Here is a 72,089-nt window from a genome sequence, read left to right on the forward strand (position 1 = left end):
AACGGGTGGATTGGTTCCCGTTCATAATTTAACGCTTTCCAATCCTAAACATAATTTGGTCACAAGACATTTAGCATACCTCAAAAACTTAAAATATTTTCTTTGCACATCATACATACTTACTTGGTGTTGAGGGATTCGTTGGATCTCACTTGGGGCCGTTACTACACATACTAACATGAATTTAAAATACTTAACTTGCATGTCTTAGACGTAGATACTTGAGCTCACCACCAAAGTGAATAAGTAGCATATGACATTCTAGTTCGCTCCGGACTTAACCTCGTATAATCATCGTACTAAACCATGACATAAAACCATAAAACAAATCCTATATTTTTATATAAATAAATTTTTAACCATCGTACTAAACCATGATATAGAACCCCTAAGCAAATCCTAAAAAAATTATAAAAAAAAAATTTTTAAATTTTTTATAGGGGTACACAGACCCCGTGTAGGGGTCCGTGTACGGGTCCGGGTAGGCACGAAAATTTCGTATTTTTGAAGGAAAACGGACACGGACTCCGTGTAGGGGTCCGGGAAGGGGTCCGGGTAGACACTGAACTTGCAAACTCACGAACATTCACTAGCTTATTCATTCACCCTTTCAATCCAAGCCTAAGGACCATGAACCAACACCTCAAACTCATCCTAGGATGTTATTACATTGATTGAAACCCATACAAATACCCCAAACATCGACAAATAACTTCAATACAACAATAAGCCGTAATTCGACATCGTTTCGCTTCCTACGACTTCTATTACATTCCAGGCCCATCCCGACCCAAACGAACCACCAAATAACACCTAAACACATCCCATAACATATCTAAATGCAGTAACACAAGCCCGGCGATGTCCAACGGAGCCTGCAACAAATAACTTCAAGAACATGTCAAGAACACATTTTCATAAAAGTCGCAGTTTGAGCAGTCCCACGAAAACAATCATAACTCACTCATTTCTTATCCAAATATTTCGAATTTTATATCAAATCGAAGGCATCGAAAAGTTCTACGTTTTTATTGTTGAACGTTTTCTCAAAATATGAACCGAAATTTCGCAGTTTTTACCATAACCATAAAAACGAAAATTTTAGATCTAAAAATCGTTTCAAAAGCTGTCCAACGTATTTGCTCAAACTTCTACACATCATACACATGATTTTAAGCATAAATAACAACACACGCATAATATGACATGATCGATACAGAAAAGAGAGATTATACGTGCCTCTGACGATTAAATAATACTGAAACGACGACACTGAAGCGGAGACGGAGCGAGAGACAATCCGGGACGAAGGGTGGCTCGATTTTCTTGAAATAAACTCAACAAAATATTGCTGGAAATTTCAGAGGGAAGGAACGATTGCTGAAGAAGAAGTTGGAGAGGAGAGAAATGATATAGAGGTTGATGGAGGAGAGTTTAAAGAAAAATTCTCTTCTCTCCTTAGTCAAATAAAATAATAAACATGTGTGTTATGTTTATAATGAAGGGGTGTGTGTATACCTGTATGAGTGTGTGTGAAAAGGTGTTGGAATAATTGAATATTTTAATATGTGTGTGTGGTGTGTAATAAACCACCTAATTAGTAATTATTAAGTGTTTTTTTTAAATAAATAAATCATGCTAATAAAAATGTTAACAAATCAACAAATTAATAAATTCTAATACCATAATAAATTTACTAAAATCCCCTAATTGATAAACTTTAAAAGTTTAAAAATCCTAAAATGACTTAATATTTAGATTAGGCTTTAAAAAAATTAAACTTCATAAATTATTTAAAATGCCTCAAACCTAACTTAAAATAAAATACCACAATTAAAGTCACTAAAAATCATCCCGGTCTCTTTCCTCGATCCCGCCTCGAATAATCGTCTGAAACCTAAACTTGAGAAAATATTTATTTTAACATACATCAAATAAACATAAATAATTAAAATAATGAAATTTCATAAATTAAATAAATGCATATATTTTTACGTATACTGATTTTTGGGCTTTACAGATAGTTTTCACACAAAGACATTAAAAATTATGTTTGTACTCATGGCATAAAAACAAACCTTATGCGGATTTTGAGGCTGAGAACTACAATCGAGAGTGTGCTAGGAGTTTCGATTAAGCAAGGGACATGTCCTAAGTCGAAATGAGTTTGACAAATGGTTGTATAAATCAAAGTCTTCTAGTAAATCTTTCAATGGGAAAAAAGAGTGACGTATGAGTTGTTAATCTCCGAACATCTATAAACAAATTCGTGCATATTTATTTATTGCACTTACTAACTTTTTCTACTGGTTTTTGGTAGGCATAGATGAAGCATTTTATGTTTATTTCAAATACTAAAATATTGCGCACAAAGTGTTTGATAAAATGCATCAATCAAACTGTTTTACACATTCAACTTGCATATCTTTTAAATGTTTTACAAAATTTTTAGTCGGTTATTAGAGATAATATTTGTAGTTCCTTCCACTAGATTATAAAACCAAACTCGATTTAATTTTTCGGTGTTAAATATTTCAAGAATCGAGTTATTGTAGCTAAAGAATCGGTGTTAAAAATTTAAAGAGTATGTTCACCCCCTCTTAACTCTACTCGATCTTAACAAATGATCTCAGATTGGGTTATTCTTGAAAGAAAATTTGAAAGTGATTTTGATATTTATATATGTGTAGTTGAATTTTCGGACAGCTTGTGGCAACCTTGGAAAAATGAAATAACTCTTTGCTCGATTACTCAAATGACAAACCACTTTTTGCGTTGCAAACTATACTAGTAAAGGATTTCAGCGGTATAAAATTTGCATATTGGTCATACTCGAGAAAAAATCATTTTATTCGTTTAATTCATACCATGTGTGATGTAGCAGAAAACAGACATGCATAAAAGTTGGTGTTTTGTCAAGAAATTCAAGGCAGTTGTCATCATAAATGGAAAGGTGACAAAATTCAAATTTCAGTCCCATATCATCAAAAAAACTTGGTATCATCGCTCCAAGATTTATTTATGCTATTATACTTGAGTAAAATGTCAACTTGATATTACATCTTATGCTAGCTAGGTAAGCAATTCCCTTGCATTTATTGATTGTGCTTAAAAAACTAACAAGGGACACTTTAAATGTTTATGAATATTTGAATTGGCAAGCATGTTTGAATTTCTGTTGGTTGATATTTATGAGTTTGATTTGTTTATTCTTGTTAAATCTAGATGCTTGATTCATATATTCACGTGTCGGATATTTTTGTATTATTAATTGCATATTTCATATTTTGAAAATATTGTATTTTGAAATATTTATATTGGTTAGTTACCCATCTACTTTTATTACTTTCAAACTTAAAAAAAAATTAGGAGGAGTGCTAATAATAATTTTAAGATGAATATTGAATTAAAATCTTGAGGGGAAGAAAAACTTTGTGATTAATTTGTTTTTTTAAAAAAACATTAGTCTAACAAAAAGTTAGATAAAAATATTAGATAAAATTCTTTTTATCCAAGTTTTGCGATCATTAAAAAAGATGAGATTTTCGGGTTGCAGAAATGCTAGCATTCTTGATTCTGATGATAGAAAAACTTTTTTTTTGTGTTTCTAACATATTTAATCAAGTGTGGTGGTCGCAAAATCGGACCGGCCAAACATCCTCGATCCAGATGGCTCGATAGAACAACTTTGATATTTTGGTAATATCTCTTAGCTCGGTTATAGAAATTGAACGATCCAACATGCGTTACAAAGCTAAAACAGTGATATACAAATAATCTTCCAAAATTGAAGTCAGAATCGGAACTTAAGAAGCTGATATATCGCGATGAAATTATTGATCTGCAACATGGATACAGTTGTCAGCTAGACTTTAGCAGTTCCAGTATTTTGAGCATATCTCTCTCATATGAACTCGAATTGAGTAATTCTTGATTGTATTGAAAGTTAAAAGAAAAGAATAAAATTTTCATGTCCACCACTTTTCCAAGAAAAAAACGAATCCAGACCACATTCACTCAAATGTTTTGCTCATCCAACCGTCTCATTCATTCAACTGTTCAGCTCCAGGAGCCGGACCAGAACAACAACCTGCCAGAAACATGAATATGATCATTTTTATGTCAGAAATCATACAAAATATTTTTCAACGGTAATATTCTTATGTTAACATATTTATCACTCTTGGAGACTATATATACATCATCTTGAAGATCAAATATATGATTTTGAAAGGAATTCAAAGTATGATCAGTCTATATGAAGAAATTAGCTAAAATTACAGCAAAGCTAAGAAAGGGAGTCTAAATAGATACATTAGCTTAGTGAGAGCTTTTCTCCTTGTTTATGAGGATATATTTCAGAGTTTATACGATGTAATGAATTAATTTCCTCACACACACAATCACTCGCATATATAAGAGATATGAGTTTCAAAGTTGAGTGATAGTCTTAACATAAATACGTTAAAAATTGTGTTTTAATCTTGACACAAAACATTAAATATTATGTGGATTGTAAGGTTACGGCATAATATTGATAATTTTGATATGAATCTGATTACCCAAGAAAAGCAAACATGAAATAGACTCACTCGCGCCCTCAATTCTTTGAACAACAGGATTTTTTTAACCACCGATTTTAATCTTTGAAATAAGTAACGTGTATTCGCCCCTAAATCACATGGTTTATTAACAAATAACACAAATAAACAATCGAGTTCAAAAGAACCTTCAAAGAACTAGCTTTTTGACAATCCGAGTGAATAACAATCGACAAATGCCACAAAGTATTAAACTTTGATAAGTTTGATTTGATAAAATACACAAAAACATGCTCAAAGCCAAAGATTTCTTGTTGAGAGAAAATCTCACATATTCATTCAATAATCATCAATTATGTCAATCATAATTGTTACAATGAATACTTAACCAAAAACATAGTAAAAATCACTCAAAAACACCAAAATATTGTTTCCATAATTAATTTGCATAAAAAATCCCGAGTTTCTGAATTTTTGTCTTAGGGGCACGGCACTAGGGCATGCAGAAATCCCCGCTAGGGCATGCTGGGGTGGGCAGAAATCCTCGCTAGTCGCGCTGTCTCGGCCTGTATTCTCTTCCCTTGGTCCTTTATTACATGAATGACATTATAATGGCCTCAAAGTTGATTGGCATGCTATTGATAGCTTGTCATGAATGATTGAGGAACTTTTTTGAACTTCTTTCTAATAGTTAGCTCGTAACACCGGGTCAAATTCATATCATACTCCTCTTTTCAAAAATATTTGTCATCAAATCTTCGTTACCTACAAAAAATGAAGCAAGTTAGTAATAAAAATAATTATATTATCAACATGCATACCTATCAATTCTAGTATGTAGGCACTGATGTCCACGTGCTGTCACTGTTTGGAACCCGAACTCCATGGTTACCTTCTCCATGTAATCATCAATTTAATAAGAATTATTCTATGCAATATATAAGAATCTAAACTAAACGTCATTTTCCTATATGCAATACATGTTTCACCAAGCCACCAACGTTTCGCTTCATATGTAATCAACACAGAAAATCATGCATTACATCAATGATCACCCCACAAAAATGTGACTCACTATCACGTAACTTATGCAATGATATAGATTGACAATTTTATACGCTTTAAACAAATATCCATCATGAACATTGAAAACCTCATTTCAACCATGCCATTTTCACAACCAACCCCAAACAATTACAAATCATGCTAATAGAACATGTCATATGTACTATCCATGCAATTTCTTAACACCTCACAAGAAATTAAGTCTAATGCATATACATTGTTGTAGCCAACAAAACACCCACTAACATAGTAACCCGTGAGAAATCAAAAACAAAAAGATCAACCCATGACATTCTCTTAGCATCAACACTTGCTTGCCTCCTCATCGTGACATCTCCAGAATCCTGCAAAGAAAAATTAATAATGCTCGGGATTGAACATGCAATATAATCACAATGGGAATAAACCTCCTTGTACCATGGTACTTGAAGGATTTTGTGCAAAAACAAGTAACTCTCAACCTCACTCTTTTGGACCATCAAATTATTATTTTTCTGTTTATTTTTTCTCTCCTTTTTTCTATGGTCATCTCACTCTTTTGATCGCTCTTTTTTTTAGGTCATTTCACATTTATTTTCACTCACTCATGAACTACCAATTTAACCTCAAGAACTTCTTCTTTTGGATTCGATTGAACAAGAGACGTACATTTTCCTCAATACACGTATGAACTAAGTTCACTTTGTCTACTCTTCTCCTTATTAGTAGACATAATAGGAACTTATCCATCATGTACTGACTCACTCTCCTAGTTAAATTGTTTAACAACAATCGATTCATCAAACAAAGAAATACTTTAATCATAAACTCCAACCTCAACTTCAGATTCAGGTTCCACTACAACCTCAACCTCTATTTGAGATTCAAGCTCAACTGATAAATCTACTACTGGCACCTACTCACGTGGACATTAACTAATATCATGCTCAACTTCTAGATACCAACATATAATATCACAAGTACGAGTATTGAAGATTTCAGATATACCTTATATCCATTCTTGGTAGCCTCATGATTTGAATCATCCATTGGCCTAGCCACGACATCTCTCATGCCAACTCCCCTATCGCAGTGATTAAGAACAAATCGCTTCATCATCACCATTCTCATCTCATGTTATTATGGGATCTCTCCACTTCGTCTCCTATTCAACACTAATTTATTCCACCAAGTACCAGCATAGTTGGTAAACTCGCTTCAAGCTTGTTTTATCTTCATAGCTTCCGTACAATCTCGGCTCTCAGAAACATACTTCGTCCTCTCCCCCCAATCAAAATACTCCTTCGGATCGGCTCCCCCACATAAAGATGGAACTGTCGTATTTATATCACTCATATACTCTCCTCCACTTCTATATCTACTACTACTGCCACACCGCCTATCATCATCCCAATCCAGACATGACTTCATATTCCTTCGGCTCTCTGATCTCCGCTATCCTCATTCACATGTTTATCATATGTCTCATCTCCTTCACACCGCCTATACTGATCTTCTCATGTAAAGGCCTAAACTCCTTCTCCCACATCATATCCAACTCTCCAAACATTGTTTGAATTTGAATATCATTATACATGTGTACCTGCAAGAAATATTAGTATAAAATAATAAAAATAATAATGTTTCCTCGCCACAAATCCTCATTAGTAACTCAACGAAATCACTCAAACTCTCTTTTTTTTTCTCTTTTGGTTGTCCTCACCACAAACACCTCACACGTCACTCCAAGCAAGAAATTTTTGCCCTCAAATTTGAGAGTTATCTCGTATGGTACACATTAGGCTTTGTAGCTTATGTGCATCAAACTCCCAAGTTCAAACTTCACGACACTTGCAAATCGACTTGTTCAGAATCCGTAAAACAAGAATTTTTTTGTATGTGGACAGACACTTGAATAAGACTCACAAAGAGACAAAAACAAACTTTCAGTGCTAAATAAAAGCACAATCTTTCGAGTTTTTGTATTTTTATATTTTTTTGGGAATTCGGTCTCCTTTTCTTTTGTTCGATCGAAAATCTCCTCTCTTTTTTTTTACTTATTGCAAGACAATAACGAAGAAATTTATGCAACAAGAAACAATGAAGAACGAATCAAGGATGTTCGAGAATCGCAAAATTCACGAACACAAGAATACAAGATTTCAACAAAAATCTTTCAACACAAGGAAACAAAGAACGACAATAGAATAAGAAAAAATGATAGGTAACACTGATAGCTTGCTTGTTTCAAAACCTCGCTCAGATTATTATTCAAAGCAATCCAAAGCTTTGATACCAAATGATATGAATCTGGTTACCAAAGAAAAGCAACTAAACTCAGTTGCGCCCTCGATTCTATGAACAATAGGATTTATTTAGCTCCGATCTTTATTCTTTGAAAACAAATCACGTGTATTCACCCTTAAATCACGTGGTTTATTAAAAAATAACGCAAATAAACAATCGAGCTCAAACTTACCTTCAAAGAACTCGTCTTTGACAATCTGAGAGAAGAACAATCAACAAACACCACAAAGTATTAAACTTTGATAAGTTTGATTTGTTAAAACACACAAAAGCGTGCACAAAGCCGAAGCTTTCTTGTTGAGACAAAATCTCACAAATCATTCAATAATCATCAATTATGTCAATGATAACTGACAAGGAATACTTAACCAAAAACAAGGCAAAAATCACCCAAAAAATGCCAAAATATTATTTCCATAATTAATTTGTGTAACAAAATCATGAGTTATAAATTTTTGTCTGAGGGCCATCGCTAGGGCAGGCAGAAATCCCCATTGGGGTGGGTGAAAAGTTCCTCTGAGGCGTGCCTGTCTCGGCCTAGATTCACTTTCCTTGGTATTTTAACACTTGAATGACGTTATAATGGACCCAAACTTGATTGTCATGTCCTTGATAGCTTGCCATGAGTCCTCGAGGAGCTTCTTTGAACTTCTTTCCAATTTTTAGCTCGTAAAGCCTTGTCATATTCATATCAAGTGTGCCAGGAGTTTCGATTAGGCAAATGATAAATCCTAAGTCGAAATGAGTTTGTACAAATAATTATATAAATCAAAGTATTCTATTGTATCCTTTCAAGGGAAGAATGAGTGATGTAGGACTTGTTAATATCTAAACATCTATAAAATAATCGTGAATATTTATTTATTTTTGCTACCATTTTTTGGTAGGCATAGTTAAAGCATTTTATGTGTCTTTCAAATACCAAATATTTCATACAAAGTATTTGATAAAATGTTTCAACCAAACCATTTTTACACATTCAACTTTCATACATTTAAAATGTTCTAAAAAATATTTAATCGACTTTTAGAGAGACTATTTTGAGTCCTTCTGCTTGGTTATAAAACCAATCTCGATTTAATTTCTCGATATATGTGTGTGTGTGTGTGTGTGTGTGTTCAAAGCTCGAAATTTTATTATTTTGGGCTTGTATTTGGTTCGGAAAAAATTTCGAGTTCGAGTCCTATTCAAAATTTTCGAGCTCTAGTTCGAACTTTTATAAGCCATAGTTGGATTTTATGGCTCGATAATGAAAGCTCGGTTCGAAGCTTGACTTTTGCGCGTAATTGTCTTATTAGGATATATTCTTGGACAATTGGAAATGTAGGATAATGTGAATCATTATGGTTAACTGATATTCTGAGAAGTCTAGAAATATGTGTTGGAACATTTCATGTTCGCAATCTTGATTTTGATGTTAACAAAACTTGTTTATTTGTTTCTAATGAGTTTACCGAAGTGCGCAAAAACTGAAACTGATCAAGCTTCGAACTGACCAAGCTTAAACTGAAGCTATCGAGACGCAAATGGAAAGTGTCAACTGATTGATCGAACTGAACCAGTACAACTAAAGTATCAAGAGTAGTTCTTTGATTGTCCAGTTGATAGGTGGTTCAGCAGAAGACCTTCAGAAGCTCGGCCTGCTGATGAAGAGCCCAACTGACCAGTTCAACTGAATTAGTGAAATCAGTTCAGCTGACGAGTCAGCTAATTTCACCTAACCAGTTCAGAACATCAGTTAGGAGCGAACCAGTTTGCAGATACGACAAGCTTAATCCAGCTGTGCACAAAGGTACAAAATCTATTGTACGATCAAGGTACAACAAGAGACGTTGCAGCAGCGTCAAATGTTCCAGATATCTATTTGGGGGAACCAAACTGCAACGGATTCATTCACCGAGTCTCACTGTTTGTTCAGCCTATAAATAGAAGCCGGAGCTCAATGAAAACGATGATGAGAGTTGACGAGTGAAAAGTTAAAATACAGAGAGGGCACGCATAATGCTTATCAGCTTTGAAGAAGCAATCAGCCCAGAGGGAACACTTTCAACGTGTTATCAGCTTAGTTTTAGAAGCATAATTCCCTCAGTGTGTGAGAACACTTTCGGGTAGTTTTCAGAGTTCAGTTATCACACACACACACACACACATCACCACTCAAATTCCGTCTTGCACAAAGACGTAAAACATGTATATGTAGTCTTTGATACACACGTTAAACAAGTGTTGGTTGGAAGGTGTTGCCTTCAGTCTGGACTAGGAGTTCAGTTAGACAGTAGAGTAAGTCCTAAGCTGAGTGGGTTTGTACAAGGTGTTGTATGAATCAAATTCTTCTAGTGTATCCCACCCGAGGAGGTAGAAAGGGTGAAGTAGGAGCAGTTGAAGTCTCCGAACATTTATACACATATCTTGTGTTATTTCTGTTTAACCGCTTGTTTTTGTTCTTAACTGATTGGATCAGTTCAGCTGATATCAGTCCAGTTCTGTCCATAATTGAACTGATATAAGCAAACATTGATCCCATGTAATTTTCAGTTATTCAGTTGCACAAGTTATAAAACTGATTAGTTTTTTTAACGGATGATTATTTCGGGTATTTTCTGATTGGTTTAAAACCAAGCCCGATCTAATTCATCGATGTTTACATTATTAGGACACGAGCTATTGTATCTCATTGATTTATTGTGTTTGAAGAACCTTCCAAGGTGCCCTCACACGATCCATCAGTATGTGTAACCTCCAAAAGTCAACCCACGTAAACCACATGCATGCAAATGATCTAAATTGCTTAATTGTTTTATTTAATTGATTTTAAATGGGTACTTGATGCATATTATATGATTAAGGTTCTAATTCCTTGATTTTATAAAAACTGTAAATTTTTCTCGAATATTCGATAATAGGCTGGGGAAATGAGACCGGGGACGACCAAGATAAAATAATATTTTTCAATAAATATTTTCAAGGCTTATTAATATGATTAAATATTATTAGATTTTTCTAAAAATGGTAAATTTCAAATTATTTTACGAGACGAGCTTGATTTTATCCGAGAAGCCGCTTTTGGGCAAACGAGGGACTTTTAAAAGATCAAATTTAGTATTTTTGAAAACTAATTTTTATAAACTTTTATTTTTCAATTAAATATGTGTTATTATGTCTAATTTACCTAAGACTAGTAGGCTCAGTTGCTCCTAAACCCAAAGGCCCAAAACCTAAGCTTATTAACATGCAAATTAAAATCTATATATATAAAAAAAGAAATCATAGGTTTTTTTGAGGCCATTCAGCCGAAATCACACACACACAACACACACAAAAATTCGAAACTTTGAGGAGGAGAAAACAATGATTCTTCGTCGCCCATTCGTCCTTCTTCGCGCCCCACACTAACTGTCGTATATTCGAGCTTTCTAAAATGAAAGGCACGTTTCTAAAATCTTTTGACGCATCATTCAAACCATATTATGCTTGTTTTTTTATTTTTGCATGAAAAATACTTATGCACGGTTCATTTAATGATAGAACAAATATTTCCAATGTTTTGACAATTTTACACTTGTTTGAAAAATGTTATGATTTCCAAGGGTTAGGCTGCCAACATAGGATGTTCAATGGGTTAAACATGGACGATTTAAGGTGTACACAAGGGCTGGACGAGCATGTGAGGGCTGTGCATGGTGAAGGGCTGCGATCTAGGGTTTCATGAGGGTTAAGGCTACGGCTTGGTGCATGGCTGTGTGCGGCTGGGCCGGGACTTGGGAAAGGGCATGTGCTAGACGTGGTTCAGAGTTGGGAAGAGTCCTAGCCATGGGGAACCGGTAGGGAAGAGCCCTTCACCACAAGAACTGTTCCTCAAGCAAGCATAGGTGCAATTTAGAGGGAGCGGTTCGTGGCTTGGTTGGGGTGGTCTAGGCTGGTCCAGTAGGGTCTAGAGAGGATTTCATGGGGTCAGGGCTGGGCTGGGCAGCTTGTTCCATGATGGCTCTATGATAGTAGGCGTGAACTCGCGCGGCTAGGGAGCTGATTGCGCATGGGCTCTTGCGTGGGCTGGGGCTGGGGCTGGGTGTGCTGGTCCAGAAGGGTTCGAAGAGGGTCCAGGAGAGCGTAGGTCAGGGACTGCTAAAGGGTGTCTGGTTGTGCCTCGTGGTTTGATTGAGGCCGAGTCTTAGTGAGCTAAGGTTCGGGTTTTTGGGATAGGAAAAGAAAGGGTTTGAAACATGGTCGACGGGGGTCGATTCATAGTTCACGAGGTTAGTTCAGGTGTCAAAAGTTTATGTCTAAAGTTTGGGGAGAAAATATTAAAGTTGGGATTAGTTCGGTGTTAAAACGCTTTACGATTTAGTAAATAAGGAATTAAATCAAAAGGCTCAGGTTTACATTAAATAAATATATATTTGAAGTCAAATTTAAGCTTACATAAATATTTGGGATAATATCGAGTCAATAAAAGTGAGAAAAAGTCAAAATCGAGAAATTTTAAGTCCAGGGGCAAAACGGTCATTTTACACCTGGGTAGTACGAAAAGGGTTGACAGCGTCCCGAGGGATCATAACACATGCTAAATGATATTTTAAAACATTTATGATGAAAATATGAGATTTTATGAAAATAGTAAAGCTATGCAATTTTTACTGTTAAAAATGCTATTTTATAATGGCGGAAAGGACATGTTATTTTATAAATAAAAAGAAAGGAAACATATTTTGAAGGATGTGTTGTCTGTGACAAAAAGGATATAATATATGATTTTGGGGAATATTGTGAGAGAGAAGGCCCCAGAGGGAGCCCGACGATCGTATTTTCATTTTGCGTTGGTGCCTAGTGCTCGTCCCCATGCGCAATAGTGAGCTAAGACTGATCAATCGACCAGAGGATACAACTAGTTCACTTTCAAGGATCAAACTTCATCCAAAATGATAAATGATTGAAAACTTTACGATTTGACGATTCATGATTAAATTATGCTTACAAATTTATGTTAGCTTATTTTGAATATAAGTATGATTTTAGTGCATGTGCTTGTATATGTATTATTTGTTATTCATGTTTTGAACGTGCTGAGTAATTAAACTCACTAGGTTTGAATGTTGCAGGTGAGGATGAGATTGAGGGAGGCGCTGACGCTTGAGTGGATCGAGTCCGGTCAGTACACTCTCGAGGGACATTATTTTCCGCAATAGCTTGATAATGAAATTTTTGAAATAAATATTTTGTTAATGATTTATTAGGGATTTTATGCTTTATTTTGATGTTAGTTGATCTTGCTAAAGGTCGGCGTATGATTTTTGGTTAATTAACGAGTTAGAGATTTTTATGCACTTGAGATTTTAAATGTTAAATTAATATTTGGATTATGGAAATGTTAAGTTATTTCTAATGGTGAATTTCGAATTCTATGATCAATTTTAAAAGGAAAAAAAAATCAATATGATTTTAAAGTTAAAAAATAGTGGACGTTTCAGTATGAATATGGAATGACTTGAAAGACAAATATACCATATAGAGGCCAACATGCAGCTTGATCTTTATATAGCTTGAGTCTTGATGCCGCTTGATCTTACAAAGGTAAGTAGCCAGACTGTAGGTGTCTATCTAGAAGAATTTCCAGTTCAACTAGAGACTTTTAGCGAACCATCTTGAGTTCAGTATATCTAGCTCAAACCCTGTAAATATATTAAAATGACATCTAAATCCTAAAAGAGCTCGATGTTGTTTGTTATCACCGAAAATTAAAAATTTTCAATCTAACATTGTTCAAGGAAATGATTTAATTTTTAGGAAGAAAATTTTGATTTGGACATATGATTCAAGAATGGATTTGAAATAACATTCATACTGAATTTATTTCGAATACGAGTCAATTGATATTATGCTAATTTAACTAAATTAATGAAGTTTCAATTTGAAATTTACTTTAAATATATGGAAAATTTCAAATGTTGTTGCAAATTATTCGAGAAAACTTTTTTTTTTGAAAATATTCATTAAAAATAATATTTGTGTAAAAATAAAATAAATTATTTAATTTTTTTTATTCTTTTCAGACGCTAAATCGTAAATTTTAAATTATAATTGAAAACTCTCATCCATTGTTTTTATCAATTCTTAGAGTGATATTTACTAAGTGGGGTGTATTCAATTCAGAGTTTTGATGACTTTTAATGACTTTTTTAAATGATAGACTTTTATGGATTTGATAAATTTTTATTGACTTTTATGGAATCTCACTGATTTATAAACAGATTTATGTGGATTTATGTAGACTTTTTTGCAAGATTTTTATAGACTTTTGTAGATTTTTTTTATAGAATTTTATAAATTTTGTACTTAACTATAACATGTGATTTTTTATTAATTTCTTTGAACCAATAATTAATTGACATATATAACATATTCAATTTGAAATTATTTTTAATATTTATATTAATAAATAAATTTACTTATTTAAAAGTTAAATCGTTTAATCCTTACATGTATATATATGTGGATTTATATGCATGTTTGTAAATTTTTTTAAAATACATCAATTTATTAACATGTAATCTTATTTTCAAATTGATAATATAAATGTAAAAATAATATTATTTATTATTTTGTGAATATAATTTTGTATAAAAATATCATACCTTACATATTAATTAAAAATACGAAAATAAATTTAAAAAATCATTGTTGTTACGAAACTATTAAATTATTAAGAATTAAACAACATTTTTTTGATCATCTTTTATTATTATTGAATATTACATTAATTTGTATAAATCATACATTAAAAATCACAAAATCAATTTTATAATTCAAAATTTCTCCGTGTTATTAAAATAAAAAATTATTAAATGAACAATCAGCCAAAAAATAAAAAATTTGAAAAAGAAAGATGAAAATATATATAGAGATACACTTCGAAAATTTGAGAGAGTAATATACATAGATGAGAGGAGAGAAGATATGAAGATATGTGATGTGAAGCGACAGAGAGAGAGTTAGAAGTTTTAAAAATCCCTTCAAATCTTTGGGGTGAACCAAATACAATTTTTTACAATTTGTAGTTGTACCTTAGGCTTTAATGTTTGTATGTCAATGAATTCCATGGAGTTATTAAAAGTCCATGGAAAATTTGAATACATGTAGACTTTTATAGAGTTTATAAAAGTCAATGTTGAATACCACTTGACTTTTTAAAACTCCATGAAAGTCTATTTTGAATACCACAAGACTTCTATAGAGTATGCAAAAGTCTTGATTGAATACCTCTAGATTTTTAAAATCTACAAAAGTCATTAAAAGTCAATAAATTTTTTACTTGAATACACCCTTATAAGTATTTCCTTTTCTTTTTGGAGTATCTTTAAATTATTTTAGGGACTTTTTAAATGCAGCAACATTAATTTTAAACATAATGACATTAACTTAATATCAATGTAACTTCGGCTCATTTTTATATAAAATAGTTATACTTAGAGCCTTCAATTTGGATTGAGCTCGTCGGATTGCCCGCTCCCGCCACACAATTCAGGGCGATCCCGCCACACAATTCAAGTAGGTTGTGTTGAAATTATCAACCTATTTAAAGATGGGCCAACTCACATTATATATATATATATAATTTTGATATCATGCACATCTACCGTGTACACCTATGTGAGCACCGATGAGGTGTCACTCACCCATTAGATGCGCAATTTTTTTATATTTCATCACATCCAATAGGTGAATGCGCAATTTTTCTATATTTCATCACATCCAATAGGTGAATGATACCTCATTGGTGCTCACATAAGTGTGCACGATGAGTGTGCAGCATATCAAAACTTTATATATATATATATATATATATATATATATATATATATATATATATATATAATGATCATTTATTAGAATTTATTACAGATTAAAACTTTTACATATGATATTTATATATATTTTATTACACATGTATTTGAATTATAATATTTTAAAATTTCAGTCACATGAAATTAATAGTTATCTATATTAATTTACAAAAGATCTATTTTCGTAAAAATATTGATTATCCATAATGTATAATTCTAAAAAAACAAACAGGAAAATACAAATTACGCCTATATATATAAAATGTTAAAATTTTAAAAAAATTATCAAAAAATATTAAGTTTAATAAAAAAAATTAGCTGCTTATTTAATTAGTATGATATTTTTTTTATAAAAAAAAATGTTCATTATCATATGTTAATTTTTTTTATTGTTTGATTGGCATTTGAATGGAAAAATAAAATATTTTTTCTGATTTGATAAAGTTGTCATGCTATCAAAAACACGAAAGAAAACAAATTGAAAATGTCATACAAATAAATAAACATATCTGAAAATGATCATGATGGTTTTATCTCTTGTGTTTAGATTTAGAAAAGATAAATATTTCTAAATATTATATTATTCAAATGTCAATAAATATTCTCTTTTTTCCGCGTGCGTCGCACATACATTTTCCTAGTTATAATAAAAATACCAGGCCGAGAAACAAAGAATTCAAGGACAAAAAATAATAAAGAAGAAAAATCATCGCCATATTTCCATGTGAATAATAAACAAGTAATGGCTATAAGCCAACTGCCAAATGGGTTACCTGCATATCTAAAACTAGTCATACAACATCCATCATCTTTCTTCATCAAAGCACCCACCGGCCGGATCTGGACTCGATTGAACGAGTTATGTTGTCACTCCCTCTGTATGATATCATTAGAGAACATTCATCATACGAGGTACAAAGTGTTAGAAAACAAGTGCCTCAGTGTGAGTCAGTCATACCTTTTGTCGTTTAGATCTTTGCGGTGATTCGGGGGGGCAGGCACGTTCATGGCTGGAAGAGGCCTGCTCATCCCGGTTTGCATCAGCCTGCAAGTGCCATATAAAGTAAAACCACAATCTCGTTAAGAAAACGAAAAGCATGGAGAGTCTTTTCGAGTCTAGGCTCAAGAAGGATCTCAAATTCAATTCCCTTGGAGTAGATATCTGTCACCTGTGTTTGAACAGAAGAAGTTCCAACGTTCTCGGTAATCATGGGCATTAACTGATGAAGTATATTTGATAAACGTATCCCTTCTTCGCTCACGGCTGGAGCTGGAGCTGGAGCTGGAGCTGGTGCTGGTCCAACGTCTTGCCTTAGTTCACTAGGATTTGGAATCAAACCTGAACTCAGGGGATTGACATTCTCCCCGGGAAACATGGTCCTCAGCAGATGCTCAAGTCCACCCTGGATCTGAGCCGAGAATTCTTGACCAGTAATCACTTCTGCAGCTGAATTACTAATGCCTGAAAAGTTGTGCTAAAGTAAATAACCTAACAATATAAAAATCATTTAATTCACAGGTAAAAGTACCTAGCGAAAAATCATAGTTTGTTTATAATGATCTACTGACATAATTTAACAGAATCCATAAATAGACAACCTCACAGCAATAACCAGTGAAATAAAAATAATTGCAAGTTTACCATTACCCCCAGTCACTCCATCATTTCGCTGTTGTGGAGCAGAAACAGATAAAGGTTGTTGGGTGTTGCCAACAGGACCATGATGTTGATCCAATGCTTGGGAAACTATTTCACCATTTTGATTTCCTGCAGTTACTTGCTGCACTCTTGCCAAGACTGGATACAGTATTCCTATTGAACCACGAGATGAATCAGAAACACGCCCAACAGCAGCAGGAACTGCAGCCACTACAGTTCTAACAGGAATTGCCCGCACTTGGGGCTCCCTGCTACTTGAATTTGAATCAAATCCTGCAGGCTCTTGCGGACCAGAATTTACGCTATTAGAAGACACTGGAGCACCTTGCCCATGAGGCTGTGACCCAGTTGTATCTCTTCGAGGAAATACTGAACCTGATTTAAAAAATTTATGTAAAAATATAAATATGTGACGCGATTGAAATTAAGCATTTCCAGAGGTTGTCAAGAAAAACTCCGTGACTGGTTTTCTATAGCACCTGTTCGTATTCTGATGTCGATATTTCTAGGCAGAAATCCAGAACCACCAGAGCTTGCAGCTAATCCAGAGCCCTGTTGAGCAGCACCAACCGGAATTGAACCAAAACTTACTCCTGGTTGGAAGGGCAGCGGCTGTAGTAGGTAAATAAAGCATAGGGTGAGCAAATCTTTTAACACAAGAATGGGAGGAACACTTGTTCAAACAAATACCACCTGAACCATGATAGGATTGGGCCCAGTTGAGGATACAAAAACAGAGGGCCCAGAATTGACCATTGCATCAGCCTGAGGATGGGATGAATAATCATCGTTAGTGGAGGGCGATGCTTAAATTAACAACTTTTCATGAAGCTACCAAAATGGATATGCACTATAATACTACAAAACGTAAATGTTCAATCAAACCAGGTAGTAGATCAACATACCGGTGTTTGACCCATCCTCAGAGTCATTATGGCCCTGCCAAGCTCAAGCAATAAAGACCCCAAATTTTGGAAAAGAGCTCCCGATCTTATAGCATTAGATTGAATTCTTGACCGCTCTAATGAATCAGTAACAACTGCTTGACACTGCAGTTGTCCAGCAAGTTGCTGCAGTTGAAGACAGAGTTATAGAAGCACCAATCTCTAACCACAAGATGAGTATTATGTTTGTCATATTTGACGATCACTGGAGACAGAGAAACAACCCTTCTTTGATTTATATCTATAAATTCACAGTTACCAGATTTGACATACCGATAAGCATTCAGTGGCTTGGCCAACAAGCAGTTGTCTGGTAGATGTCATCACCTCTGCCAAGGATTCTGGTGTAAGGAGGCCTCTGGCCTCGTTAGAATGTAGAGTAGTGTCTAATTCCTGTTCATCACACTCAGAAAAACCAGTATTTCCACCAGCTGAAAAGTCAAAAACTCAAAACACTCAGAGACGAGAAAAGTTGATGGAACAAAATGGAAGAATTACAAGTTTTAATCAAGGATAGTTCCAGACCATTGGCAGTAAATTCTTGCCGCAAATGACTCAAGTACTGTAACAAAGTAGTCAATGAATCTGGTATTATCTGCAATTAAAGTATGAGCTAGAAATATTGTCATTTTATTCAAAGATTAATACAGCGAAAGGAAGGGATTACACATTCATTTATGGAAAACATAACCCAATATTTCTTTGTTTGTTTAAAGTATCAATATTTAGACTGTGCACAAGAAGAAGAATTAAATCCAAGAGCTACCGGTGGCTGCATAGCTTCCACTGGTACAGATGCAGCACCTAGTTGGTCGGACTGCATTCTGCTAGAATTTCTAAGGCCACCATGACTGGGCAGAACAGAAAACCGCTCTGGAGGAAGTAGCTGCCCAAGAGAAACATGAAAAATATAAGTCGAGTGTTATCTCAAAAAAACTCTCAATTAGAGATGGCATTGAATCAAAACTAGCATAGCTCTCTCTTATAGGAGAAAATAGTGCTAATAGTCAAGCATTCACACTTACATTAAGATCAATTCCTTCGCCACCATTTCCAGACCTTGGGATTCCAAATGAACTCAAAACAGCTGAAACGATCTAGAAAGCAGACCACCGGAAACATATATGTCTATTAGAGAATTATAGTTCTTATAATCTAGTGAATATTCATATATTTACCCGATTGAGATCAGGAAATGCTCCATCTCCCTGCTCTGATAAGTTGAAGGTTCCAACAACCATACCAGAACCTGCTTGGTTGCCAGGATTAAGCCCGATTCCTATCGTTGGATCAGTTGCTGAAAAGAGAGAGGGGCTTGATAGTTAGGTGACTAGATAATAGCCTTCAGATATAGCGCACACAGAATGAAAAACTGGACGTAAGGAAAGGAAGTAAGAAGACCTATAGCAGTAATGAAATATTGGATCATCAATGTGGCACACAAAATTCATCTTGATATTGAGACACACTTAGCAAGTTATCAGGTTGGAACTCACAATGAGCTCAATGTAGATGCTGTTTGATCATTGGTTTCTGGTGTATGAAGCAGCTTAATTCGACATGACTATTGATTTGATTAGAATAAGCTTAAAGCTAGATGGTTCTTACAGATTTATCAAGGAATAAAAAGGTCTCATTATTTTAGCCATATTTAGTAATCAAGGTTATATTATCTTTCTGCTTTGTTAGATCATGCCCCCGTGAACCCAAGATCAATTCGTAATGCGCACAAGTATGTTTGAACAAAATTACTCTAATTCAAAAACTGAAAAGCAATTTCAAACAAATCCAACTGATTATCTTAATAACAATATTCTCAAATCAATTCAAATAATCATAATCTAGTCATGATAACCAACACTAATTAAATCCTATGGGAGACAAGGGTTTTAACATCTTGTTCCAAGAATTATGATAATTGGAAATTGAATAGTGAAAAACCTTTATCATCTTTTTAGAAGGTGGCGTCCCCACTTTCCAACAAAAGGCGCCATTGTGTGTTCACACTAACTAAACTGATCTTGTAAAATCCATAATTCTAGAAGGACAAGGATTCTAGCAAGCACAATACATGAAGCATTTTTTTTCTCAGAATGAGGAACTTGTACTACCTATGTGATGATTAATCTATTGAATGAAATATATGCTATACCAAACCTGGATGATCAAATGAGCTCTCCAGAGATGGAGCAATTGGTTGTCTCACTACCAGGTGCAGGGTGTGACCATCTTCTACATCTAAAGATTCATGCATTAAGGAACTCAAGCAAAAGATAAATGATAAAGAAAAAACCCTCTAAGATTCTAACTCAACCTCTGAACTCATAGTTTAGTATAAATGAATATAATGAACACATCTTTATAGAAAAAATGCAAAATATGTAATTCAAGTACTATAAACTTGTAGAGATATTTCTTCATTCCAACAGCTCAATCATTCTTTTTATTAACAATTTTCCTCCTACCAAGAACATTGTTCTTGAACTACTATATGAAAAGATAAATAAAATTTCTAATTTATTTTGAAATAGAAATCTGTATTTACAACCCACTGATTGGACCACGGACCAACAGAACGAACCGAATTTTGCCTGAATTGGAAACCAGGTTGACCCTTGCTCCAGGTCGAATTACTAAGATTATTATAAAATCTTAATAACAAGGCAATTTAGGACAAAAGTATATATAAGAAACTAATATTGCTAGTATTTTTATGCAAACAATTCAGTCTTGCTTTCAAGCATGTACTATGTGGACTAAATCAATATGTCATGCCATAAAATGATGATATGAGGGAATACAATGTTCTCTAAAGTATCAAAATTAACTCTTGCAGTCAAGATTCGCGTGGTTCTACATATAATAATAAAAATCCAATAGAAATATATCAACTTAAACAACAAATGTTTCCAAATAAACATTTATCTAAAACAAGATTTCATCTATTGAAAAAACTCAATTTTAGAGTGACACTGATACCAGATACTCAAAGATGAAGGTCAATTATTAAGCTTAATAGAATTCACATTCTATCCGTAAAACAGATGTTTACAGAAGTTATTTCCTTAAAGCCTAAGTAGGAATCCATACTCTTTCAAAGGACTTGCACATTGACTCCCTTGAAATAAATCATTATGATGTACCCCGACTGTTACCCAAATGTTCACACCTCTCTCATATGTTAATATGGATCCAACCAAAGACTACAGCAAGAGTCAAAGACTCAACTAAGCCATAGCAATTTCACAATGTAACAGCAACACAAAAACTTTTCTCATCTTTCTTTACCTGAGAATAATTCATGTAGATTTTTCATTGCCTCATACAATGGAGTGCAATTTCACTTATCAAGCATTTTATTTAAAGGAAGATGGCACTATCAGCCACCAGAAAACAGCCTGCTTAATTAACAGCAATTCAGCATTGCAATAATTAAGCTAACCTTGCAAATGAAAGTTCATGCAAGTCAGTTATGCCAGGTATATTGAATAAAACTTCGAAGAAACTTCCACATTCAAATAAATCGAAAGACAAATAAACAAACAATAGAAAAAGAATCAGTCAAAAACAATAAGCGCCCTTCCCAAAACTCAAAGACTCACAAATCAAAACTTCAAAGGATACGGTAAGCAGAGAGAAGCTGATCATCCTTCAAAACTTTTCCACGGCATATAAGGCGTTGTTGCTCAGACAGGACACCAGTTAAAGAAGCTATCTGTTCCTTAAGTTCAGGAACAGGAACCTGCAACCAGTGTACAAATTAAGAAACTAAGAATGATTTGAAATCACTATGTAAAACCAAATTCTCATTTTCTAGTCAGTGACAACATGCATGATGAGATCACTGTGGTGACCCTACTTAGGGGTGAGCTGAAACTGAACCAATCCGAACCACCAGTTTAGATCGGTCTTTAAGTAATCACGGTTGGGATTGGTTTAAAATCAATCAAACCGACTTTGTAAATACAGAAAATATATAGTAAACTTTATTTAAAACATAATTTATTATAACCTTTATGATTATAGAAATTTGATTTGCCGTATAGGTTTTACTTCTTTCTCATATCTATTTAATATTTTTCCATACTATTTTTGGAGAGAAAGATGTTGATATCAGTAGGACGTAGGTTATAATGAACGATTATGGAGTTTCTTTTGAAACTATAGTAATTCATTTTGAGGATTTATATTTTTTATGCTAAATTTATAAGGTCACGGGCATGTATTATATTGTTAAATATTTTAAAATCTATGCACTTATTGACATTTGTTTATCTATAATAGCTCATGCAGAAAATTAAAATTATGTTTAAAAATATTTCATTAGGAAAAAAATCAAAATTTGAAATCGATCATTCAAACCAAACTCAACCGAACCAAACGAAACACTAGATTTGGTTTATAATTATTAATGATTTGGTTTGCTATTTAGTATAACCGATAAACTTGGTTTGGTTTGCTCACCCGTGACCCTACTAATGCATATTTATGCATGAGCCTCGTTACAACATATCCAGCAAACAGCTAAAGATATCAAAATAAGTTGAAATAACTTGTGCCTTCCCATCCCACCACAGATTCCTTATCTGCACAGAAACAGTAAAAACCATTTTCATCCAGGTCCCAACCGCCTAAGTTGCAAGACTCGCTCCAATTCGGAAAAAACATGACACGCCGGTCCGTTTTCTTAGACCTAAAATGCACTACAAACTCTAAATTTTATTTCAATAACTCACAGATTGCTTGCCGCTCACCCCCACGAGACAAACTACATAATCATTCCTCTAAATCAATTAATTGAATTTCTAGAGAAAATTATCCACATCAGCATAATATAAGATAATGCCATCAGAAATCCATGAAGTTGATAACTATTCAAATGATAAATGAGAATTCAGTAGAAGAAAACGAAGAAATTTGATCCATGGTCAACTCAAAGCAGCTTTATGATAATTTACATTGCAGCACACATATAAAACACATGCGTGAATAAACTAAAACGGACATAGGTGCAAAGGCACAACCGTACAAAATTGACTGAAAAGATCCGAGCGAAAGGGAAATATATATTACACATTTATCCACTCGCAGTGTGAAAGTTTGAGAATCCAACGTCTTGATCTTTATTTCAACGGTAGTTTCAGAACCAGCCACATCATTATGGGATATGTCTATGCGCTCACCACTCTTACTTCCCATCTACTGAAGATTTAACAGCCTGAAATCAGCTAAGTTAAGATGTCTTGATAAAAAAGATATTTGACCACAAAAGATGGAAAAGTTGAAACTATTAAAATTTTTACCCAAGCCGACCCCAAGTCCTCAACAATAGAACCAAAAAAGTAGCAAGAAGGAAAAGGGAATCATGCATATTTACGTGATACAGAAATTTTACATGTTTCACGAAAGTGGGAAATATTCTATAAACATCTGGCGGGATAAATAAGGAAAAAGGTTATCATGCATATTTTACACAACACAGAAATTTTACATGTTTCTTAAAAAGCAGGAAATACTCGATAAACATTTGGCGGGATAAACCTGTGTTCCTTGATCCCCTATGTTTGCAATGATAGGGATTCCGGTCTGCATCCGACATCATATCAAATCAACCAAGAAAAAATCATTTCGCTATTCGGTCAATTTTAATGCAAAAATAGTGATGCTTAACTGTCCATCCTGGACATACTGTAAACTGATCCAATCGTCACGAGTTTGGAATCCTACTTAATATTCATCTTCCACCACACAATTCAAATACCACATAAATACAATTGCTATGGCAGTTATATTTTCCACATCATTTCCACAAGGATTTTCTTCTTTTTTTTAGGTTGTCGTCAGCTCTATTTCTCTAGGGTTCAAATGACCATAACCTAACACCAGAATGACCATATCTCTGAAAATGAGTGCCCTTGAGACTAAAGAGAAATATGAAGCGGGTTTATATAGAAAATACCCACCATTGTCCATCAGTATCCAAATACCAAAAATAACCACGACGCTCTATTTTTTCCGGACATAAAAACACTCGAAGTTCCATCCATTTTTATTCATAAATAACCATACGTCGAATCTCGCATCAGTAAACAAAGAATAATAAAGAGCTTGAATGACAATTCTCTCTAACAAAATCCGGTCACCAAATTAAACTACTCTAAATAGAAACCCAAAAGGCCAAAATCCAATCTTTTTGACAACCCATGTACCTGGTCAGCTACAAAACGTCGGGAAAATAGCAAGAAACAGCGATAACCTAAGAAAAACAGTCCACGAAACAACACAGATATCTACACAAAAAGATAAAATAAAATACTAAAAAAAGAGTTGATGTAAAACACTCACAAACCCAATAAAGCACGATCTTCAATATTGTTGATAGCTGATTTAAAAAAATCACGAGCCAACAGAGCAGGAGCGCAGCTGAAGAGGACGAGTTGAAAAGGTCTGTCAGGAACTCTGATTTCGTATGTAAAATTATCTTTTTTTTTTAATTATTATTTTCTGATTACAGAGAGATAATAAGGGCCTGTTTGGTTGGTTCTGGGTGAGCCCAAAGTGACCTTAATGGAAAGCCAAGAACCCGTTGGCCGCCATTTTTTCAAGAATTTTGTCGAATATTTCTTTATTAGTATTTTACACGTTTATATAATTAGTTATAAATTTTAAAATGGATTAGGCATCCTATTTCTATAAAAAAGATTTATTAGACAGATTAGTTCATCCAATCATATTTTCCAAATTTGATTTAAAATCAGGATTTTGGCAGATTCAAATAAAAGAATCTGATAGATATAAAACTGCTTTTAATGTTCCTATAGGACATTATGAATGGACAGTAATGCCATTTGGCCTTAAAAATGCCCCTTCAGAATTTCAACAAATAATGAATGATATAATAACTGATAAAACTCAGTTGCAAAGATTTTAGGAAGTTTAAATTATATTTCTCCTTATATTCAAAATCTTACTAAAGATTCTGCTATCTTATATGATAGACTTAAGAAAAATCATTTACCTTGGACAGATAAGCATACTAAAGCTGTTCAGATTATTAAAGATAAAGTTAAGAATCTTCCTTTTCTTATGCTGGCAAATCCTTTATGGGATAAAATTGTAGAAACAGATGTTTCGGATATAGGTTTTGGTGGAATTTTGAAACAAAAAGATCCCCAAACTAAACAAGAATATCTTATAAGATTTTATTCTGGGAAATGGAATAATGCCCAGAAAAATTACTCCACAGTTTCAAAAGAAATCTTAGCTATTGTTAGATGCATTTTAAAATTTCAAGATGATTTATACAATCAAAAGTTTATTATAAAAACTGATTGTAAATCTGCAAAATTTATGTTTAATAAAGATTTCAAACATGATGTTTCTAAACAAATGTTTGCAAGATGGGAGGCTCATTTAGCTCCTTTTGATTTTGAAATCATTTATAAAAAAGGTGAAGATAATCACTTACCAGATTTCTTAACTCGAGAATATTTATCTTAATGTTTTCATTTACAGATATGTACTCTCGAGGCAGAGGAGAGTCCTCTTATAGAGGGCGAGGTGGCAGGGGAAAACCCCCTAATATTATAGCACAACATGGTAAACAGAGGCTAATAGCCCAGAACTTATCTAGTTCATCAGCCAGTAATACTGAGCAGGATACTGAATTATATAATGAGTTTCAAGAATTTTTGAAACAAAAGCAGAAGAATAATACAGATTCTCAGTCTTCAGCATCATATGCTAATATCATCAAAGAAGATGATAATGATTCAGCTCTTTATACAGAGACTAAACATCGTGAATTAATTCTTCTTATAGAAGAAAAAGATCTCCAATGGGAAAAAGCTACATGGACTATCATGGACAGATATTTAACCAATACATCATATGTATATGGTGCTTATAAGCAAAGAGGATTTTATGAAAATCTTCTCATTTCTACAAAAAGTGTTGATATAACTCACTTTTTTAGTAATACTCAACAAAAAGGAAGTTATAACTTCTCAAAATTCATTATTAAAAAGATTATATCTATTGAGGAATGGGGTATATCTCCATTAGTTGAAAAAGAATTCTATTCTGAACCTCATAAAAATGAGTTTTAAATTCAATTTTTGGGATTATGTTGAAAGTTTTAATAAAACTTTATTTTATGAAAATGAAAAGAAGAAACATACTTGGTTTCTGAAGATTTGTGAAAACATTTTTCACCATCCTATTCCAAATTGGTTTTACATATGGTGGAAAGTATTTGGTCCATCTGCAAAGATTTTGCCAGAGATTTTTATAAAACCTATGAATACATGGTTAAACGTGGCTCCATGCATAAAGAAATCCTTTTCTGATCATTGGATTGATGGCAAGACTTTATGTCTATTCTTCATGGAATTTGGAATTCCATGGATCTGGAAATGGCAACCAGAATGTGATTATACTGAGGAAGGTATCCCTTGTTTAAAAAGAGTCAGTTATACTAAATTCTGGGATAAAATGTTAAGAGAAGATCCAACAACTGGAAAACTTCATGGTCATGAAACTCTTCTAAATATGGAGGAAAAGATTTCTTTATATCAGAAAGAATTCCAGAATCAACAGGAAAAAGAGAAAGACTCCATGAGTCCTTTTAAGATTTTGACTCAGAAATACTCTGAGATTTATTCTAAAGAGAAAATGATTGAAGTTTATATTGAGGAAATGAAAAAAGATCTTTTCCAGAATATTGGATGCTCAGATTCAAAATCAGATAAATCAATGACTTCCGAATCAAGTGATAATCAATTCATACATCTAATGAAGATGCATGATGCACATGATCCAGATGAGGATATTCTTCAATTATCTCAAATTGATGATATATTTGAAAATTTGAAGAAATCTCTAAAAGATAATATCAAAGATGACTAGAGTCGTTGATAGTGGAATCTCACTATTCAAGAGTTGGTGGAATAACACATCATGGAATATCGTGACAAAAAGTGGGTGGCATATCACTATTTACTTTTTGAATTTTGTAACAAAAGTTACTTTTGCTTTAATAAAGCATGTACTATTTTTATTTCAAGATGGAATCCGGGGTTTGATGTCCGGCTCTTCTATCTATATATAGGTTATTTCTGTGTTTTTAGGAAAACACGGTCGAGTTTGCTCCCCTCTCTACTCTCTCTTGTATACAACCCTTCTGAAGTCAATCAATAAAAGTTTGAAGTTCTGCTTACAACTTTGTAAGTTTACTGTTTTTATTTTTATTTTCTGTTTTTAATTTTATATTTTAGAGATTAGCCTGAATGACAGGCTAAAGCATTCGTGCTAAATTATTTCCCTTACTATGACATGATCTATATTTATTTGTAACTTGGAATCAGATTGATATAATAAAAGATTTATTTAAATTTCTGGAATCTAATGTAGTATAAGAGTCTTTGGTTAGAACATAAGGTAAGAAGATGAACCAGGAAATGGTGAACACAAGGTTCGAGTTTATCCAGGGAAAAATAAATTCATGTTGTAGCCCTTCAGCCTGCTTAGCCGAGAAATGGCGTTTAAGGCGTTTATGGGTGATTTTTTATGAATTTATGATTCTTTGGGCCCTTGATAAATCCTATGTTGTTTAATTTCTTTGGTATAATTGAGACATAAGTTTATAAAACTCATCATTTTTATTATTATCCTCTATAGGATTAATACAAGATTTTCCTTGTATACAATTATTACATTCTTCTAAATCTAAAATATCAGATTCATTATCAATAATTTCTTCTGAATTATAGAATTCTGAAGAATTCTCAGTTTCACTGTCAGAATTATTATTAGAATCCATTATTATTTTAAAGCCAAATGGCATTACTGTCCATTCATAATGTCCTATAGGAACATTAAAAGCAGTTTTATATCTATCAGATTCTTTTATTTGAATCTGCCAAAATCCTGATTTTAAATCAAATTTTGAAAATATGATTGCATGAACTAATCTGTCTAATAAATCTTTTTTATTAGGAATAGGATGCCTAATCCATTTTAAAACCTTATTAAGAGGTTTATAATTTATAACCAATCTAGGAACTCCTCTTTCCTGCTCAGAATGTTTATTAACATAAAAAGCAGTACAAGACCAAGGAGATTGAGAAGGTTTTATTAAACCTTTATCTAACAAAGAATGAATTTCATTCTTACATAATTCTAGATATTCAGAATTCATTTGACAAGGACGAGCCTTGGTGGAATATTTCTTTCATCAAAATTCTCTTCATATGGAAGAGATATAATGTGTTTTTTTCTATTCCAAAAAACATTTGGAAGATCATTACATATTTCTAATGAAAATTTATTATAAATAATTTTTATTTTTTCCTGTTATTTAGGATTCTGTAATTTTTCATCATTTGTAAGAAATTTTATTTCTTCTTTTAAAGAATTTATTTGAAAGATTTTTCTTTCAATCTGTTCTTGTAATTCATTTAAAATTCTATGAACATGTTTAGTTATAAACTTAAAGGAAATAGGATTACCTTGAAAAGTTCCTATAATACATGTTTCATCATCATAGGTTAAGGGATATATTTGATAAATAAAAGGAAGACCAAGTATAAGTTGGCTAGAAATATCTTTTGCTAATAAAAAACTGGTTTGAATACAGTTTTTATCTTTGCAAATATAAACTTTAGGTAATTTATAATTTATTTCTAAAGGTTCTCTTCCTGCATGAGAAAGAGAATGAGTAGTTTTATGAAAATATTTTGTAGGAATTAATCCTTCCTGTATAACATTTAAATCTGCACCACTATCTATCATAGCAATGAAATTCTTTTTATAAGTATTATCAATTAATAAAGTAATATTAGTATACCATTTTTGAGATATTATCATACTCAAAACAGATAAATGTTTCTGATTATTATCAGGAAATGAAATATCTTGAATATTTTCAAAACTTTTAGAAATTGAATTATTATTGTTTTCAATAACTGAAATACGATAATTTAAACTATTATTGTTATTATGTAAAATTTTTACTTGTTCTTTAAGATTATCAATTTCTTTAACTAAATCCTGTATAGTAACTGGATTTTGTTGACTATATTTTTTCTGTAAAAGATTTTTTACTTCTTTCATAGAATAAGCTTGTTCTTGTTTAACAAGAATGTTATTATCATTGTTACTGGTTGAAGCAGTATTTTCCATTTGATCTATAATAGTAGATTTTAATATTGGATCCTTAATCATTTTAAGGAATTCTAAAATATTATTGTTAGTTAAAACATTAATATTTAAATCTTGAAATTGAGACATAAGTTTATAAAACTCATCATTTTTATTATTATCCTCTATAGGATTAATACAAGATTTTCCTTGTATACAATTATTACATTCTTCTAGATCTGAAATATCAGATTCATTATCAATAATTTCTTCTGAATTATAGAATTCTGAAGAATTCTCAGTTTCACTGTCAGAATTATTATTAGAATCCATTATTATTTTAAATAATGTCTTTTTTAGATTATCATCTATATCTAAATTATTAATTTTGTTTTTAGCCCAACATTGATTAGCATAATGTCCTGAATTTTTACATTTTCTACAAATTATTAATTTATTCTTATCTTTATTAGCTTTTCTTTCAGCTCTCCATGATTCATGGATATCTTTTCTTTTTCTTTTTCTTTCTTTTTGTCTATCAGACAAATGTCTTTTCTTATAAATTTTTTCATCCTTATCTTTAATTTTCTTCTTACCTTTATTAGGTAAGTCCATACCAAATTGATCACAAAATTTACCTAATTGTTTTTTCTCTAGTAAATTATGTCTCTTAATTTGATTATTTAATTTTAATTCATTACAGAGAGCTAAACCCTCTTGAATACAAGTATTAATTAAATTACCATATGTGTAATTATCATAAGAGATATTTATATCTTCTTTTCTTAATACTTTTCTAACTCTTTCAGCAAATAAGAAAGGTAAGCCATCTATGAATTTAGCTTTCCAAAGACTATTATTACAGTCTGGAATCTCATAAATTCGAGATAAGAAAGTATCTTTATACCATCTAAAATCAGTAAGTGTTTTACATTTTAGATTACTTAATAAAGTTCTAATTTGTTCACTATTATCAGTGAATTTTCCAGTAAAATGTTCAATCATAGTCAATATTAATGTATAAACTACATTTTCTGATTGAATATTATTTTCCATTTTTATAGAATTAAAGATTTCATCTTTTTGAGAATAATGTAAATAATTATCCCACCAACTTTTAAGTTGGCCAGTGAATCCTGCTGTTATCATTTTAGCAATATTTTTATCAGTATTACCTGATGATTTACACACAGTACTATACATAAGCATTCTGTGAGCAGTATTATAAATTTGTCTATCACTAAAACCATCAATATTTCATTCATAAATATTTTTCTCATTATAGCTATTAGCGAAAATATATTCGTTTTCTTCAATAAGAACATCCATGGAAGTAGGTTTATTATAATAATATTTAGATGTAGTAGGTCTATCAGCCCATTTAATTTTATTAATTTCTTCATCAGAATTATTTATTTTTTCTAATTCCTCAAACTCTTCATTAAGAGTATTTAAATTAAGATTTCTAAATTTTTCTTCTAATAATTTTTCTATATAAAACAGAAGATTTAAATTTAAAATCCTTAATATCAGGAGGGGATTGTATAGATGAAGTAGCAACAGAAATAATATTATTTTCTGGTTCTTCTATATGAACATCTGGTTTGATTTTATTGATAGCTAAAATAATTTTATCAATACGTTCTTTAAGAGAATTAATCTCTTCTCCTATAATCGTAAGATATAAATTTGTATAATTTTGTTTTTCAATTATCTGATTAATATGTTTAACAGTAATTTGTAGCATATCATTTTCAAATAATTTTGAAAAAGCAGTAAAATTTAAAATTTTATTATTCTTTTCTATTATAAAAGATTGTTGAAGAGGATAAACAGATTTTTGAATCTGTCCTGAAGAAAGTTTATAATTTCTTTCAAGAATAGAAATATAATCTATAATAAATGTTTTAAAAAACCAAGGAACAAAATGTATTAATTTATTCTGGTTTTCACAATATTTATAAAATGTTGAAACAATATATTCAAACTCTTCTTCAGAAAAACTTTTAAGATACCAATCTCTGAAAGATTCTCATTTGGGTAAATAAAATTCTGCATTGATCTTTGCTCTAGCAGAAGATCCTTTAGTAAAATCAATTTTAGGTTTATTATCCATTAAATACTAAAATTCATTTCTGAAACTGTATAAGTTTCTCTAACTTTTTGAAAGTTACTTTTATAAACAATATTATTTTGATTTATAATTAAATCATCTACTGTATTAGTAGATTCTAAATCTTCTCTAACTTGAGAAGTAGACGCTCTAGAAGTTTGTGGTATATCTACCATATAATCTAGAGGAGAAATAAAAGAATGACTAGATCTTGATCTAGCATAAACAGAAGAGGGTAATAATCTTCTTTGTTCATTATTAAACTGTATTTGAACAGATCCTTCATTAGTTTGTATAACTTGTTGTAAATCCTTATTTATTATAGGATTTCTAGGAACAGCTTGTTCAATTATCCAGTTTTCTGGAAATTCTATTTCTTCCCATTTTATAGATCTACGGGTTGTGATATTAGATCTATTAAAATTAGTTTCTATAAGAATAGTTTCATTTAATTTTTTATCTATTCTTTTACACATAGGATTCAGTGTAAATAATGATTTATAATAAATACGATAACAGATACATATAACTTCTGTTCCAGGAGTATAATTATAACCATGGGTTTTAACATTTAATGTTAACGAATCTAATATATTAATATCAGACAAAGATAAAGATAAATTTGGATAAACATCAAAATATACTGGACCATGAGCCAGACTAGATTGAATTATTCCCATAAGGGATTGTTTCCAATTCAAATTTCTACCATCTCTTAAAGCTGATATGAAGCTTTCTGGTAAACCTTCTAAAGTTAAAGGTCTAAAAGCAATTTGAATTAATCCTATATGAATAAATTTATAATTTTTCATATAAGGCATAATATCTTTATTGTTTAACAATCTAATTACCATTTCTTCATTATGAAGAGGTACTGATGATTCTGTAGTTTTAACTACTTGTTTAAAACCAATTCTTTCAAAAGTTCCTAACTTATATATCATTTTAGAATCTATCTTAGGAATAGTCCATTTATTCAATAAATTTAAATTTTCAGGTAAATCATATTCTTCATTTAAACTGTTATGAACAGTTTCTTTTAAACTGAAAATATTCATTTAAATAAAAAGTGCTAAATTATTAACAAGACTATTTCCATGGCTCTGATACCATCTGATGCTTGGAATCAAAGAGGAATCTGATACGTGGCATTGTTTTACCAAATTTATTAAAATTATTGATCTAATATATTTAAATTTTAAATATTATTATATCAAAAATATTTATATAATTTGAGATAATGTTTAAATGAGAATAAAAGTTTTTTCCCTATAAATTAACTTATTTATTTTAGTTGATTAAAACTGTTCCTAATAAAAAATAATATATTATTTTATTTATCAAAATTTTAAAAAATAAATAAATATGTAAAAAATTCAATTTTTTCATTTATTAGATAAATAAATTTAATTAAAATTTTAATTATTTTTTAGAACATATTAAAAAATATTTATAATAATAGTAATAATAATTTATGACAGTCAATATACCAAAATCGCAACAACGTTCTTTTAAAAAGTTAGAAAATTGTTATTATATAAAATAAATTATATTTTATTTAATATGATAGATAATAGTTATAAATAAATATATAAAAATAACACAAAACTCAAAACTATAACCAACACAAAATGATATAACAAACATAAACACTAAGTGTAATCTATATTTTCAAATAGCATCAAATTCAAATTTGAATTTAAAAAAAAAAATTAGAAAACTTTACATTTGATTACGCATTCATTTTATATATTTTTTTTAAATACTCAATGTGATAAGTTAATATATTAGTATTAATAAATATTTTCTTTTATAACTATTTTTTTGTGAAAACTTTCCAAAAATATAGCAAAAAAAATTTTTTTATAATAGTTTTGAAATAATTATACATTATCAAACATGTTCCATTTCTGTATGATTTAATAATTTATCGGATTTATTTCAAAAATCGACAAATTTCAAAAATCGCCAAAAGTGTAAAATATCTACCTCAAATAGAAGGCCTCATGTCAACACCGATATACTCATCTGGATAAGTTAAAAGATCAAATTTTTCGAAACTAATAACATGAAACTTCTATATCTTTGTGTTTCTATGTTATCTCCAAATTTCAAACCATATCAAAGCATATATTATCTTTGCATCTTTTACGTTTCCAAAATCTTACTCTCTAACTACTGATTCTTTTTCAAAATCTTGATTACATAATCTACTTCGAAGTTGTTTCCTTTACAGGCAAAGAAATGGCTAGAGCATACATTCTCAATGCTTATCAAGTCAACTTTGCATCAGTACTTGCCATCAAGGATGAAGGACTTGTTCAGATGTTCAAATCTGTTGAGAAATCTGGACTCCGAAAGTTTCTGGAAGCACCCGCTATTATCTGCAAAACCGCACTTTTGGAATTCTTCGCTAAAGCAACTGTTCAAGATGGGAATATTGTTTATTCCCAGGGGGACGCATCTATTTCTATTGATGCTACACTACTTGGTTCAACTTTCTTTCTTCCAATCTCAGGCACCTCTGATCTATCAGGACTTACGAAGGAAGAAATGTCCATTGCCCTCTCTACCTTCTCAGCTTCTGGAGAGAAACTCTCTCCCTCTTGTTTCAAGAAACTTCTGAAAATGGAGTACCAAGTACTCGCTGATATTGTGGCGAAGGCACTTCTTGTGAAAGCCGGTACTTTTGATCGTTTAACCAAGGAAAAAGTTCAGGTGATGCTAGCAATCATTTCTGATATTAAGGTAGATTGGAGTTGGTTTCTATTCAAAATCATGAGAGAAATGATCTCACGGAAAAGTACTGGTTTTGCTGTTCAAATTAGCCAGATGTTGAAGGATGCTGGTTTTCCGTTCACCAATGAACATGATGATTCTTTTGTAACTATGGCAGGCGCTGATAACGTGCTTGCTCTACGACCTAAGCCAACTGTGGCTGAATTTGTTTCAATGAAAAAGGAGATTGGGGATGCCCAAGCCGAAGGCCAAGCTGTTCAAAAGAAAAAGAGTAATTGTCTTGACTGATTTAGAGAAAATTGTATCTGAAGAATCAGCTGCACCTACTAAAGATTCTATTCCAGTAGCAACTCTGAGCAAGAAGAAGCCCATAACTACCATCCTCCACTACTCGATCTGTGCTGCCTTCTCCTACTGGAAAAGGAAAAGGAAATTTATTTGAAGAACCCCAACTTCAACACACCAAAAACACAGTACAAACTGGCATTGAGCTCCACCTTCAGGAAATTGAAAAATCTGCCAAGGGAAATTTGTTATTTTTTGATGAATGCCTGAACATGAGAGTTTTTCATCCTCTCACTTATTTACGTACTGAAAACGCATTGGGACGTATGATGAAGCATGAGAAGAAAGTTTTTGCTACTACAAAAACCAAAAATGTCATTGAGGCAATGAATCGAAGAAACTACATCCTTGATCAATTAAAGCAGAAGGAAATGGACTCTGTGTTGTCAACCCTAAAGTATAATTTTGATCCAATGAGTCCTACTGCTTCTCATGATCAGGATATTATCAAGCTTTATCACTGATAAATTGAATTTGTTGATTGAACAGATTCACACTCAAGAGCAGGCTTTTGCTAAGCCTCTTTCATACAGGTTAGGAATGGTTCCTGAATTTTTACAGATACAGCCAGTTGAGGAAAGGACCACAGCTCCCGTAAATGCAAAGGTCTCAAGTACTCCTGCAATACCAGAGCTGCCTACTCGATCATCGTCTTTGATCTATGTTCAAGGGCTGGCCTCGGTGGATGAGGTCATTCAGTCCATTGTTCCTACTGCTGCTCCACCATAATCAAATCAGGATGTATTCTCCTCAGAACCTTCACACGAATCCCAACCCATGGAAGTTTCAGATGATCATCCATTACCAAATCTTGAGAAATTTTCTGGCGAACATCAAGCAGAAATGACAGCTCTCCTGCATAGGTCAGCTGAACTCACCCCCTCGGAGCAACAACTGGAAACAATTGAAAATGTTCACCACGACGAGAATGTTTCTTCTGAACAAATCAATGCTCTTAAAGTCACTTTTCCTGCTCCATCTGCTGCTGAGGAAGCTATTGCAGCACATACTTTCTCAACTGCTCCAGAAGAAATCTCTGCTGAACCTGGTCCTTCTACTGTTCTGCTGGACACGATCCCTCCTACTGCTCCACCACAGTTTCCAGTCTCTACTGCATTGGTTGTATCTGTCTCTGACTCTGCTGCTCATAGTCCATGTTGCCGAAATCAGGCAGCGTATGCTCACCAGGACTCCATCTCCGGAACCAGAAATCTTTAACATGGAATTTGAGATAGAAGATCTGCAAAGAAATCTCAACAATCTATCGGAGATGGTAAGGAAAATATCGCGTGAACATGCAGCAGAAGTGAGTGGCGCACAGTTTTTCTGAGACCGTATCTCTAAAGAGATATTTCGCACGATGGAATTTGTTAACAAAATGCATGCTGAGACAGCTGTTTTTAGAAAGGCTGTTTCCTGAAGACAAGGTGCTATCATGCTCGGACAAACTGACATTCTCCAACGACTCACCGACAATGATGATGTTATTTGTTCAGTTTCTACTACAATGGAGTTAATGGATTCCAAGATTGAGTCTCAATCACTTAATACTCTAAGTGAACAAGTATCTCATCATACACCATATCTGGAGATGCTCAACAATGGAATAATGAATCTCTCTGGGCGTATGGACTACTTAATTGCTCAAGTCATGGCCGCTAATGCCAAAAAGGGGGAAGAAACACAACCAGAAGGAAGTCAACCAGAAGTTAGAAGAACTGGAGACTTGACAGAATCCTCTGCCAGAAGAGATCTAAATGTTGATGATCAGAATGTTTAAATTATTTTCAGAGAAATTGGCACTGATAACTAAAACCTTTGTTGTTTAAGTATCTTAATATATTTTGTTGTTTTATATTGTCGTTATCTATTTTTGCTAACATCCAGGTTTTGGCATCACCACAAAGGGGGAAATTATTAGACCTAAATTAATTGTGGCGATACGAATCAAAACCAGCAGGCTGTTAGTTCAAATCAGTAGAAAATATAAAAGCAGAACTAAGTTTTCAGAACTTAGATATCTAGAAGCAGAACCTAGTCTGGAATTAGGATAACTTGACGTCTTCTATGCTAACGGAACTAGTCTTAAAATTTACCGTTACTTTATCGAGTACAAGTATTTATTGCATTATTAAATGCTGTAATAAGTCATTTAATTCGCTTTACCCATTTTAGTAAGTAACAAGATTGTTTGTGTTGAAAGCCTTTTTGCAGGATCCATTTAAGGAATAAAGCTGTTTCTTTCAAGAATCAAAAGAGCCTTTTTTGATTATAGACGTTGGATTCAAGTTATCTATATATTTGTATCAAAACCACTTAGAGAACATCGCTGATCATTTTTATCTATCCAACGTTAATTTTAGCAACCGCGAATCAATCACCATTTTCTAAGCTCAAAATTGCAGAAAAGCAGTACACGCTTCATATTATACATCTGATATTTGGAGATCATTTTGTACTGCTGCTTCTTCATCTCTTCAAGCAAAACACTTTACTATATTTCGAGAAGAGTTTGTAAACTGGAAAAGAGTCTTTTCCAGAACTTCGTCATACTGAATCATTTTGTGTTTAGTTACTAATAGTTTCATTAGGCAAAACATAAGCCCTGCTGAAGTGCGTGTGTACAAGTATTGTACTGTAAAATCAAAAGTCTTTTAGTGATACCTTCTGGAAACAGAAGAAGAGGAGATGTAGAAGATTTTATCTTCGAACTTCCAGAAACAATTACTGTTTTATTGCGTGCTGTTATTAGTATTTCACCATACTCCATCGGATCGTTTCTGCACTTACATTTGTGATCTGCTGGACTTACACTCGAACATGAACAACTACAATATCTAACAGGATTCTAGCACCCTTTGCAAAAGCTATCATCAAAGGAAAAGAGTTTACTCACCCCCCTCTAAACTCTACATCGATCCCCAACAAGGGGATCATTGTTGAGTTACGATAGTTCGATTTTTGAAATATTGAACATCGATGAATTAAATCGAGTTTGATTTTCAAACCAAGCGTAAGACACTCAAAATAATCTTCCGTAGAAACCGATTAAACATTTTTGTAAAACTTTTAAGATATATGCAAGTTGAATGGGTAAAACTATTTTGGTTAAAGTATTTTATCAAATACTTGGTATACAATATTTTCGTATTTGAAGAACATATAAAATGCTTCAACAATGCATCTTTAAAAGCAATGAAAATGATAAGTAAATTAAATAAATAAATATACACAAATTTTTTATGGATGTTCGGTGATTCACAAATCCTACGTTAGCCTTTCTTCCTCTTGGGAAGGATCAACTAGAAGACTTTGGATTTTGTCTCACTACGAAAATAGTATGGTTTTAACGAGGTATATCTATTATTAAGAGGACGTCCAAAATAAATATAGGTTGATGCAATCTTTTTCTTCGCTCGATTTTTTTCTCACAGGGTTTTAGTGTCAACGTTTTAACGAGATAAAACTTGAGTCTCAATGAATTTCACAAGCATCCATCTTGCCAATTTGAGATTTTAACAAATCAGCAGTTGTGCAAATAATCATCTAAGTGTGAGTGTTATATATAATTTCTTTATAATAGATGATTATTCTTATTTAGTTAAATTTTTTTATCAAAATAATATCCGTAAAGATTTTTATTTTGCTATTTTTCTTATAAATAAGGTGATTAAGTTAAATGAAAATTACAGGTTTTATAAATTTGATCTATTTATATATTTTCTCTTATTATTTATAGCACCCTCAATATATTAACTTTTATATTTTACTTTAACATAATATATAAAATCTGAAAATTTAGTAAGAACCCATAAACGGCTAAACGTTTTTGATATTGTAACGTATGTGATTGATGCATCACAAATCCAACATCACATGGCATGTAAAATAGAAATATTTATAAAAATGTAAAACAAATGTAATCGTGGTTGGTACATAATCTCAAATAACGCATACCCAGAAAACATATTTGCAAATACAGGAAAAATAAGAGGTCTATAATTTATATTTTTTAATATTAATTCAGTTAAAAATGAATTTGTATTTTTGTTCTCATTGAATGTTTTGTTTTCCATTTTTTATCTCGATGATGGTGCATTTGTATTTCTGGTCCAATAACATGCATGTTTTTTTTGTCATGTTAAAAGATGAATTTGTATTTTTAATCATGTAGTTTATATTTTTTTTCATTTTGATCTTTGTTTTTTTATTGCAATTTATCATATTTCTTTTCAAATTTATCGTTAACATGATCAAAAATAAAAAAAAAATACAAATTATAAGACTAAAAATGCAAACACACCATCAACACGACAAAAATGAAAAACCATGCAATTTATGGAACTAAAAATGTAAATTCATTTTTAACAAAACCAAAAGCAAAAACGTGCATTATAAGACCAAAAATATGATTTTTCTGAAAACTAAAACAACAATTGCCTCCAACGATCCCAGGAAACGAAATCTGCATTTTGATTCCACTTTTAAGAGAAGGTAAGAAACTCTTGATAGACTTTCAAATTAGTTTGAATTATTCGTCCGTCCATTCGATGAAACACAAGTATTGGCAAAGTTAATCGATGCGTTATATAATCCTATTATTACAAAAAGATGACCAAGTCTAAAGGGAAGAACCATTCTGTTGCAGTCTTCTGTAAATTTGTAAAATCCTGGCTTACTCAGATCTGACAATAAAATTGGAAGAGTCCAAGTCAAAAAAAAAAACCAAAAATCAGACGGACATTCCATTGGATTCAGCTTCAAGATACATGCACATCCTTTCCATAACTTCTCTACCCTTGGCACTGTTTTGCTGAAACTTCTCCACACATTTTTGCTCTACTTTCTCTGCCATCGAAGCCAATGCCGAAAAGGGTTTTATGCGTATGCTAGTTTCTTGCCTGCATATCGTCCATCCGTTTGGATTCTCAGGGTGAGGGTCATATCTTATCTTTTCCTCCACTTCGACGAACTTTTGGAGACTAATGTTACGCGTGGCAAGTTGCATAGACCGAGCTTTTCCATCAACTACGGTTGATTCAACACAATGGCAGATGTCTTGGCCAATTATTTTACGAACAAACCATGGTCCCGGAGCATGAATTGTGAGAGCTCGAGTTGTGTAAAGTTTTCCAGTGCTAGGTTCAAGCTTGTGATTCAATGTGTCGACTTCAAGGATGTGAGATAGGGTATGCTTGTTCTCAGGATCTGCAAATTTGCGCCATGATGCAGCAGTTACTCGCTCCCATGGGTGCTTGTAAGTGTGTTCTTGAGAATAGGCTCTAACCATCCTGTTTCTGTCGTCTGTCTTATGCTCCTAGAACGAATAGTGGCTAGTCAATAGAAATGACATGGTAAGTCATCGAGCGTTGTTACTTCTCTAGCCTTATCACGCAACTTAAAATACAAATTTGATGAAGAAAACACTGATCTTAGTATAAATCTTTCCAAGGGGTGCTTGTCACGGACCAAGTTTTGTTACCATAAACATTAAATCACCCTCTGAGCTACATTTCTACAGTTTTTTTGTTTCCCAGTCACTGAGAAAGAGGGTTACAACTATACTTGATTTGGGGCGATCCAAGTACAACAATACAAATGCAGGATAAATACTTTCAGCAAAGAAAAATTTACACCTCATATACAGGAAATTCAAGGACTTTTTCTACCCAATAACATGGCAGCCAGGGAGTTGGTCATTAGACACTCCTAAAAGTTACCCATAAAATCATCTAGATTTATATGCTTATAGAGTAATGTTGCACCATTCTCAGACTAAAAACACCAAATGTGATCCCAATAAAAGAAGAACCCTTCACTAAATAATTTGGATATAAAAGATGTTAATAATTTGTTTGTCAAATTCTTCACAAAACCCTCATCTCCCACCTGTAGGGTAACTACAGTCTCTCTACAGCAACTTGTACTAACAACAGAATACATAATTAATTCCAGTCAAATGAATAATCCAAGCAAAGAGGATTTAGAAACAAGATTGAAAGTCAAAATCCTTCCATTCTGATAATCAAGAAATAAACAGAGAATCTGCTTCTCATATTTAAAACGACCCTTAGAAATATGAAACTCAAGAATCACAAATTCCATTATACTCGGTTTCGCCATCATTTGCGATCATCATTTCACATTAACTATGAGAACCATTCACATACATGAGATTCTAAATGCAATCATTATTCATATGAGTATCACATAAAAAGGCTGATGATCAAGCGTAAACAATCTTTCGCCACATTAATAGCTAGAATGAATCTCCCACTTTGTACACAACTAAATAACTTGGAAAGGCTGCCTTACTCACCAACCGAATTCAACATCAAATATACATAAGTTACAGCCAATCACCACACATTCTTGATACGCCCCCCACATGCACACAAATTAAAAATTCATTTTCTTATGCATAATACAAACACCAAAATTTAAAAACAAGCTCGAACCCCCACACCAGCAATATGAATCATGTCACAAACCCCAGGAAGACTAAATCGAAACAGCAGAAAAATCCAAGAAATGGGTCTCGAAAATGAAACCAAATCCATCATTACAAACCGTCAAACAAAGTTTAAACAGAATTAATCCAAAAAAAATCAGCACAACAGCTAAAAAAATAAAACAATCCGATCAGAAAGAATACCAAAAATAAAGCGCGCAAAAGTGCGAAATCAACAGCTGATTCACCTCCGTTCTCGCAGAAGATTGTAAATCCGGCCGCCTGCAAACACCAAAATAAATTTATTTATATTTAGTAAGTGAAAGTTCTAGTTAGTGCGCATAAAAACCAGAGGAGTTGTTTCCTGTTTTGCGGTAAATGTTAGCCCCCAAATCTGTCCCCTTTTTCTTCCCGATTACATTTTTGGTACAATCTGTGCTTCGGGATGTTGGACCGTGGACTTTGCTCGGGAAGCCCAAGGCTGAAGAAATAGGCTTGTATTGATTGGGCTTTATCTTTATTACAATTTCGAGTTTTTTCCGCAAAATCCACTTAAAATATCGAAAATGTACTATTTTTCTCCTCTGAAATTTAAATAGATATTTTAAACTTTATTCTGTTTTTTATAAAATTTGGATCAACACTCTCTTCAACAACAGCTGAAAATCTGGTGAGCTAAAATATTTTGATGATATATCATAAACTAGTTATCAAAATGACAAAAAAAGAAAATACAGTTATAAAGAACAATCATTTTGCTACAATTCACATTGTCGATTGGGCTAATTCGAAATTTATCTATACTAACCAACCTCTGTTGATTGCTTAATCAATATGATCATACTCGATCTTGTAGCGTCCAGTTAATATAAATAACGTCCGAGCTAGTATAGTCGGTCTGAAATATGACTTGTAATATATTGCGTTTTTCTAACAGTCTTTTCAGTTCATTGATTTGATCAGTGGTTTACGAGATATTATCAAAATAATTTAACTGGCCAAATTTTCATATAGTGTGAGAAATGTTCGTACAACTTTTATAAAAAGTCATGGTCTAAGCTACATATTTAATTTTCACATGAAGAAGTGTAAAATTTTTTATATTTAACAACGGGGAATTGGTGTAAAAAAATCTTTCAATTTCTATTTATAAAAATTTATTTTTTGAAGTTAAAAATTTTGATTATTCGGTTAATTTATTTTGAATTATTTTAATTATCTTGATTTACGTTACGAACGTTTCAGTTTAGTTGGTGAAAAATTAGTGATTCAGTTGGGTTTCAAGCCGATCGATTGCTCAATTACCTTATATCAATCGCCCGACGGGATTTATCAACTAATTTTCAAGCTGATCGATTACACTATTTTTTTTTTTAAAAATAACATACTTTAGTGGAATCGATAGATTTCTACTTATTTTTGTAGAATCTCACATATTTTTAAAGATTTTTACAAAATGTTGTAGATTTATTTTACATGACTTTTATTGACATTTGTAAACTTCTTTATATAATCTTATGGATTTTATAATTTATTATTGTGATTTTTAAAATTTATTTGAACTAATATTGAATGTGAATAACTTTTTATTTATTTCAAATATTTCTTTCTCTCAATATAATATTTTTTACATATTGATTTCATGAAAGATAATAAATAAGTCGGTATCAAATATACTGTAATTAAAATTCAATTATTCAATTCAACATGTTTATTTAAATAATTAATATTTTTTAAAAATACTTAACAATAATTTTCAATATTAATAAATAATCAAATTTAAAATAATTTCATTCATTATTTGTATATGAAAATAAATAATAAATATGTTAAAATATTCATTATTTGTTAATATATTATAGTATTCTTATATGGTACAGTTTGTTACATATGATATGATAAGGTGATCATCGGTCAAATTTGATTTTTGTCTTTTTCTTTATTTTTTTATAATCTTTTTCATATCGAAGAGGCTTAGTAACTATTTGTGTGTGTATATATAAGTATCTATATATTTGTATATATGTATGTATTTAATAAATATTTAACATTAACTTAAATGCATTTAAATTATTTAAACAAAGAGATACCAAATGAAATGAGAGAAGATAGGGTTTTAGATTTTTATAAATGAGGGTAATTAAGTAATTCGTAGTATATTTTATTATTAAATTAAAACTATCACACCTCTTACTAAGGATGTTTTATCTTTCTAAAAATGTATTTATCAAGGATCCATGATATTATCATGTGCTTTTTAAAAATGTATCAAACGTGAGATAAGACGGATTATTTATCAATCTCACTCTTATCTCATGTACCAAACAGTGGCTGTATATCTTGATAAACTTGTAAATTATGTATCAATATATATATATATATATATATATATATATATATATATGGGGTAGATTTTTAACATGTAAAAATTCGTAATATTGGGGATGGTAGAGAGTACAAAAAGGATAGATGGCCAAACTGCAAGGAATTATGCCATTGACAAGACATATCATAGGTCCTTTTTGACTCATCATTCGCCATCTCTGTCTCCTTGTCAAATCACAACCTGTTTCAAACTTCAATCTCTATTGCCCCCTCTTTTTTTTTCCTTCCCATTTTTCGATTTTTTTTCTCGTAAAAGTGATTTGTTCAATTGTTTTTTTTTTTTATAAAAAAAACATTCATAATTTCATATACTGGTAATTCTCAAAATTGGGATTTTTTTCGGGAACTGTATGATATCATAGTAGTAAAGATTTGTGCTAGGAAAAAAAATATTAGACAAAACCTAATTAAAAATAATAATGGAGAGTAAATTTTTTATTTTGTTTTCTTTATGATGTACAAGTCAAAAAATTTGAAATGGAATTTCTAATGTATCATTAATAAAAAAAATCATGTAAAAGAATAATTATGAAATTATAATTATCAAGTTTTTTTCCCTAAAATTATACAGATAAAATTTATATGAGGATTTTTTATTTAAAAAATTAACTTTTGTTTAATATAGAGTATGACATTAATGACACAATTAATATCATCACGTTTAACATTAATTTTTCTTTATAATCCTAACAATTTGACCAAATTCCCGATTCTTCTAAACTACTGTTAGGGGTGAGCAAAAATTCGATTAAACCGATTTAACCGACCGAACCGAATTAATTCGGTTTCGGTTAATTCGGTTTCGAAATTTTCAAAAATCGGTTAATTTGGTTCGGTTTCGATTTTTGTAAAAAAATATCTGTTTAACCGAATTAACCAAATTATTAAATAAATAATTTTGATTTTATTTTATAATTAATTTTTTTTAAATTTTTTATGAATAAAGTGTTTTATTATGATTAAAATAGAATATTAATTATTAATTTTATATATAATTTTTAAAATTTTAATTTTTTTAGAATATTAATTTTTATTATATATATAATTTTTAAAATTTTAATTTTTTTTTAAAAAAATCGGTTAATTCGGTTACCGACCGAAATAACCGATTTTAATTCGGTTCGGTTAATTCGGTTTTTGTGAAAATTCGGTTCGGTTCTGTTAGTCTAAAAATTTTCGAGTAAATCGGTTTTCGGTTAATTCGGTTCGGTTTGTAACCGAATTAACTGAATACTCACCCCTAACTACTGTCAAATAATTATTCTAATTAAAATTATATTTTGGACCTTTATTTTACTAAATTAAGATTAGTGAAATGCATCCATATGATAAAATAAAGTACACGAATTCCACATTAACAATATCAAAATTTGAAATTCATTATTAAAGTTTTAAAGAATATGTTACTTACACTTAAATTTTTTTTTAAAAAAACTACAAAATTATATGACGTATGACTGCCTCCTTTCAAAAATAGTAACTTTATAAAATAAATTAATTCTCTTGGATTATTCATTTCAATTTCTTGATTTCATTAAAATAATTTTTTTAAAAGAAATTTCCAACAACCATTTGATGAACCTCCAAAATTAACAATGTTATTCGATTCAAGAACAGATGCACAAAGCTAGACAGCTAACGAAGAAAGAAAACATCTTTCCTTAATATACGCTAATTTCTTCTGCTCAGTAAGTATCAAACCTAAATATTGCTGCTCCGTTTCCAAATTTTCACTGAAAAGATTCATTATCTTGCTCGATCTCAGAAGCTGGTTCATCATCTTCTTCAAAGCAATCGATCCCATATGCTGCATGGTCATTTCCAAAGGCTTTTATGTGATCTTTCAAAGACCTTTTGTGCTTGAAATCTGATCCACAAGTGCAATACCACAGTTTCCCGCAGTTCTTTTCATGGGTTCTCCAATCCCCTCTCACAGCAAAAGCTTTCCCACATTTTCTGCACATGAATGGCTTGATTCCGTGCTTTCTTTTGTAGTGTGTTTGAAGGGTCCTGAAATCTTTGAGGGGCTTCGATCTTGGGTGGTCTATGTTGTTTCTGCAACCAGGCGTGCAGCAGTAGCAAGGGAGTTTTAGCATCGCTGTTGGCTGCGTGCCTCTTAATGATTCTGGTCCTTTTCTGTATTGAGATCCATGCCCCCACATATGCATCTATGGAAGCAAAAGGAAAAATCCATTTTGTAAAGAATTAGTGTGGCCGAAACATGAATCTTATTATTAAAAAAACAATTTATTCACTTTTTTTAAGGCGGGGATTCAAGATTTGAGACTTCCCTTTTGTTTTTGCTTTTGTTTTCAAATCAAGAAATCTCCTGCTATGAAACTTTGCTTGAGAGTGCATAGAAAAATCCAAATAAATATTTTAAGGTATGTTAGGAATGCTGAGTAGGGATCGATCGACCTGGATTAAAAGGAACTTACAGCTGGAAAGTTCCCATTTCCCAATTTCTTGATCTAAAGATTACATAAAGTTTTGTTCTTTTTTATCTAAACGAATAAATTGAAAGCTAAGTGGTAGAGAACATTTAAAAAATGGTACGGTTTTCTGGTGGCGTGAGCTTCTGATTTGCGAAGAGGGTAATACTATGTCTGGTTTTTTCATGTTTTCCTCAGTGAGAAGTCCTTTTGAATCTTGATGGATCATACAGAAAATTAGTGTAAGAAATGGACAGTTTTGCTGCATTAAGGTTCAGTGCAACTTTATCTTTTTCCTGAATTTTAATTAAAAAATAATCCGAACCAAAATACAAACTTCAAGGACAAAAAGCATTATATGCTTGTATTGTTCAATCAATTAAAGAGGGTGACTGACCTGTTCTCAGTTGGACCAGGTGGATTATACAGATCCCAAAGACCCTCTCAACTCAAGAATCAAATTAAAGGATGGCAAAAGAATTTTTTTTAAAAAAAACCCAAATATTTCTTAAAATATGAATTCAAAATTTCAAATATCAATATTTATAAAGTAAAAAAGAGATGAAAAATTGAAAACCCTAAAAGCCCCATGAAATTAGGTCATTCGTTCACCATATTAGGTCCAGCTAACAAATCAAAATTTAAAAGTGAAAGGTTGAAATTACACTAGAAAATATGCGTGCAGACATAGAGATTGGGGGTTTTTTTTTTCTCATTTTCTGAAAAGAAAAAAAATCGAAAGAACCACAAAAAAGACACAGAAAAAGCAAAAACATTTGGTTTTTAATGACTAGAATACTATCACGAATGGATTAAATTGATCCCACAAGCTTATAAAAATACAGATTATAGCTACAGGGTAATTAAAAATCAAGAAAGTTTAGAACTTTAACCATATAAAATATGTATTGTCACACGAACACGTACGTATACATACCTGCATGTTATTGTATCTGTTAAAAGTCTTGAAGCAAAGAGGGCAAGAAAACTGAGTAGGGCCAATCAAAATCTGGGCAGGAGTTGGGATCCAATACTGACCTTTGTTGAGTGGGTTCACCCCATATCCATCACTGTTAACAACGACGGTAATTTCTTCTTTATCGATGCTACTGTTATTAAAATTTACTGTGTCGATGGAGGAAGAAGGGACCTTTGAAATCAAATCATAATCAGACAAAGTACTGTCAGGAATCGACAACCCTAAATCCAAAGTTCCATTTTTCACAGCTTCATCTTCATCATCTTCTTCTGCTTCTTTTTCCACCTCCATTGCAGATGATTCTTGATGGTGATCTTTTACAGGGCTGGAGCTGAGGAGTGGAAGAGCTTCTTTCAGCGGCGGGGAAGAGGGTGCCGAGGATTCATGAAACATGGGATTCTGGTTAACGTTGTAGATGTTGAGGTTGTAAGAGTATGATTGTGTGGGAGGAGAGGTGAAATGGTGTATAGGGCTTAGGTTGATCCATCCACTGTTGGTGAAGAAATAGTGGTGACTATCAGCCATGGTGGATTGAAGATCAGGGAAAGAAATTGTCGGAAGGGATTCAAGCAAAGGTTGAATCAGAAAAGATCCAAACTTGGTTTCTTGGACAAATTCAAGTGAATTGGCGCCGGAGGTGTGACATACACAGAAAACCCTAGAAAATAGAAACTTGCAAGGGATAAAAATGGTGAGAAGAGAGAAAGGAAGGTGCCATTAATTTCTTGGAACTTTGAAACAACAACGAACCCCTTTTCAACGGTGGCAAATTAATTAAATTATGTCATTCGGTACTAAATAACTTCACAAGCTCTATGAACATTAATTTGTTGATATTCTAGTGTGATTATATATTTTTAATTATTAAATCTTGCTAAAAACTATAAAATTTACCAAGTAATTTTACCTTATTTAAAAATCTAGTACATGTAACAAAATTATGATAATTTATTTGAAAATATAATATTTTCGTTTCAAAACCAGAGAAGATCCAATCATCTAAAAAAGATTTTTGAAGCAGAATTTGATGAGATTATCAGTTTTTATTATTATTATTATTTTAATTAGTTGGTTGTAAGGTATTGGTACGTACGTACATGCAGATTTTAAGTCTCACATGGACAGTATTTTATAATCCTTGTAACAAATAATCAAGCTTAAGGGAATAAAGGTGATTAATTAGGATATTATAATTTTTTTTAATAACATATACTTTTTTTCTATCACAACCAAGACATATATCTAAGTTATTTATTAAATAATTATGTTTTTAATTAAATAGTTAATTTTTTTTTGTAATAATAAACATCTCGCGATCGACTATCGACTACGCATTAATTTTTATATATTACTAAAATTCCATTTAATGTATAACATTTATTCATAACGAGTAATGAGTGAAATATAAAATGAATTATAAATTAAATAACATCATTTAGACACAATGGGAGATAGAGAAGCTGTTTCACAAGTTTTTTGTAAGTATAATTTCCAAAAAAATATGAATTCCATCTCAATAAATAAATATGTATTATATTTTAACTTTATTTTTTTTTATTATTTATAAATTGGAAAACAATACAAGAAAAGGAGGAAAAGCATTGAAAAAAAAAACAAAAAAATAGTGAGAAATTGGATATAGAAATGAATGTTGCCGGCAAGTGCATTAATAGGCGAGCTGTGGACGGGTTGTGCACAGTACGAGAGGGGGTGTGAAGGGGCCCCCTGAACCCTCCACTCTTTCACATGTCAAATATCTCCCTCGCCATTTTTTTTTACTTATAAATTATATATTTTTTGAAATTACATAAAAGATTATATATAATAAATTTAAACAATGGGGTAAACTCTTTGTCAAATAAGTTAAACAATTTTTTTGTTTAAATTTGTAGTTTTTTTATGCTATATGTTTGGAATTTTTCGGATTATTGTGAAATAACACATCAATTCTTGACAAACCGTATCGATGGATTATTTCTAGGGAAATTTGAAATTTTATTAATATAAGATGGTTTGTTTTGTGTTTTAGTTTTATAACTTGATAATTTTTGGTTTCTTAATTACAATAACTACTGGTTTTGGTCTTTTTTAACGATAAGTCAATTAATCATCGAATATTGCTTATTTAACACTGATTACCTTTAGCATATCACATGAAGATAGAATAAACATATATGAAATACATTAAAATAAATCTAAACTAGAACAAAAAAGAAAAATAAGTAAAAAAAAAAACAAAATATTTCAAAATGAGAGAAAAAACTTGTTGTTTCTCTTTATTTTTTCTTAGTTAGATTTTAATATGTATAATAGAGACTTTATTCTTGTCAGATGAGCCATGTAGGAGATTATCAATATATAATAAACAATATTTTATGGATTTAGCGGTTTCGACAAGAAAAAAAGATCAAAAATAAAAAAAAATCCAAGCCATTGGTTGAAATCATATATTGATAATTCACATGACTAAAACTCAAAACATTCCAACTTACAAGACTAAAATTGTAGCTCACATTTGGACAAGTACTTTAAAAAATATTAGTGTTTTATAAGTGACAAAAAAAACTTAAATTATGTGTTTGGATAAAAAAATTTAAATGTTTTTGAAAAATATTTTTTAAAAAATGTTATCCAAGTATAATTTTAAAGAACAAAAGAGAGGTATTTTTTTTTATATTTTTAGAAATGAAGGAAATTATAAAAGTCAAAACATATGATTTTTAAACTGTAAAAACATTTTATAAAATAGTTGTCCAAACACATACTTGTTCCTAAAAACATTAAAAACCTTTTTATAAAAAATAAAACACTTTTATAAAAAAAATGTTTTATAAGTACTTGTCCAAACGAAACCGTAATTGTTTCTTATTTCCACTGGTCACAAGATCTTGATATACTGAACCATTTAGTTTGGACTAAATTTTGATTAATCCGAATCCTTTTCTTTTCGAAATACAAACACTCGGAATCGCAGAAAATATGTACCTCGTTAATCGTTTTTCAAAAAATACATAATAGATGCCAATTTTTATTTCCTTAAAGATTTTTAATGTCTTCCCACCGTTGATATATTTGCTAAATCAGTCCAAGAAAGTGAAACCCTCGTATTGATATCTCCCAACTCTCGAGAATATAAATTCACTGGCGTTTTCCTATTCATTTTACCAAACATTCTACGAACATGCGTACGTAGGCGTATGCAGTCATCATTCAAGTAAAAATAGAATGAACAGACACGTACAGCTAGTTTTTTAACAAAGAGACAAATTATAATATAAAGAAAAATTCTGAAAATTATAATTTAGTTTCATCTGTAATGAAAATGAAATGTTTTTTGTTCAGACAGCGACCATTAATTTTATACTTTAGAGAGGTAGGCATGGTGGGTTCAAGGTGTTATCAATGTTTTGTTTATTTGGGGGTGGGACAATGGTGTTCGATCACAAGAATATAAAATAAATAATGGCAGTTTTTATAATATATTGTATAGCAAAAATAAATAGATAACCCATTAAAAAATTAGGGAAATTTTTAATTGGAAAGTTCATACATAGATAGGGGAAAGACTTGGTTTTTGGCTATAAAAGAGGGTTTATTTCATCTTACTCATGTGGACATGATGGATGGTCAAGATTTGCCCATTCATATATATGACCCACTTTTTTTTTTGAAATTGTATGTGTGGCAAGATCTTAACCGTTGAAATGAAGAGAGAGTAGTGCCCACCAGGGGCGATCCTAACAATATTTGGGCCTGTGTCTAACTTTTAAAAAGAGGCCTCCGAATCATAATGTGTGTTCATATTTTTTTTCGTTCCATAGCAAATTTTTCAAATTAAATCAATACGTCAAAGACAATATAAAAAATAAAGGAATAAAAATATCAAAAATGTCCAAAATGATGACTAAAAAACAACCCGTCTAACAGTTTTAGAGCTAAAAATACTAATCAAGTCAGTATAATCAAGTTTTTCAGTAATTTCTTTCTCAATCGATAACATAGCCAATCCATTCCATCTTTCTCGTGACATGGTTGATCGGAGAAAAGTTTTGATGAGCTTTATCTTTGAGAAACTTCGCTTTGGACTTGCTACTATGACCAGGACATTCAACAAGATTTTATAAGCAATATGAGCATTTGAAAGCCGGATAAGCATTATATCCACCAAAATTTCAGTCAAAAAGCGTAGATTATAGATACCATATAAAGCCCCGAAGAAAGTAAAAAAACTACTAATAAGTGCAATTTATTGTACTTTTATTACTTGTTTTAACTTGGAATTTTGTGATTTTTTAGCAGGTTTTATGTGATTTGTTGTTTTTGTTATTGTAGTTTGGAAGCTTAGAATGAGAATTTGGAGTAGTAAAGTGTTGAATTGGAAAGTGCAAAGGATAAAAATTGCCGAAGCAGTACCGCACCCGCGCTAACAAAAAGACCGCACCCGCGGTTAATGAAAATCAAGTTTCAAGAATTTCTGCCGAAGCCTTACCTCACCCGCGGTCCCTGTCTTACCGCACCCGCGGTCACTGAAGTTCGAGAATGAAAGTTTTCCCCGAAACAGCAGCGCACCTGCGGTCCATCTATGAGCGCACCCGCGATCTTTGAAAAAACAGATTCCGAAAAATCTGTAACTTTGTGGACTGTGAATAAAAGTCTATGAAAATGGTGTGCTGCGTGGGGAGGCTTGTCTGAACTATAAAAGGCTTCTATTATTCACTATCTAGGGTATTGGAGAGCTAAGGAAGGAGTGGAGGTTGCTGAAGAAGGATTGAAGATCAAGTTCATCAAGTTCTTGAGAATTCTTTTGCACAAATCCGGGGACGGAATCAGCACTTCAACATCTTGTTCTAAGTCTTCTTTCTTTATTTTTATTTGATATGTCTTGTTTAAGATTCATGTGGTTGTGTTGTTTGTGTCATAATGAACTAATTCTTATTTCTAGAGGAAATATGGAACAAAACTAGAAACAATGTGTTGGGATTTAAGAATTATGCTATATAAGTTTTCCTTATTGTTCATTTGTATTTTTCCAATCTTAATGCTTTCATTTTACTGGCTATATCTTGAATGATTCTTATGTTTATAATTTATCACTTGGAAAAAGGAATTTATAAAAAAGAAAGGGAAAAATACATCGATGGTATTTATATAGTTCGGGAGGACATATATTGCTATTGAAGCCATTAAAAGAAGTTATTGTTTATTGTGTTATTTAATTATAGATTGTTTACAGAGACGTTACAATCCTTTGTTAGATAATTAGTATCTACTTAGCACTCGGGAGAGGGAGTAGATAATTATAGAATTCTTGGCTAATGAATATGTGAGGCCCGGGGCCGAAGAGGGCGGGGGGTGATCGTCGGTGCCATCAGTTGCACGGACAATGAGCGGCTCCTGACAGGCTTCTAGGTGGAGGGAACATGAATGAACCGACCCACACGGGAATGAGAGGGATTTCGAGACTGTTCAATGTAATGAATTGTACAGTTGAAGAGGACTTAAAAAGATTTGATTGGTACTACTCATATCACGAAGGTGCATATTCTTTTTGGTAGCTCATCACATAAGAACTCCAAAGTTAATCGTGCTTGACTTGGGACAATTTTGGGATGGGTGACCTCCTGGGAAGTTTTCACAGGGTGCGTGTGAGTGAGGACATAAGCACGCTGGAAAGACCCGTCTTGATACAGTGGGGACAGTAGGCGAATCTAGGCCGTTATAGAATAAGAAGGACATTTATAATATAGCTACTCAAAATAACACATGGAGGATAGTTGCGTGAAATCGGACATCTAGATCTTTTATTCCATTGTTGTTTACTACTATTTGGTACTATAATTAAATTTATTTTCAATCTAGTTATTGATGCAAACAAATCTGTCAATTGATTATTCTAAATAAAGTCGAGATTATTTCAATTACAAGCACTAATATAAGTTTAGAAATACATTCCTCGTGGGATCGACACTTGTACTCAAAACTACATTTTACTATAACTTGACGTCGTGCACTTGCGAGCAATCAAGAAAACACGCAACAAGTTTTTGGCGCCGTTGCTGGGGAGTGTTTATTATAAATTTATATTAGTATTGTTACCAATTAGTTTAGATTTTAATTTAGAGTTGTTTTTGCTGTTTTATATTAAACATTGATTTGTTTCTTATCTTTGTTTAACAGTGCATGCGAAGATCGCAAAATCTTGAATTGCTTATCTTTGATCCTGAGATCGAAAGAACCGTAAGAAGATTAAGAAAGGCAAGAAGAGAAGAGATTCAAGCAATGGCTGACAACAGACATAATGAAAACACACCCCCTGCAATACCCATCAGAGATCATTTTAGGCCGGTACTAAATGCTCGTTACTCGGGCATAGCACGAGGGACTATTAATGCAAACAACTTTGAGCTCAAGCCCGCATTGATAAACATGGTTCAACAGAATCAACTTGGGGGAGCCGCTACTGCAGATCCTCATCTACATCTCAGAACATTCCTTGAAATCACTGACACGGTAAAAATAAATGGTGTTTCTGATGATATAATTCGATTGCGCTTGTTTCCTTTTTCTCTTAGGGAACAAGCAAGAGGATGACTCCAATCACTTCCTTTGGGGAGTATCACTACATGACAGGAATTAGCAACCAAGTTTCTTGCTAAATATTTTCCACCTGTGAAGTCTGCACAGTTGAAAATTGAGATAAGTACTTTTAGGCAGACTGAATTTGAGCAATTATATGAGGCATGGGAACGGTATAAGGAGTTGTTGAGGAGGTGTCCAAACCATGGTTTTGAAGATTGGGTACAGATTGAATTGTTTTACAATGATTTGAATGGACAAACAAGAGGCACTGTGGATGCAGCAGCTGGTGGCACGATATTTGCAAAATAACATGATCAAGCATATGATTTGCTTGAACAGATGACCATTAACAGTTATCAGTGGCCGTCTGAGAGGTCAGGAGTAAAGAAGCAAGCTGGAATTTATGCCATAGATCCTATTACTTCACTCACCGCTCAAGTTTCAGCTTTAACAACTCAAATTGCAGCAATGAATAAGGCTAGTACATCAGAGGTGGAAAATGCATCGGTTGTTACTGAAGAACCACATATTTCTGATGAGGCTCATTATATCAACAATAGAAATTTTGGTGGCTACGGAGGATATCGAGGTAACCCTCCCCGTAACACTTATCATCCTGGTTTGAGAAATCATGAGAATTTTTCATATGCTAATAATAAGAATGTGTTGAATCCTCCACCGGGGTTCAATACATCAAAGGGGGAAGGAAAACCTTCACTTGAGGATTTAGTTGGGACATTTGTTGTTGAATCTAGTAAAACGATGGCTAGGACTGAATCTCGTCTTGATGGAATGGAAACTCACATGGGAAATATGGGTGCCACAATGAAATCATTGGAGACACAGATTGGTCAATTGGCTAATGCATTGAGAGATCAAAATCAAGGTCAATTCCCATGTAATACTGAAGTGAATCCAAAGGAGCAATGCAAAGCTGTAACTTTGAGAAGTGAAAGAGAACTTGAGGTTAAAAATTCCAAAGAGAAGGATTGAAAATGAGATGACAGTTGAAGAAGTTGAAACCGAGGGATCCAAAGCTGAAGTTGAAGTTGAACAACCTCCAGTATTTAAGCCGACTCTTCCATATCCGCAGAGGTTCAAAAAGAAGAAATTGGATGATCAATTTGCAAAATTTTTGGAGATTTTCAAGAAGATTCACATCAACATTCTATTTTCTGATGCTTTAGAGCAAATGCCAAACTATGCAAAGTTCATCAAAGATGTGATGTCAAAGAAGAGGAAGTTGCATGAGTTCGAGACAGTAAAGTTGACCGAAGAATGTAGTGTCATACTCCAAAGAAAACTACCACAGAAACTCAAAGATCCAGAGAGTTTTACTATTCCTTGTGTTATTGGTGTTCTCGAATCAATAAAGCTTTATGTGATTTAGGTGCCAGTATTAATTTAATGCCTTTTTCTGTTTACAGGACTTTGGAGCTTGGCGAGGTGAAGCCTAGCACTATTACCCTGCAACTGGCGGACATATCACTTACATATCCACGGAGAATAGTGGAGGATGTTCTGGTAAAAGTAGACAAATTTATATTTCCTGCTGATTTTTTCATTCTAGATATGGATGAAGATCAGGAGACTCCGCTTATCTTTGGAAGGCCGTTCTTGGCCACCGGAAAAGCTTTGATTGATGTGCACAAGGGCGAGCTCACATTGAGAGTAGGTGGAGAAGAAGTCATGTTCAACATCTACAACACAATCAAAGAACCAAATGAGGTAAGTACTTGTAATAGTATTGATGTAATTGATTCATGTGTATCTCATGTTGGTGCAGGTAGGATGACGAAAGATTCCTTAGAGAGATGCTATTTGGAATCGGCGTCTATATTGGATGAAGATGATTGGGATGTGCAAGAGGAGTTACTTGCTCTCAATACACTGCCTAAAGAAAAGAGTGATGTGCATCATGTAGAGCTACTTGAAGATGCAAGTAAAGAGGTACCAAAAGCATCCCCTGAATTGAAGGAACTACCAAGCCACCTTTGTTATGCATTTTTAGGTGAAAATTCGACTATATCCGGTAATCATCTCTTCCTTTCTTACTTGTACTGAAAAAGAGAAATTGTTGAGAGTGTTGAGGATATTTAAATCTGCTTTGGGATGGACAATTGCTGATATAAAGGGGATTAGCCCTACTGTTTGTATGCATAAAATCTTGATGCAGGAGTCATATTCACCCTATGTTGATCATCAGAGAAGGCTTAATCCAGCAATGAAAGAGGTTGTGAGGGCTGAGGTATTAAAATTGTTAAATGCTGGTGTTATTTATGCTATATCTGATAGCTCATGGGTTTCACCAGTACAAGTAGTGCCTAAGAAGGGGGAAATAACTGTAGTGAGAATGAGAATAATGAATTGACTTCAACTCGTCCAGTGACTGGTTGGCGAGTATGTATAGACTACAGGAAATTGAATGATGCGACTAAGAAAGATCACTTCCCTCTTCCCTTTATTGACCAGATGCTTGATAGAGTAGGTGGTTATCATTATTATTGCTTTCTAGATGGTTATTCAGGTTACAATCAGATTGTCATAGCACCGGAGGATCAGGAGAAGACTACCTTCACTTGCCCCTATGGTACATTTGCTTTCAGGAGAATGCCATTTGGTCTGTGCAATGCACCTGCTATTTTTCAGAGGTGTATGATGGCCATATTTTCTGACATGGTCGAGGAAATAATGGAAGTTTTTATGGATAATATCTCTGTGTTTGGTTCATCATTTGATCACTGTTTGCAAAATCTAATGCTTGTTTTGCAGAGATGTCAGGCGAAGAATTTAGTTTTGAATTGGGAAAAATGTCACTTTATGGTTCCAGAAGGTATTGTGCTTGGGCATAAAATTTCGGCTAAAAGAATAGAAGTTGACAGAGCCAAAGTTGTGGCAATTGAAAATCTTCCACCGCCGAAGAATGTGAAAGGGATCAGAAGTTTCTTGGGACATGCCGGGTTCTATCGTCGTTATATCAAAGATTTCTCTAAAATTACTAGACCTTTATGTAATTTGTTAGAGAAAGATGCGACATTTATCTTTGACGATGATTGTTTGCAGGCGTTTAACAAGATCAAGAAAGCACTGATTTCTGCACCCATTATGATAGTGCCTGATTGGAAGGAGCCCTTTGAGCTCATGTGCGATGCTAGCAACTATGCTGTGGGAGCAGCATTGGGACAGAGACGAGACAAGATGTTCAAGGCTATCTACTATGCAAGTCGTACACTTAATGTAGCCCAACAGAACTATACAACTACTGAGAAAGAGATGCTAGCAGTGGTGTTTGCATTTGACAAGTTCAGAACATATCTCATTGGCACCAAGGTAATTGTTTTCACTTACCATGCAGCACTTCGTTACTTATTTGCAAAAAAGGTTGCCAAGCCCAGGTTGATACGATGGATACTCCTACTTCAAGAATTTGACTTTGAAGTCAAAGACAAGAAAGGTTGTGAAAACCAGGTGGCAGACCACTTGTCGCGCATAGAGCTGGAAGAAACAACTGAAGGTGGATTTATCAATGAGTCGTTTCCCAGACGAAAAACTTTTCAAGGTAAGTGTTACAAATCCTTGGTTTGCAGATATAGCTAATTTTCTTGCTGCAGGAGAATTACCATCAGAGTTAACTGATCACCAAAAGAAGAAATTTCTTCATGATGTTAAGTTTTATCTGTGGGACGATCCTTCTTGTTCAGAGATGCACTGATCAGATAATTAGACGGTGTGTAACAGAGGAAGAAGCAGGTACGATTATAGAACAGTGTCATTCCTCACCCTACGGTGGACACTTTGGAGCATTTAGAACAGCAGCTAAGGTATTACAGTCAGGTTTTTATTGGCCTAATTTGTTTAAGGACAGTTATACTTTAGTTAAGTCATGTGATAAATGCCAAAGAGTTGGCAATATTTCTAGACGCCACGAGTTACCACTAACAAATATTTTGGAGGTTGAACTCTTTGATGTCTGGGGTATTGACTTTATGGGTCCATTCCCATCCTCTTTTGGTCAATCTTACATTTTGCTTGCTGTTGATTATGTGTCCAAATGGGTAGAAGCAATTGCCACAAGTACTAATGATGCCCGAGTCGTTGTTAAGTTTGTCCACAAGAACATCTTCACTAGGTTTGGAACACTGAGAGCCATCATAAGTGACGAAGGTACGCATTTTTACAATAAAATATTCAACTCACTTTTGGCTAAATACAATGTGAAGCACAAAGTGGCAATAGCATATCATCCTCAGTCGAATGGACAAGCTGAAGTATCAAACCGGGAAATTAAGCAAATACTGGAAAAGATTGTCAACACCAACCGGAGATATTGGGCTATGAAGTTGGATGATACGTTATGGGCTTATCGGACTGCATTCAAGACGCCAATTGAGATGTCTCCCTATAGGCTAGTGTTTGGGAAAGCATGTCATCTGCCATTGGAGTTGGAGCATAGAGCATTTTGGGCTGTGAAGAAATTAAATTTTGATTTGAAAGCTTCTGGTGACGTTAGAAAACTGCAGTTGAGCGAGATGGATGAATTCCGAAACGACGCATATGAGAATGCCAAGATCTACAAAGAGCAAACTAAGAAGTGGCATGACAAAATCATTGTAAGAAGGGAGCTCAAACCAGGACAACAAAGACTACTGTTCAACTCTCGTCTGAAGTTGTTCCCTGGTAAGCTAAAGTCGCGTTGGTCAGGGCCGTTTGTTGTGGAAACGGTGTCACCTTATGGGGCTATCGAGTTAAAGTGCAGTGATGGGAGAACCTTCAAGGTCAATCGATAACGGGTTAAGCCGTACTATGGGACTGAAGTTAGGAATATCGACAGTGTCAAGCTGAGCAAACCAAACTGATCATACAATTGACAGTCAGGCTGAAGACGTTAAACCAAGCGCTTATTGGGAGACAACCCAAATTTTTGTTTCTCTTTTGCATTTTGTTTTCGGTTTTGCTTTTATTCTAGTATTCTTATTTTAGGTTGTTTATATTTTTTAGTATAGTGTGTGCTTGTATCTTCCCAAATCTAATGAATTCCAATTGCTTTCTTTTCACGACTAAAAATTGGAGAAGAAAATTTTTTTCGAAAGGATACCGCACTTTCGGTACAATTTGGAACGCACCTGCAGTGTTTAAGACAGAAAATGTAAAGAATTTACCGAAGCTACACCGCACCCGCGATATAGTCTCCAGCGCACCCGCGCTTATGGTGTATGCAAAAATCAAAAGAGTTCCCGAAGCTACACCGTACCCGCGGTATATACTTGAGCGCCCCCGCGCTACATTTTCCGGAGGAACACCGCACCCGCGGTCCCTTGCACACCGCACCCACGGTCTATGAATTAACATTTTGAAAAGAATTGCCGAGACCATACCGCACCCGCGGTCTTTGATCTACCGCACCCGCGGTCGTGGAATAGTGAATATAAAAAATAATTCGAAGGCACACCGCACCCGCGGTCTTTTTTCTACCGCACCCGTGGTCGCTTGTTTTAAAAAATGAATCGGGAATAATTTAAACATAAACGAAGAACACTTCCCCAATTTCTCTCCTCCACTTCGAAAAACTCCACTCAAAATACATTCCACACTCACTTTTTATCTTTCAAGCACAAAAATACACTCCACACCTACATAACTTCACAAATTCCACTCAAATTTCCATCTACATTTCATACAATCAACACCAAACCTAGGGTTTCAAAGGAGCTCGAAAATTTCTTCAAGAATTGAATGGAGCTTTGATTTTGTTCTTCAAGAAACATTTCAACACACTCAAGGTGAGCAAATCCATTGTATATTTGTTGAAAATTCGAAATTTTGGTGCTCTTGGATATGGAAGATAATTAAATTTTTGTGGAGTATATTTGTGACATTGTTATTTGAATTGGTGTGTATAATTGTTGAGGTGTGGTTATTGTGACTACTAAGTTTGGGGGTGTGAAGAATCATCAAATTTTGTAATTTGGATTGAGGAGAAGTTGGTGATTGGAAGGTGTTCGATAAAATGCCTCCAAGAAAAAAACAATCCAAGGGTGCATCAACATCTGCAAATTATGATGCAAACAAGTTTTGGGATGAGAAAGCGGAGGAGAACTATGGCAAAATTTTGAACAAAAGCATTGTAAAAGAAAGAGGATTTGATTTGAGTTTTCCTCGATCCGAAATTGGATTAATGCTTACTGCTCGGCATTGGGAGGAGTTTGGCAGGCAGCCACAAGATGATGTCATTTCGTTGGTGAGAGAATTTTATGCTAACCTCAAGGTTAGGCATGATCAATTCAAGGTGTTGGTGCAAGGAAAAATGGTAGCCTTTGATGCACATACGATCAATACGTTATATGGTATCCCTCCAGTAATGCACGATGAATATGAAGAATATCGGACTGAGCATGTTGATTATAATAATATTCTTCAAACAATTTGCATAGAGGGAGAATAGTGGAGAATGAGGGATGATGTGCATATTAGCCTAGCAAAGTCTGAGCTGAAAACTGTTGCAAAAGATTGACATTCCTTTATTTCTGCTAGGATTAAGCCTACCGAACACACCACCACCGTCATCAAGGAGAGGGCTATCCTTACTTTTTGCATTATGACAGGGAAGACAATTGATTTAGGTCAATTGCTTCAGAGTTCGATGCTTGATTATGCAAGAGGTAACTCTCCTAATGGACTCCTCCACCCTTCTCTTATCACTGCATTATGCCAGAATGCGGGAGTGACTTGGGCAATGAATGAAGAATTGTTAAAGCCGAAAAATGTCATTGTGGTAATTCAACCACATAAGGCAGGCAGAGGTGAACACGCTGCGGCACGTCGAGCTGAATTGGAATTCAACAGAAGAGCTGCAGAAAGACGTGCCCAGGCTCAAGCTCAAGAACCACAACCGCAACCAAGAAATAGGCGGGATAGATTAACTCAGTTGGAAGAGGAGATGCGCCAACAACGCCAAGATATGGATGAGTTTCGATTTAGGACCGATACATTTATGGGATATATGATGGATTTTACGTCTGTCTTGGCTCAACAATTTCCATCAGCTTCTTCCTCTGGTAATCCATTTCCACCTCCTCCACAGTGGCCACCCATATACCACCCGCCGGAGTTCAAACCTTCCCAAGATGATGCAGATGATGAGGATGGCGATGACCACTGACGGTCGTTGCCCGAGGTATGTGTATTCTCCTAATTTTCATGATTATTTACATCGAGGACGATGCACATGTTTTAGTTTGGGGGATATGTGATTTATTTTATTTTATTTTGTGTGTTTATTTTCTTTTGTGTGTTTATTTATTTTTGAGTTGTTTGGTTGTGTGTTTGTAGTGTTTTAGTCATGAATTTTTTTTTTAATGGCCAATGATGAGAAAGAAAATTGTTGCATTAAGAAGAAAAGTCATGCATTACATTCATGTTAATCGATTAATTTGAAAAATTTAGAGAACAATCATGAGATTTAATAAGTTTGAGACTTATAATTTCTATACAACTCTGTGATTTTCATTTGACATCGAAATAAATTTTTGCAAATACATATATGATTGAGGCAATCTTTGATTTTATTTGGGCCTATTTATATTGTTCATAAATATTCATTTGAAGCCATCTTGATCCTATTTGAGAAAAGAATTGTGTTCTTGAAATTTCTTGGAAGCCAAGCACTTTTCTTTTGAATATATATGTATTTGGTTGATGCATTGAGACATCACTTTTCACGATGATTAGATTCTACTTTGTGTTGGTGAATTGAGATTTTGTCTAGAACTATCCAAACATCACTCGAGGCGAAATACGGACAACTTATGATTTAGGAATGATTTAGGTGATTTTTGGATCGATTGAGCCTTTAAAGCCACCAAATAAAATTAATTTATCATTTGTCGCCTCTTTGAGCTTATATGAATTTGAATGACACACGTAAATATGTGTAAAAGACCCCCATTCGAATATTCTTTCAATTATCCCACATTTACCAATCTTTTGAATATCTTATACAATTATTTCCTTACCTTCTCAAGGGAGTAAGAATTCAAAAGATTAAAGAAAGTGATATTCTCCTAAAAAAGAAAAGAAAAGAAAAATGATGAATGATGTTTGATTGAAGAAGTTGGAGAAAAATGGGAGAAAAAAAGATGAAATGAATAAAAAATGGAGATAAAAGAAAAAGTGGAGTTTGCAAAAGAGATAAAATTCAACTTACTCCTTTATTTGAACTCCTAATCTTTATTTGTAGCCATGAGCCAAGGCCTAACATTACAACCATTCAAAATCCTATTAACCTAGTCATAATTGTCCAATATACTAGTGGAGAGTGATTTGGAGGATCTAGCTTATGGACAATCGATAAACACTTTCATTGAGTAAGAATCTTAATCAATTTTACACACACCTCATTGCATCAAATATTTATTGGGTATTCTTTTCTTGAATGAATATGGATTTGAACCCATTCTTTATCGGAAAACACCTCTTGATTTGTGTTTGTAAAAATTGAAATCGATTGAGAATGTTTTGAAACATGAGTTGAAGAGATTAAAAGTTAAGAAAATTAACCAATTGCATGATTTTATCATGATGAAAAAAAAAATTGGTTGAATTGATTTACTTGTGAATGCATGAAGAGTTAGTTAATTTATCTTGAGGCCAAGTTATTTAAATATTTCATTACTTGTTTGTTTGTGTTGTTTTGTTTTGTTCGGGAATAGCAAAATCTTAAGTTTGAGGGAGTTTGATAAGTGCAATTTATTGTACTTTTATTACTTGTTTTTAACTTGCAATTTTGTGATTTTTGAGCAGGTTTTATGTGATTTGTTGTTGTTTTTGTTATTGTAGTTTGGAAGCTTAGAATGAGAATTTGGAGTAGTAAAGTGTTGAATTGGAAAGTGCAAAGGATAAAAATTGCCGAAGCAGTACCGCACCCGCGCTAAAAAGAGACTGCACCCGCGGTTAATGAAAATCAAGTTTCAAGAATTTCTGCCGAAGCCTTACCGCACCCGCGGTCCCTGTCTTACCGCACCCACGGTCACTGAAGTTCGAGAATGAAAGTTTTCCCCGAAACAGCAGCGCACCTGCGGTCCATCTATGAGCGCACCCGTGGTCTTTGAAAAAACAGATTCCGAAAAATCTGTAACTTTGTGGACTGTGAATAAAAGTCTATGAAAATGGTGTGCTGCGTGGGGAGGCTTGTCTGGACTATAAAAGGCTTCTATTATTCACTATCTAGGGTATTGGAGAGCTAAGGAAGGAGTGGAGGCTGCTGAAGAAGGATAGAAGATCAAGTTCATCAAGTTCTTGAGAATTCTTTTGCACAAATTCGGGGACAGAATCAGCACTTCAACATCTTGTTCTAAGTCTTCTTTCTTTATTTTTATTTGATATGTCTTGTTTAAGATTCATGTGTTGTTGTGTTGTTTGTGTCATGATGAACTAATTCTTATTTCTAGAGGAAAGATGGAACAAAACTAGAAACCATGTGCTGGGATTTATGAATTATGCTATATAAGTCTTCCTTATTGTTCATTTGTATTTTTCCAATCTTAATGCTTTCATTTTACTGGCCATATCTTGAATGATTCTTATGTTTATAATTTATTACTTGGAAAAGAGAATTTATAAACAAGAAAGGGAAAAATACATCGATGGTATTTATATAGTCCGGGAGGACATATATTGCTATTGAAGCCATTAAAAGAAGTTATTGTTTATTGTGTTATTTAATTATAGATTGTTTACAGAGACGTTACAATCATTTGTTAGATAATTATTATCTACTTAGCACTCGGGAGAGGGAGTAGATAATTATAGAATTCTTGGCTAATGAATAAGAAGGACATCTATAATATAGCTACTCAAAATAACACATGGTGGATAGTTGCGTGAAATCGGACCTCTAGATCTTTTATTTCATTGTTGTTTACTACTATTTGGTACTATAATTAAATTTATTTTCAATCTAGTTATTGATGCAAACAAATCTGTCAATTGATTATTCTAAATAAAGTCGAGACTATTTCAATTACAAGCACTAATATAAGTTTAGAAATACATTCCTCGTGGGATCGACACTTGTACTCAAAATTACATTTTACTATAACTTGACGTCGTGCACTTGCGAGCAATCAAGAAAACACGAAATTAGAAGCCCCAACAAAGAAAATACAATAAAATAGACTTACAGCTCCTCACGAGTCTTTCAATCAAACGTAGAGACGACGCAACGACTGGAGTCGATTAAGACTTGTCTGTAGATGAATATTGAGGAAGATTGAGGAATAAATCGATGATATGCTAAGCAAGTTCTATTTAATAAATATTTGGTTTTGGGCTATCTAATAACTAGTATTATATATAATAATTTTAAAAAAAAATTTTGGACCACAAAAAAGAGATGGACCTGAGTCATTGGACTCATTTGCCTCCTAATAGGCACGGCCCTGGTGCCCACATATGTAGGATCCCATCTACCATAAAAGAGACCTTTCACCTAAATAATTCCATAAGTTTCATTGCCAAATTTTGTGTTTAAGGGGTTGGTCTAGATTAGGACAGAGAGAATATATAGTGAGACAATAGCTTATTAATAAGTAAAAAGAGGATAATATCTATATATATCCCAAAACTCTGCCAAAATTTTAGAAAATTTCCACAATATCCTATCACCCAGAAATCAAGATGTAAAGGATGTGTCAAAAAAATCGGCCACTTGTTTGTTAAAATCCAGAAAATGTAGCATCATGCGGAGAAAATAGTATAACTCATTTTTTAAGTACTATTTTCACTTTCATTTCTCATACCTGTCACCGTATACTACCTTGGTCTAAATATGAAATTTGTTATCATGTGTCATATGTAATATCATCACACTAAGTTTGATTCTTATAAAGTTTCCACCAAATGAGTTCTTGGTTAATCATCCAATGAATGAACAAATGAACGAATGATTGAATGTAAAAGTAATTAATCAAGATAAAGCCCTGGAAAATGGACTTCAGTCTGGAGATCAAGTTCATTGAATAACATGACTTTGGTCCGGGTATATTAGTTCATTTGGCTATTTATCTTCAAATTCTTTTCTAACCTATCTTTTTCGTTCACTCATATGATCGTATGTCATCATATTGTTTAATGTGTTATTATGTGAAATTTAATACATCTATTGTAATTTCCAGAGCCAGGTCTACCGAAATTGGAAAAAGAAAGAAATGTCAGTGAATGATTCGTCATTTCTTGACTTGAATATCACTACAAAAAAAAAACACTAAACGACAACGGAAAAATCCATTGTTGTAGGTCATTTAAAATTGTAGTAACTGATGTTGTTGTTGAAAGTGCGTTCAACCATTGTCGTAGCTAAATATTTTTACGTAAAATAAAAAAAAAATTGCTTTTATAATTTAATAAATCTACCAAAAAAACTTACAGTCTGACTAAGCTAATAATATTCATGACCTTAACCAACACTTAGAAATTTACGAAGAATTGAAGCGAAAAAACTTATCCTATTTTGAAATTAAAATCGTCTAACAAAGAAAAAATTTTCGTGTGAAAGAAATGGACCGATGACGCGGATATTTATAGACAATCTGCGACGGTTTTTTGTTAAACCGTCGCTCGTAGCTATCAAAACCGTCGCTAAATATAGCGAAGCAAAATCGTCGCTAAATATTGCAACAGTTTAAGATAACAGTTGTTGTTTGTCCAAAAAACACGCTAATCCACAGCGGTTTTCTAAAATCGTTGACGTTTGTAAAAAAAAAATACGCTAATAGATAACGATTTATAAAACTGTTGTCTTTGACTCCTAAAAAAACGCTTAAAGACAACGGTTTTTAGAAAACCGTTGCCATAGACACATCAAAGACAACGGTTTTTTTAAAAAAATGTTGTCTATGAGCGGATTTTTTAGGCTACGACAATGGTTTTTGATGAAACCTTTGTTAAAAGAAAAAAACATAACGGTTTTAATAAAAAGTGATAGGTTCTTTGGATAGCTTTTGAGTCATATAGTCTATGAGTCATTTCGTCTGGAATATTTTTAACAAATTATTGTCATTTTTATCAATTTATATTTTTTTCTATGTTATTTTGGTCTTATAAAACTCTGTCATAATTTATTAGTACTTTGAACGATTCGATTTCGCTAATAAAATTTCTAGCAATTTTCATTAATCTGTTACAGCCTAAGATACTTTGAAAAAGAAAAATAAAAAAAATAAAAATCCTACACAGAGTATTTTTAGAGCTCAAAATCAGTACACATAAACCCATGCATTTATTAAATTTTTTAAATTACGTATTTAATTTTTAAAATGATTTTTAACGATGCATGATTTATGATTCACATTATTTTAAATTATTACACATTTATTTGAAGCACATTAAAATGTCTTTTTAAGTTTTACGTTTTAGACGAATATTTGATACAAGATCGAGAAAAGAGACCGGTGACTTTTTAGACGATTTATGAAAATATGATATTTTATATCAAGTCAAGAAAATTGATATTTTAAATAATTAATGAAATTTTAAGCCTTTTAAAGCCTAATTTAATTTATTAGGTAATTTTAAGAGTTTAAACTTTTCAAAAAAAAAAAATACTAAGTTGAGTAGTGGCGATTTTAAACCTTGTAAATTATTTTATCAATTCTTTTAGTGAGGTTAAATAATTAGATTAGTATTATTTTATCAGTAATTATTTAACTAATCTTGTCTTTATCCCCTAATTAGTTAATTAAGAAAAAATTTTTATCTAATTAAACCCACGCACACGCACACACACACAATACACACACATATTGCAAAAATTTGAAGAAAACCTAAAGTTCTTGATTGTTCTTTCAGCATACACCTCTTCATTGCGAAATTCCTGTAGATTCACGTCCCTTTTTTGAGCAAGAATCGTGTAGCAAGCGTCTCCCGGTCATCTCCCGCAATCCACCGCGTTGGTATTCGTTATCTTCGAGCGTTTAGACGCAAAGGAATATATATCCTTTCATTTTTCATATCGATCTTGTCATAATAAATATTTTTATGTGTATTGTGTGTAAAATCCGTTTATGTTATGCAAAGTTTGAGCAAAAATGTTTGAAACGATTTTGGATCGATTTTTAGATCTCAAAAACCGAATCTACTGTCATTTCGAATCCTGTGAATTTTCGGTCCGTTTTCTGGAAAAACTTTCAACATATAAAGCATATTATTTTTTGATATATTCGATTTGACAGTAAATTTGTAATTTTCGGACAGGAAACGATTCAGTTATGATCATTCTCGTGTCACTGCTCAATTGTGTTGTTTTTCTAAAATTTTCGCGCAGGGCGGCGTTCGGACGCGAGATTTTACCGCTTGAGCACCAGGCCTTCTGGACGGGCACGCTCGAGCGGTAAGAAGTTTCCGCTCGAGCGCCAAGCTTTCTGAAAAAAAATTAAATTTTTGTCTTGGATTGACATGCATAATAGTATGTTCGATGTACAAAGAAAATGTTTTGTGTTTTTGAGGTATGCGAATTGTCTTGTGACCAATTATGAACGGGTTTGGAAGCCTTAGAACGAGTCTGGGGACATCTCCACCCCAGTAAAGCATGACCAAGTTATGATCAGGATTGGGAAGCGGTAAAACATGACCAGGGACCAATCTACCTGATAAAACATGACCGGTGATATTATGTATGTGGCAGTGGACATCCCTGACAGCCCAGTACTGTGGTTTAGTTTGATCAAGAGCATTATGTTATGGGTCACTTGCTTTGAAACATATCTTTACGCAAAATGATGATGATTATGCATGTTTAAGTATGTACGATGCAAGCACGTTTTTGAAAATGTTTTTGAATTGATGGTAGGTCTATGTTTATGTAAGTATGTTCAAAGTTTAAATATGTATTGAGGCCCGGGGCCGGGGGGTGATCGCCGGTGTCAAGAGGTTACACGGACAATGAGCGGCTCCTGGTAGGCTTCTAGGAGGAGGGAACATAGATGAACCGATCTTGCACCGAAAGGAGAGGGATTCCAAAACTGTACAGGTATGTGACTGTGTAGTTGAAGAGGGCTTAAAAATTTGATATGTACTACTTATATCAAGAAAGTGCATCTTGTTTTCGGTAGCTCATCACATAAGAACTCTAAAGTTAAGCGTGCTTGACTTGGAGCAATTTTGGGATGGGTGACCCCCTGGGAACTTTCTGAGGGTACGTGTGAATGAGGACATAAACACACTGGAAAGACTCGTCTTGGTAAAGTGAGGACAATCGTCGAATCTGGGGCGTTACAGTTGGTATCAGAGCCGACCTCTTCGAGTACGGTGTGGTTTGGGTACGAACCAAGCGGAAGTTGGTGGGCATGTGAGGCCCGAGGCCATAGAGGGCGAGGGGTGATCGCTGGTGCCAAGAGGTTGCACGGACAATGAGCGGCTCCTAGCATGCTTCTAGGTGGACGGAACATGGATGAACCAATCTTACATCGGAAGGATAGGGGATTCCAAAATTGTACAGGTATGGGAAAGTGCAGTTGAAGATGGGTTAAAGATTTGATATGTACTACTCATATCAAGAAGGTGCATATTTTTTCGGTAGCTCATCACATAAGAACTCCAAAGTTAAGCGTGCTTGACTTGGAGCAATTTTGGGATGGGTGACCCCCTGGAAGTTTCCTAGGGTGCGTGTGAGTGAGGACTTAAACATGCTGGAAAGACTCGTCTTGGTACAATGAGGACATTCGTCGAATCTGGGACGTTACAATGTATGTGCTACTGTAAAACATATGTGGCTTTATTATGTACTACTTGCTATTCTCAGTTTATGCATATTGAATCTTTAGACTCACTAGACTTGATCGATGTTGGTGAGGACGAGTTTGAGGAGACGAGAGGCAGAGACCAGTGAGATGACTCGGACTGGGAGGAGGACTAACATGAGGACCACTTAAGTTTTAAGGATTTTTATGTATGTTGAACTCATTTACTCTGATTTTAACGAATTACTTTATATTTTTTTAAACAAGTATTTGTTGCAAGTTTGTTTACATTTCAAATAATTGATTAAGCATTTTATTTACAAGTGTATTTTGAGATATGGTTAATTATTTAAGAAAAAAATTTATTTTTCGCAAATTTTAAGTATGTTTAAAAGTACGGTATGTTTCAGTATTAGTAGGAAATGTGGCATTTGACGAGGGTTAGATCCCGAGTTGGGTGCCACATTGGTGGTATAAGAGATTAATTAGATTAGATTACCTATAAATTTAAAGTATACCTAATTATAATTCTTTAATATATGATCATCACTAGTGATTGTTTCCAAAATTTCTATTTATTTATCAAAAGATTTCTGACTCTATAATGGCCAGGGAGTTCATTCAGACACTTTCTATCTCCATACAGATTCCCTGACCCTAATTACCCCTGAATCTCAGCATTTAGCTCATTATCCTGACCATATCACCTACCAATTTATGAGGATTGAGATAGGATGAGGGCCGCTAGGTGGTTGACAAAGCCATTTATGAAGAAGAGATTTCTCGATTGATCCGGGAGAACCAAAGTTTTCAAAATCAGCTGACCATTTGCAGAGGCACATTGATACACTCGGGCCTCCTAAGTATGACCAAACTTACCTGGAGGATTCCCTGGAGAGCCAGATTCCAACCTCTAAGGTGAAATAGGCCGAGTATTATATGGAAGAGATATGATGATCACGAATCTATGTGAGATGCATGTGTTTTTCCTAATTATTGTGTGTGTCATTGTAAATTTAAATTTCTCGAATAAATTTATATATAGTGAAATTATAAATATTTGTACTCATATATTTTAATGTAAATTATTAATTAATTACATATATAAATGTATTAATTTTTTTATACTATTTCAAAATCAATAAATTTAAATAATTATTTAAGAAATAATGAGGAATAGAATTATTTTTTAAAATTAAATTAGTTAATAATATTGAACGTTGCAACATTATTAAATATAGCTTTAATTCCCATTTATTTCCTTTTCCAGCATTAATTTTTTGGGGGAACTACTATATATTAACGATAATTTATATCTATAATATATATAGATATATATATATATACAGACACATAATGTTGTTTATTATATATAGCATGCATAATAAATAAAAATAAAAGATAATCAATTACCGAGAATTATTTGATTAATGTGAGTCATACATGAATCTAAGTCCAAAAATCTAGGTAAATGCAATAATACATAAGCTTTCAATATTTTTAATACATAAGCAGTTAGAAACAATTAACTCAACATGATTTGAACAATAAACTAAAGTATCATATGGTTTACAAAATCATTGCTATGATACCACTGTTGATGTATAGATTTTTAGTACCAAAAGCGCAATGGAAGTTTAAAATTTATTTTGTCATTCAAAAGCATGCTTGGATAATCGTATGGTTTTAATCTCAACAATAGATGTTTATTAGAATTTACCTTTAATGTCTAAACACTTGGCTCCAACTACTCTGAATGTTAAGCAGATATAGTTCTTGTTGTAATTCCATACGAACAATCAAATGGATCAATTTCCTTTCTTTGATCGTCAAGCCAAGTCTACTATTGATAACTTCATTCCTTTTTCTAGATCACAATAGAGTGAGAAAATTTGTGAGGTGAGAACAAAAGTGCACGAAGACGGAGATGGTGCGGCGGGAGAACAATGGCGTTGCGGTCGACGTGCCACATAGGGATAGGAGGTGTACTACTAAGACCTGGTTCAGTAATACAAGGTGATAGCATAATTGATGTGAATCCTCATACGAAGAAAGACAAACACGATTAAATTAGAATAGCGCCCTCAATTCAATAACGAACAAGGATTGTTGTTGTGATGTCTTGATCTTTTGAATCAAGTATTGCGTGATATTCACCTCTAAACTATACAAAGCTTATCAAAAAATAATCACAAGAAAACAACCGACACTCGAACGAACCTTCAAAGAACTCGTCTTTGACAATCCGCGTAAGAACGATCAACAAACATCACAAAGTATAAACTTTTATAAGTTTGATTTTTGATACAAAGCAAGAAGATTTTGTTGTTGTTTGAGAGAAAACTCAAGAACAAGGTAATTCAATCTTCAATAATCTGAAAAGGTGTTCAAAATTCATCCAAATATTGAATACAAATTCAAAAGATATCAAAAGATAAGTTACCAAATTATCTAGTGCTAAAAATAAGGTAAAAATATATTTTTCCACATTCCAAGCACCGCGGAGCTAATCTAGTAGCGCTTAGGCGCTGAACCTTCGGCCGAGGCAGCACCTAGGTGCCTCTCTATAGAGCCTAGGCGTTACAGTTTCGACCATGTAGCGCCTAGGTGATACATCCTAGCGTCTAGGCGCTAGGAAGCTTTGCCTAGCGATGCGGCGCTTCTTTTCATATGATTGTGGAGCTGGTCCACTCACATTACTCCGCACTTAATAGCATCCATTTGGCCTTCAAGATCACTCATATGCATCACGATTCCTTTGAGGCTTGAAACCTTACTTGCGAGATCCTCTCGATTGCTTATGAATCCATGCAATGCTTCCTTGGATCTATTCATCCACCCCCTCGTGATTGGTCCTTCCGGCAACTCTAAAGGATCTCACGCTTCCCTCGGAGCTTGACATACCATGATCGTATCATCCTCCCATTTTGAAAAGGATTTGTCCTCAAATCTTTGCTACCTACACAAAAATGAAGCAAATTAGTAATAATAAGGATTATATGATCGAAATGATTACCTTTAAACTCAAGTTTGTAGGTGCTATCGCCACCGTGCTCCATCAATGCTTTGAACTCTATCTCCATGGTTGCCTCCATTATCAACTCACCAACTTCAACATACACCAAATAACAAAGAAACCAAATGATAAAATCTAATTAACTATCACAAATATCAGATTACTTCCCTTCTTAGACCTAGTTAACACAAAAATATAATCCATGCACGTGTACGACCATAGTTCACTAGAATTAAGAATTATCTCATGCAATGAATATGGAATGAAAAATTTATTCTCTTTAAACATGTATTCATCATGAATAAAGTAACTATCATACATGCACGTGTACGACCATAGTTCACTAGAATTAAGAATTATCTCATGCAATGAATATTGAATGAAAAATTTATTCTCTTTAAACATGTATTCATCATGAATGAAGAAATTATCATATTCTGTCATGCACCTTTCAAAACCATAAGCAACCAAGTATAAGTCATGCAAATATGACACACTAAATATACTATCCATGTTATCATTTATCACATCACATGAGTTTAATTCCAATTTATTCAATTCATTTACATTAAGTCACATCAATTTGACAATTTTTGAAAACTTAAAATCAATAACAATTAGAATTTGATTCATGAAATATATTACCATCCTCGATTCTATGATACTTAGGAAAAAGGATAAATCACATTCATAGCTCCTAAATATCACACGTTCGATCCGTTCTCCAAACCCGTGAAAATGACAGCACAAGGAACTGAGCTGACGAAGAAGGTCATACCTCATAATCGTTGCGGTGTCAACTATTCTTACCTCACGATAATTGCTCTCAACATCATATGGATCAC

The 72,089-nt window shown here is 33.1% G+C and overlaps 3 protein-coding genes and 1 long non-coding RNA gene across 14 annotated transcripts; 1 reads left to right on the forward strand and 3 right to left on the reverse strand.

Annotated features, from left to right (window-relative positions):
* Positions 1 to 16,376: 16,376 nt before the first annotated feature.
* On the reverse strand, positions 16,377 to 24,841 carry LOC140831014 (ubiquitin-like domain-containing protein CIP73). 8 transcript variants are annotated; one of them, XM_073194685.1, is made up of 16 exons: positions 24,684 to 24,841; positions 23,408 to 23,552; positions 21,959 to 22,076; positions 20,492 to 20,572; positions 19,513 to 19,631; positions 19,360 to 19,431; positions 19,101 to 19,220; positions 18,860 to 18,929; positions 18,608 to 18,765; positions 18,296 to 18,460; positions 18,084 to 18,155; positions 17,870 to 18,002; positions 17,373 to 17,765; positions 16,900 to 17,192; positions 16,689 to 16,775; positions 16,377 to 16,606 (listed from the first exon to the last, which is right to left on the reverse strand). In XM_073194685.1, the coding sequence occupies exons 2-16, from the start codon at positions 23,531 to 23,533 to the stop codon at positions 16,598 to 16,600; spliced, it is 2,016 nt and encodes a 671-aa protein (XP_073050786.1). In that variant the 5' UTR covers positions 23,534 to 23,552; positions 24,684 to 24,841; the 3' UTR covers positions 16,377 to 16,597. The 8 variants fall into 8 exon arrangements, with proteins under 8 accessions (XP_073050786.1, XP_073050789.1, XP_073050787.1 ...); XM_073194688.1 differs by having other exon boundaries at positions 23,408 to 23,536; positions 24,684 to 24,840; XM_073194686.1 differs by having other exon boundaries at positions 24,651 to 24,838.
* Positions 24,842 to 39,181: 14,340 nt separating this feature from the next.
* On the reverse strand, positions 39,182 to 41,528 carry LOC140831015 (uncharacterized). 4 transcript variants are annotated; one of them, XM_073194691.1, is made up of 2 exons: positions 41,326 to 41,528; positions 39,182 to 39,984 (listed from the first exon to the last, which is right to left on the reverse strand). In XM_073194691.1, exon 2 carries the CDS (start codon positions 39,958 to 39,960, stop codon positions 39,403 to 39,405), a length of 558 nt encoding a protein of 185 aa, XP_073050792.1. In that variant the 5' UTR covers positions 39,961 to 39,984; positions 41,326 to 41,528; the 3' UTR covers positions 39,182 to 39,402. The 4 variants fall into 4 exon arrangements, with proteins under 4 accessions (XP_073050792.1, XP_073050791.1, XP_073050793.1 ...); XM_073194690.1 differs by having other exon boundaries at positions 39,182 to 39,987; XM_073194692.1 differs by having other exon boundaries at positions 39,182 to 40,003.
* Positions 39,987 to 41,335, forward strand: LOC140831016 (uncharacterized). The gene is made up of 2 exons (XR_012117760.1): positions 39,987 to 40,124; positions 40,295 to 41,335. It is a non-coding gene; the product is annotated as an uncharacterized lncRNA (long non-coding RNA).
* Positions 41,529 to 45,073: 3,545 nt separating the features above from the next.
* Positions 45,074 to 47,633, reverse strand: LOC140829833 (zinc finger protein WIP2-like). Its single transcript, XM_073193120.1, has 2 exons — positions 46,876 to 47,633; positions 45,074 to 45,674 (listed from the first exon to the last, which is right to left on the reverse strand). The coding sequence occupies exons 1-2, from the start codon at positions 47,440 to 47,442 to the stop codon at positions 45,237 to 45,239; spliced, it is 1,005 nt and encodes a 334-aa protein (XP_073049221.1). The 5' UTR covers positions 47,443 to 47,633; the 3' UTR covers positions 45,074 to 45,236.
* Between the last annotated feature and the right edge of the window lie 24,456 nt (positions 47,634 to 72,089).

Source organism: Primulina eburnea, chromosome 4 (assembly GCF_022965805.1).
Source record: "Primulina eburnea isolate SZY01 chromosome 4, ASM2296580v1, whole genome shotgun sequence".
Classification (NCBI taxonomy): domain Eukaryota; kingdom Viridiplantae; phylum Streptophyta; class Magnoliopsida; order Lamiales; family Gesneriaceae; genus Primulina; species Primulina eburnea.

Bases quoted from the DNA above. Each gene is read 5' to 3' on its own strand.
- LOC140831014 (XM_073194685.1), bottom strand. From the start codon at position 23,533: ATGGGAAGTAAGAGTGGTGAGCGCATAGACATATCCCATAATGATGTG. The intron at 19,432-19,512 runs GTAAATATATGA...TCTGCTTTCTAG, and splicing joins CATTTCCTGATCTCAATCGG to ATCGTTTCAGCTGTTTTGAG. The intron at 16,776-16,899 runs GTGACAGATATC...TGGCACTTGCAG, and splicing joins CTTCTTCTGTTCAAACACAG to GCTGATGCAAACCGGGATGA.
- LOC140831015 (XM_073194691.1), bottom strand. From the start codon at position 39,960: ATGGTTAGAGCCTATTCTCAAGAACACACTTACAAGCACCCATGGGAG.
- LOC140829833 (XM_073193120.1), bottom strand. From the start codon at position 47,442: ATGGCTGATAGTCACCACTATTTCTTCACCAACAGTGGATGGATCAAC. The intron at 45,675-46,875 runs GTATGTATACGT...TTGCTTCCATAG, and splicing joins ACAGATACAATAACATGCAG to ATGCATATGTGGGGGCATGG.